General features: G+C 46.2%; 2 protein-coding genes across 6 annotated transcripts; both read left to right on the forward strand.

Annotated features, from left to right (window-relative positions):
- The first annotated feature begins 330 nt into the window (after nt 1-330).
- SMARCAL1 (SWI/SNF related, matrix associated, actin dependent regulator of chromatin, subfamily a like 1) lies at nt 331-51,670 on the forward strand. 5 transcript variants are annotated; one of them, XM_036319834.1, is made up of 18 exons: nt 331-579; nt 1,622-1,658; nt 2,048-2,919; nt 3,669-3,719; nt 6,839-7,045; nt 7,957-8,007; nt 12,606-12,792; nt 16,181-16,331; nt 17,862-18,020; nt 21,198-21,263; nt 29,551-29,691; nt 32,875-33,093; nt 40,402-40,472; nt 44,495-44,597; nt 45,378-45,560; nt 46,647-46,747; nt 47,807-47,903; nt 49,246-51,670. In XM_036319834.1, exons 3-18 carry the CDS (start codon nt 2,106-2,108, stop codon nt 49,504-49,506), a joined length of 2,862 nt encoding a protein of 953 aa, XP_036175727.1. In that variant the 5' UTR covers nt 331-579; nt 1,622-1,658; nt 2,048-2,105; the 3' UTR covers nt 49,507-51,670. The 5 variants fall into 5 exon arrangements, with proteins under 5 accessions (XP_036175727.1, XP_036175725.1, XP_036175729.1 ...); XM_036319832.1 differs by having other exon boundaries at nt 331-516; XM_036319833.1 differs by lacking the exon at nt 331-579 and adding an exon at nt 688-820.
- A 6,559-nt stretch (nt 51,671-58,229) lies between these two features.
- Nucleotides 58,230-60,879, forward strand: RPL37A (ribosomal protein L37a). Its single transcript, XM_036320366.1, has 4 exons — nt 58,230-58,390; nt 58,757-58,885; nt 59,415-59,497; nt 60,756-60,879. The coding sequence occupies exons 1-4, from the start codon at nt 58,388-58,390 to the stop codon at nt 60,817-60,819; spliced, it is 279 nt and encodes a 92-aa protein (XP_036176259.1). The 5' UTR covers nt 58,230-58,387; the 3' UTR covers nt 60,820-60,879.
- The last annotated feature ends 9,930 nt before the right edge of the window (nt 60,880-70,809 follow it).

Below are 70,809 nucleotides of genomic sequence, written 5' to 3' on the forward strand. Positions count from 1 at the left end.
TTCCGACTGGGATGCCCTCTGGAGACCACTCTGACAACCCTCAGGAGACCGTTCTCACAGCGAGACTCCAGATTTGTAAACCTCGACGTCCCAGGTTTTCATGATCTGGTGCTTGACTTAACCTTTGGGGGGGGGGGGGCGGGGGGGGGGGAACCGAGGACTACAGTTCCCAGGGTGCACCACTTCAGCCCCGCCTCGTCCACGAGCTGGCGTCTCGCCAGATCCCCTGCCCAAACTACAAATCCCAGAAGACCCTGCAGCACAGCTCCGGTCTCCGGGTTCACCACGCCCACTTTTGAAGCGTAAGTGTGCCCGTGTTGCCCGCTGGGAAATGTGCCAAACACCCTTCCCTTTTCAGGCCCAGGCGCTGCAATCTGGCGCGCGAACGGGCAGCGCTCGGATGCCGGCTCCTAACCGCCCGCTCGGAAGCGCAGTCTGGCTCGGGAGGACTCGAGACGCGCCCCGGCTCGGTCCGCCGGGAAGGTGGCCGTGCTCCAGGCCTTGCCGGACTAGGAGGTAGACGGGGAGGCGGACGAGACCAAGTGCCAGCCTGGAGCGGGGAGGGGGCTGCGGGGAAGGGTGAGTCCAAGCGGAGATAGTAGGGGTGGAAATAGGGCGTGGCTCTTCACTAACTGGCCGGCGTGAAGCGCGCCCCTAAAATTAGAATTTTAGCTGTCCCATCAGGGAGAGGAGGAGGGGCGTCCATATAGTGCGATGGCTTCTGATTTGGGGCTGATGAGTGGAGCTTCACCCCAGGGCCTGGCCGTCCCCGGGCCGCGGAGGCAGTGGGCACCCCGGGCCGTGTGCGCGGAGAGCGCAGGTGCAGGAGGCCCCGGTTGGAAAGTTAGGCAGGAGTGTGGTTGGGACGTTACCCAGGGCACCTGAGGCTTCGGCTCTGTCCCCGGAAGAAAGGCTTTCCCAGCCCCTTCCTGACTCTTGGCGATTGAGGTGGAAGGCCTCTGAGGATGTTTGGGGATCCGAGCAAAGGGAATCCCAGCGGGAAGGAACCCTTTGAGCCTCAGAGGCCTGAGCAGTGCTGCCGGGGTGCCGCCCGTGTCATTAAACGCATTGCATCCCATGACATGGGGTGGGGGCTGTTTAGTCTGAACCGATCCGGAGAGAGCGGTGTCCAGCTCCCCGGTTGTAGAATATTGTAAAAGTGGCTCTGCTCATAGAAAAATGACGTGGGTAAATTAGTTTTTAAAAAATGATCAAGGCACAAAACAATGTATATATTGTTCCTCTAAGTATATTTCCCAAATATGGGACGTGTGTCTATGGCTATGGATAGAAAAAGAAACAGAACTATGCTGTACTTTAAACTCTGAAGAGTGGTTATTGATGGGTGGTGAAATTACAGACTCATTTTACCCTCTGCATCTTTATGTAGCATCTGGATCTGTACAATGAGCACGCATTACTTTTTATCCCCCCTTATTTTTCCAAAAGAGTCACTGGGCTGCTCTGAGGGGGTGCATGTTGGAAGGCAGGCACTGCTCTGGGGCTTGCATCCCTCAGGCCCCCTGCAGGCTGATTGGCCAAGAATGCTAAGAAGATTGAATTGGAGGGGTGAATTTAGTGGGCGGTCTGTGTGAGGCTAACGCTTTTTTTCTTCTTCTAGGTTGGAAAGAGTCTATGTTAGCAAGTCTCACACCATGGTATGTGGTTGTTTTGATCTATGTCTGTCTAATCCGTATCCTTTCTAGCTTGAAATGTTCTTCTCATTATCTGGTGGATTTGGTTTGCATTCCATAACTTCCGTGGGATCTGATAACTCAGTTGGCTAGGGGATGAGAGGGAGAAAAATATTGTAGCTGGAATGACTCTTCAGCTTTGGATTTGATCCTTCTTTTTCCTCTTTTGTCAGGATGTCGTTCGCCTATGCTACCTAGTATTCCTGGGGGGGAGTGGGGGAGTGTTAATTATAAAAGAAACTTTAATATATCCACTGTTGTGCATTTCCTGGGACAAAAGTTTGTTAAAGTCAAGGTAGGCACATGATAAATACATACATCTCATGTTTATTTCAAACGTTTTTCTTTCCCAGCTTTTACCACGTTTCTGATTAAAGATTGACATTCCTGCATAAGCATTTTCCTGTTACAATGTCCTTGCCCCTTACAGAGGAGCAGAGGAAAAAGATTGAAGAGAATCGACAAAAGGCTCTGGCCCGTAGAGCCGAGAAACTAGCAGAACAGCATCAGAGCGCAGGATCGGGCTCCTCCATTGCGGCCCTTTCTTCCCAGTCCCAGCAGGGTCCTTCTCACAGTCTCCCCAAGGATTCTTCGAAGCCAGTGAGCCATGGTGTCGTTTTCAAGCAACAGAAAACCAGTGGTTCATCTCATGGTGACCAAAGACCTCACAACCCCCACAGTTTTCATCCCAGCATTCTGGAGCAGGCAAAGGGGACCTGGAAGAGGCCAGAAGAGATGCCCACAGCCTGCCCACACCACAGCCCACCAAGTCAAGTGACTCTCGCTGGGATCTCCCCTCCCTTGGCACAAAGTCCGCCAGAGGTTTCCAACCAGCAGCTCGTGGGTCAAGGTCATCCTCAGGTTTCCCACGGGGCCAAATCGACACCCTTTGCTAACTCAACTCATGAGCCTTTGGCCAAAGCAAAGAGTTCCCAGGATACACCAGCTTCCTCCTCTGGACAGCTCCCCAGGGAAGCTCAGTTAGAGGCCACGGCAGCCAGACCCTCCACCTCGGGGCAGGACATTTCTGACGTCCACTGTGGCTCTGGGAGTGTGATGCCCGGGACCGAAGGCAGACTCCCACAGAAATTGGGGGCCTCACCTCGCAAAGCAGTAAGCTCCCAGGAGGGAACATGTGTAAGGGATGGAGACCGTTTCCAGGTGAAGATTGGGTACAACGCAGAGCTCATTGCCGTGTTCAAGCGTCTGCCCAGCAGAAATTTTGGTAATGCGTCTAGTTCATTCAGTCTAGTTTTTCAGATTCTTTTTTCTATTTCTAGAATCCCTTTTAATCTCGCAGTTTCTCATAAATATGAAGAGGGTGCATTGGCACATTCTGTCTAACCAGTTGTTAAAATTTTTCTATTTTAGTCCATGTTTTCTTTTGTCAGAGACGTTCCTTCAAACAGCTGCCAAAATTAGGGGCTGCCACACGGCCATATGGAGAAGGGATGAGTGTTTACTGAGAGGCCAGCTCCTCTGCCAGGTGCTTCATATGCCCTGTAGCACTTAAGCCTCACAATTTTTTGAGGTAACTAGATGTTATTTTAAAGGCGATGGGACTGGCTCAGCCAGGTAAAGTTACATGCTCAGGTTGGTTTGTCTGAAGGGCAGAGCTGGAATGTGGCTAGCTCTGCCTTGCCTCAGTGCACGTTCCTTCTCATACCTGAGCTTTGCCGGACTACACAGGGTCCCACCTCTGCCCTCAGCCCTCTGAGATAGGGCCCATAACATGTCAGAGCCTGACTTAAATTTCTTGATGTGGAATAAAAAGCATTATTCTTATATATATTTCCTATTTGTCCTGTACAAGGATTTTATAAATCAGTGGGGGCTTGTTCAGCCAACTTTTTTGAATTTAGCATTCATTCATTCATTCATTTATTAAACAAGCTTTTATTGAGTGTCCAAGAACAGATTATAACAGTCATCAACCTCATTGTGGACAAACCAAGTATTTGTGTTTCATTTTAGATCCTGACACCAAGATGTGGAACTTCAGCATGTCCGACTACAGTGCCCTGAGTAAGTAGGTGTGTCGTCACCCCTCATGCAGGAAACACGGGTATTGAGAAGTTTCTCTGGAGTAGCAGATGTGGTCTGGCTGGTGGTTTGGATGGCTTTCAGGCCACCGTGGTCCCAGTGCTCTTCTTCCTTCTCACTATGGCCAATCTGGTGAGGCAGCTCATTGGGTGATAGTCACTGGTAATATTAACAGAAGCTGGCATTAAATGGAGCCTGGTATGTTCCAGGCTGTTCTAAGCCCCTTACATGTGCTATAACTCTTTTATTCCTTATGACAACCATTTTACAGATGGGAAAACTGAGGCCCAGAGAGGGTGTGTTACTAACATAAGGTCACACAGCCAATAAGTTGCGCAAATAGGATTCAAATCCAAACAGTCTGACTTCAGGGTGCATGTTCCCACTGGGTTGCTGGCTCCAGCCATGGCAGGCAGCTATGCCAGCCACTGATCTCAGGAAGATTTACAGTTCATCAAACCACCCAAATCCTCACAGCACTCTTTATACAGCTAGTTAACTAGGGCTTGCAGGGAAGGGCATTGCCCAGGGAGGGGCATTGCCCAGGCAGGCTCCAGCCAAGACCAGGTCCGGGGAGGCCAGGTCAGGTTGTTGTCAGGGCTCGTGGGTGCACGCACCACTTCTGAGATTTTGTTGACTGTCTCTACTCCAAGGTTTTTGTCACCTTCTCCTGGTGCCTGAAGTCTGCTCCTCTGCCCTGGCTGTTCTCACATCTCCCAGCAGCCATTTCTATCCCCTCTCTTCCCTCCCAGTTCAAAGAGGGAAAAGATGAGGTTACATGGTGAGGTCACTCCCCCGATTTGGGGCACCAGTACAGTTTCTGGAGGGTGATGGTCAGCTCCCAGCAGAAGTTCCTGTTTCTCTCCTTGACCTCCCCATCCTGAAATGTGTGACACTTGGTGATATCCTTTTCTTTAGTAGCTGTCAGTGAACTTTTCTTTTGGGGGGGTAGGCGGGGGATCATTTTTACTATTAATCCATTTGTTAGGTGTTGGGAAGGGGAGACCAGTGCCCTAAGTTAAGAATGCAGGTTTTGACATACTGTGTTCTCATGGTTCCTCAGATTAAACCATTGTTTTCCACTGTCATGATTTTGTTTGTTTTATTATCTTTTTACTCCTGTTCTCTGACCACACTGCATGGTGACCTAAATGACTTCTGTGTTTACAGATTCATTTATGTTTTCTGTGAGATACGCTTGCCTTCAGTAATGCTTCACATATTTTTTTTGAAAACTATTTAACAGGCACAAAAGTCTGTTCATAGCTTTTAGAAGAATTTTACTGATTATTTGTTTAGCTCCTCTGTGTCCTTACCAGTGTTTTGCACACTTAATCTGCTGTCTCCTAAGATATATTAACATTCTCACAATGATCATGGATTTGTGCATTTATTCTTCTTTTTAAATTTTCAGATAGGTTCATGATTGTTGTGTCTTCTTAGTAGATTATAGTTTTTCATCGATATAACATGTAAAGCCTGGGTCTACCAGTCTTTCTGTCATTTTGCTTCGGGTGTACGTCTGGATTTTGCCTTTTCAATCCTATCGCACACTCATCTTATGGAAAGTATATCAAAGTGCAAAGAAGAAACACTATCCCCCAAAACTCCCCACTCAGTTAGCCACTATTCACATTTTAGTTTTGTACCTTCCAGCCTTTTATCTGTGCATTAAAACATACAAATTTTTACATATGTAATGTAATTGTTATCTTGCATAATTCGCTTAGTGTTCCAGCATAACATTTTTATTTTCATGCTGAATGTTAACAGTTAATGCTGAGTGATAAAAATGCCCATTATCAGACCACTTTGACTTCCAAAAAAATGATTTCATACCATTGAACTCAATTTTTTTGTGTATTTGTCTTTTCCAAAATTTCTTACAAAAAATCATTATTGATTATATGATATTTCATTGTATAAATGTCATAGACTGCTTAAATCATTTTCTCTTTATCTGTTTTAATTTGCTCCCAGTTTATTTTTCAGTGTTACATCTGTAAGGAACATCTTTATCCATAAATTTTTGTATTTTCAATTGTTAGTTGGGGGAGATTCCTAGAAGTTGGATCATTTGATCACTTTTTAGGGCTCTTGCTGTATATCACCACATTATTTTTCAAAAGAATTTATTTCCAACTGGCAATGCAGATATCTATTTTTTATAAGTTAAAAAAGGGCTTTTTTTCCTCTGATGATTTGTGCAGTTGAACAGTTTTTTCAAATGCTTATTAGTCATTTCCCCCCTCTTTTCAATTGGTTACATCTCTGTGTTTTGTGGTCTTGGGTGTGTGTGTGTGTGTGTGTGTTTTAATATATATATATTGATTTCAGAGAGGAAGGGAGAGGGAGAGAGAGATAGAAACATCAATGATGAGGGAGAATTATTGATTGGCTGCCTCCTGCACGCCCCCACTGGGGCTCGAGTCCGCAACCCAGGTATGAGCCCTTGACTGGAATCAAACTTGGGACCCTTCAGTCCACAGGCTGACACTCTGTCCACTGAGCCAAACCAGCTAGGGCATGGTCTTGATTTTTTAAGAGTATGGGCTCTGCTTGCCTTTCTTACAAGTATCTTTACTCGGTAGTTTTGCCTTTTAATTTAGTTTGTGTCTTTTGACAGTTTAGTTTTATGTAGTCAAATCTATTAACCTATAAAGTCCATCAGTAATAGATGAAATAAGGTTCAAAACTGTGCTTCTGTGGCCTGGTGGGCCTTTGTCTCTCTCCCTTGTTCTCTAAGCAGAGTTAGGGGCCTGGAAGTAGGGTTAAGTGGGTGATTCTGGTGTGCTGACTTCAGCAACAGAAATGATCTAATAAACTTGCTCATTCTGGTGAAATCCCTCTTCCCCTTGTTATTTTCTGACTTCTAAATGTTTTAATTTGAAAACTTAAGGAGAAGAGTAATGTTCAATAAATCGTGAATTTTTCAAAGCCTCAATGAAAGCATGCTTGCAAAGCTCCCAGTCCAACAGTACCTGCCATGTGTAATTCCCTATGACCCTGTCCCTGCCCTCCTCCTTTGCCTGCCTGAGCATCCAAGGGCCATGTGAAAGTCATCCACCTTGTCACAGCTGTCCTCCTCTTCTCCTTCGCAGTGAAAGCAGCCCAGCGCCTCCGCACGGTCACCCTGCAGCCTTTGGAAGGGGCCAGCAGTGTGGCACAGACCGGCCTGCCTTCGGCTCCCTCTCTCACCTTTGTCAAAGGGCAGTGCATGCTCATCTCCCGGGCCCGCTTTGAGGCAGACATCGGCTATTCACAAGAGTTGATCGCACTGTTTAAACAGATGGATTCTAGAAATTACGGCAAGTATGGCCCCCGCCTGCTTCCCAGGGTGGGTAGTGGTCTGTGGTCTCAGAGTAGGTGTTTTTCTCTCGATTTGAACACTCAAAAATGGCTTTCTTGGTAGAGCCTTCCTGATCTGCTCCTCTTGGAGAGAGGTGACGCCTAAATTGTTTAGAGAGTGAACAATTGGCCTGTTTTGTCCTCAGAGGCCTCCCAAAGAGAAGGACCCCCCCACACACACAATTTTTCCCAGTCACCTGTTTTCTTGGTAGAAGCAGATAAATTCCTGCTTTGGCCATTTAAACCTACCTGTTTAGATTTTGTAGCAGAGCTAGAAAAACAGATGGTTGTCATAAAAATAAATGCCTTTCTGTAGACTAAGACCATAGTTCTCAAACTTGAGCATCATCAGAATCACCTGGAGGGCCTGGTAAACCCAGATTGCTAGGCCCGGTCAGTGTTGATGCCTACTTTCCACCCAGAGATACTGAACTCATTGGTTTGAGGTGGAGCACTGGTAGTTTTAAAAATCTTCAGGGGAGTCTAATAATCAGCCAGGATTGACAACCACTGGCCAAAACCAAACAATTTTGCTTTATTTTTTGTGAGGTTCTTCAAAAGCTGCCCCATCCAAATAAAGGGCAGAAATCAGCTTCAGAATTCTGAACTCCTGGAGTTCATTCTTAGCGTGGGCCATGTTGTTTTACAAAATGCTGTGGCTTTTATGGGTTAATATTCACATTCTTGAAATGGTTTTAGCCTTTCCCTGGCAAGTAGAAAGCAAGGTCTTAAAACCTCTTGCCTTTGAGACATCACAGTCACCACACCATGCGAGCTCCCTGGAGGTTTAGGAAACCAGGGACTGAGTAAGTGTGAGGACACAGCAGAAGCAGGCTGGCACATTTGCTTATTTTGTTTCTTCTCATTGCAGATGTCAAGACCAGGAAGTGGAACTTTCTCTTGGAAGAGCACAATAAACTAAGTGAGATGCCCACCTTGCTTGTTTTATATCATGCTGTTGTTAAGCTTTAATGATCTGCCTTAAATTAGTGTTTTAAAAGGTTCTCCTCCTCCTTCCCCTGCAATGACTGTGCATGCTGTGTACAGGACAAGGAAAGGCGGAGATGTTCTCAGGTAGCCCCGGCCCCATCCGCTGAGACGGTGGCTTTACAACAGCCCAACGAACCAGGGGCCTCTGCTTCCATCAGCGTGAGGCAGTACTGGTCAGATTCCAAGGCCAGGAAACCTCTCTCCTGCCCATCGTAGAAGTGTGGGGGTCAGAGGTAAGGAAGGATTGCCTCGCTTAGATGGAAGCTGCTTTGGACGCCCTCTGAGGACAGGCTCTCAGATTACTTCTGGAACCAGATGATTGGTGAAGGTGGGAGGGTCTCAGCAATACTGAGCTGCAGGTGGGCTGAGGTTTGCCAGAGGCTCGGCCTAGGCCAGGGTGCACAGCTTTAATGAGCACTTTGGAGATGGACCAAAGGAAGGGATATGTGTACAGATCAGCCGTGGGCAAACTACGGCCCGCGGGCCAGATCCGGCCCGTTTGAAATGAATAAAACTAAAAAAAAAAAAAAAGACCGTACCCTTTTATGTAATGATGTTTACTTTGAATTTATATTAGTTCACACAAACATTCCATCCATGCTTTTGTTCTGGCCCTCCAGTCCAGTTTAAGAACCCATTGTGGCCCTCGAGTCAAAAAGTTTGCCCACCCCTGGTACAGATGTAACTACAAGAAGGAGAAACTAGTTTGGACTTAACGTTTTTCTTCTCTGCCTGCGAAAGGGGACATGGTCTTATCTCAGCCTGTCCTGAATGTCAGTCTAACACCCGTCTTCCAAGCTGTGACAGCTCTACAGAGGGTTTGCTGCTGGCATTAGCATTCCTCCTGTTTGATCCCGATGACTTGTTGGCCTCCCAGCCAGTGTTCACACTGGTCAGGCCAGGGGTGGCCCTCTTAACCCACCCGGCTGGGGCTTTAACGAAGAGGAAAGCTGGGTTTCTTCCCTCTGTCTCCTCCTTATGTGACTTACTATAGGACCTCAGATGGATAATTCAACATTCTGGGTCCCAGTTGTCCTTTTAGTAAAAAAAAAAAAAAGAAAGAAAAGAAAAGAAGAAGAAAAACGTGTGTGTGTGTGTGGGGGGGGGGGGGGGGGACGGTCTTTAATCCGTGCCTGCTCTTCTGCCAGAAATTAAATATAAGGGAAGGGCTTTGATCCTTGAGGAAAGACTCAAGGCTAAGTTTGGCAAACTCAAGGCTAAGTTTGAATATGAGGAGATACTTAGTATCAGGGAACACTAGCTGAAGCAGAAAGGATCCCATAGCTGCTGCTGTTTGGAACTTGTGACTCAGCGAACTCTGGCCAAAGCCAAATTTTTGGTGAGCAATAGGAATGAGTTTTTCCCTCTCATCCCTTTGTCTTTCAACCACAGAAAGACATAAATATGTTAGCTATAAAGGCTTGACTTTCATGGAAGGATAAAAAGCAGGATACTTACAGCATTAGTTGGTGAATGTAACATTGAAAACCATGAGTCTCGACTCACATAGTATTATATAATGGTTCCACATACTCTTTGGAATATCTGATGAAACAACAATTCTTCATCCAGAAAAACACACAGTGGCCAGACATACAGTTTGTGTTTGTCATCAATAATCCTTTGGATCTGGAGTTTAGAATTCTAGATTCAGAGTTCGGATTACTTTTTTCCATGCTGTCTGGTCATTCCAATGTCTTGTGGAAGCTAAGACTGATTCTCCCCATTTCACAGATTGGAAAAAGCTTAGGCCCAGAGACAGGAAACGTCGTTTTCCTTATTGGGAGCATTGCGGGTCATGATACACTCAGACTCGGACTAAACATTGAGATCTTGAGTTTGTATCATGACCTCTATGGAAATTTAGAAGCCAGACCCGTGTGCTACGAGGCTGAGGAGACGGCCTGCAGAGTCGCAGGTCCCGGTGAGCTCTGGTTCCATCAGCATCGGACAGGGCCCTGGGGAATTTGCACCTCTCCTCGCCCCTGGGGCTGGTTCCTCCGTGGAAATTAGATGACTGACCCTGAGCTCGTGAACATGTGCATGGAAAACTAATTAAAAATGACAGTAAGACCTTCTGAGTAGATGAATGCTCGTTGATGACCTGGTGATAATTATTTTCTCCAGATTAGGTGACTAAGCTTTCTTCTCTCTTTTCTAAGTGACTTGAGGCCTTTGCCCACAGTGAGATTGGCTTAAGGCCCTTGGTTTTCCCAACTGTCACAGTCCAGAAGGACTCTGCATCCCCCTCAGCAATTCTGTCTTGTCAGCGGCTATTTGAAAACATTCCCATCCCTGCTGGTGGCTTCGTGGTGGCTTTCACAGAAGCGGCTTCTAGATGGCTCATGAGGCCAGAGCACGCTCCTGCCACCTCCTAGCACAGGGACAGGACACGGCCACCGTCGACAGTGCATGGGGCTTTCTCAGAAACACATTCCGTTGACCGAAGTAGCAGCACAGGGATTTGGAGGCAGTAATTGGTAGGAAGCAGAGTGGCCGTTTTTTCCTTTTGAGAGGCTGAAAGAACGTAACGCTTACAAAACACAGTGGCCAGATCATCAGCCGTGTCTCAGTTTTCGTCAGGTATTTGAGTTCTGAAAGTAGGATTATAATGAAAATGGTTTCTGAAAGCACATGGAGTGCTCAGTCTCCTGATGTGTGGAGAAATCAGCATGCTCAGATTTAATTTGGAGGCATAAAATGTACTTCTGCATCAGTATGGACAGTCTCTTTATGTTGAAGCCGCCAACCTTACCTAATTTCCTATCCTGGTGATTCTGTTCTTGCCAACTGTTCCCAGAAATAACTGGTACATATATTTAGTGAAGGATGAAATGGATTTAAATGTATTGAAAATACAAAGCTATTTAAGGTAGTGGGTGGCTCAGTCCTCCAGATTCACATCAATATTTGCAATTGTAGCCAATTGGTTGTGTGGCAAAACACTTTGTAATATCTTGTGAAGATACTAAGGAAAAACATGATCACATGGAATAGAGAACTACAACCTTAGAGTTTCAAATAACACTGGGTAGAAATGAAACATGCCCAGTTTCTCACTACTGGATTCCTGAGGACAGTAAGCCCCCTGGTTTTACTATGACTCTCCCAGGGTGCCCCTGAAAAGGTAAAGGATAAAGAGCAATTGAGGATCTGTGAACAGTGGTCACTCTTCTAACTTGATTTTTCAAAGGAAAATGCTAAAAGGGAAGAACCTTAGAAAGCTACAGCCCCTAGGACAGCGGGCTGTGGTTGGTAGGTTAATGATTCTGCTACCACCAGTGATCTCGAGGTCTATCGTCTGTTCTCTAACTTCGTGATTTTTTAACATCTTCCCCTGCCCATTCCCCCCAAATTGTATGTTTTATTTGTATCCTGGTTTATTCTTTTTCCTTTTCTCTGTTGAAGAAGTTTTTTTCCTCGTAAATTTAAAATCAGATGAGGCTTAAATTCTTTCAGAGAGTAAGATCAGTGAAATTAATTTGCTTTCATTTCCATGTAGATCTCAGGTAATTTATTTTTCCCACTTGGGTTAATGGCTTCTGACTAGAAAAAGAGATTTCCCCATCCATTGTATAGAGGTCTGGTACCGCACACTTGAAAGGAGAGTAGAGACCCCTAAAGATGAGCTGTAATGGAAAGTCAGACTGAACTTATCAGGGTTGGTAAACGTTTTTTGTAAAGGGCCAGAGAGTAAATATTTTAGGCTTGTGGGCCGTGCAGTATTTGTCCCAACTACACAACTCTGTCAGTGTAGCATGAGAGCAGCCATGACAATCCATAAACAAGCTGGCACAACTGTGTCCAGTAAACCTTTATTTACAAAAACAGGCCTATTTGGCCCCCAGGCCTTTGCTTGCCAGCACCTGCTTTGGAGGCTGGGTAGGGAGCTAGCAGGCCACCTCAGGACTAATGGGTTTTCTGGCTGCCTCACCACTGAGATTGTTACCAGCTGTGGCCTTTGTGTGGACTTTGCCCTTTGTTGTTGTTTGGGAGTAAGTACCATCTTACTGATCTTTCTCAGAAATGCCCAGCATCTTCTCTGTATGGCGCTCCGTGCTTCCTCGCCCGTTGACAGCAGGTGACGGAGCGTTCTCTGACTTCTCAACATCGAAACCAAAATAAAACATGAGGAGAATGGAAAGGAGACAAGATTTTTCCACTTTAATTCTTGCTTTTTCTGGGCTGATTTTTTTCTTATTTGAATGAGAATACTAAGATAATTTTTTTACATTGCTTCAGGTTAAAAAAAAAACGATCAGTCACAAAATCACTTTGTATTTCTTTCCAGTGTTTGTGTAGTATAGAAAATCAATTTTGCATGACCGATTGCCCTCATATTTGCAGAAATTAAGGAAAAGAGAGGGAAGACTTGTTCTCTAGCATGCGTCTATCAGCCCTGATTTTCTCTCCAGTTAGTTTCTTAAGATGGCATGCAGCAGCATTTCAGCCATTGAAATTTGTATTTCGTAACCCCTGGATCTCTTGGACATAACACCCCAATTCATATGCCTCTCTTCTTCCTTCTAGTTGAAAGGGTGCGCTGCCTCCCACAAGTGCAGCTGAGTCCTCTGCCCAAGACACTCACCCTGGCCTTTGCTTCTCAGCTGGAGAAGACATCTCTTTGTCTCACAGCAGACGCCCCTGAGGCCGACCTCTCCAGTGTGGACCCCAAGCTCGTGTCCAGTCTGCTGCCCTTCCAGAGAGCTGGAGTCAAGTAGGTGCCTGATCTTCCTCTTGCTCCCTTTCCCTCGCATTTCATCCCTCCCCACCAGCTGTGTTCAGATGCCCCTTCTTTTGTGAATGCTCATCTTTTACAGATGTCTGGAAGCAGTTAGGCATTGAACAGCCAGGTGTACTGTTACCAGAGCCTGAGTAACCATTGATTTCAAATTCTGTGCGTTAGCAGGGCTCTGTGTTGCAGGTGTGCAGAAACCTACTCAAACTAGTTGAAGAAAGATTTCTCAGTGCATGTAATAGAAAACCCAGGATCTAAAAGGATCTCATCAGACTCTGTCCCTCTCTCAGCTCTGCCTTCTTCTTAGTTTGCTTTATTCTCAGCCTGATGCTACTCAGGTGTGGCAGCTGGGGCTGCCAGGGACTTCCAGCTCACATCCATCAGCCCAGCAGAAGCACCTCTTTTCTCGGAATCCCACACTGAAATGCATGGATCTGGAACCAGTCAGTCATTGTGGCCCAGAGCTTGAAGTCTTGTTGGTGAGGCTGGATGATAGGCCTGCCCTACAACAATTACTTGGACTGAGAGTGGGAGGTGCTAGTTTTCCAAAAGAAAGCTAGGGTGCACTTATTGTAGAAAGAAAAAAGGTAAACTGGAGGCCTGGCCTGTCCTTTTTTCCAGACTTCTTGGGAGAAGCAAAACGACAGGTTTGAACTTGCCTTCTAGTGAATATACGGGAGGTCAAGGAGAGGGAGGAGGTCTTGATAGTCCACCCAAAAATATGAGAGCTAAATGTGTTGGTAGGCGGTGTGGCTGGAGAAGAGCCCTGTGCAAGGGAAGGAACTGAACTGTCAGTGGCACTGACGAGCAAAGTCAGCCTGCCTGTGTGCAACCCACTGTGGTGTTTGGTTAAAGCTCGGCTGCTGTCTCAGACAGGATTCTGTCCTGGGTGTGGTTTCGGCACAGCCATACCTTACTGATTCCCAGGTCCCCAGCTCCGCCCACCCTCTCTTCTTCCTATCCATCAGCCTCTGTCCCTCTGAGGGAACACACTTTGCCATTTCGGTCCTGCATCTACGTGCTCTGTGATGTCCTTTGGGCCGCGTTTTACCCAAGCTCAAGGCAGTTTTTTTCCTTTGCTCTTTTCCTCCTCTGGCTCCTTCATGACAATGTTGCCCACTCTGACCAGCATCAAGTTCATCATGGCTCCAGTATAGAGAGATCCATGGGCCCATGTGGTACCTGCTGGCCTTGCCAGGTAACCTCCTCACTACTGGGGGCGCTGTGCGAGGCACCAGGCCAGTGCTCGTGGAAACAAAGTGGGGCCAGCAGCTCCCATCTTTTTCTCTAGGGCTCTGAACGTGCTATGGTACTTACAGCCTTTCTTCAACACTTTCTGATTAAATCCAGATTTTAACTTTCATTCTCTGGTGTTGAGGGAAGAGGGCTATGAATTCCACATGTTTTTTTGTTTTGTTTTGTTTTTGTATGTAAAAACTCAGTTGAAAACTCCCTTAAACTTATGGAGTAAAATCTCTTAGATACATATCAGCTTCCTCTAATGACTAAATGGTCTCTCAAGAAACCAGTGAATCAAGGCTCTGGCAGACAGCCAGCTGCCTAAGGTCTCTCAGCTCCCACAAGTGAAACTGGAGCTTAAATCACATTTTCTGATGAGGACAGAGCTTCTGTTATGTGGCCTGCCCTGTAGAGGAGGCATCAGCTATGTGATTGTTTCTCTGTTTACTCAGGTGTTTGCTTTGTTCTCATTTTTGGCCACTTGGTTCCTGAGCTGGGATACCTCAAGGCAGGGATAAAGGAAAGACTGAAATTCAGCATCCATTCTGCTTTGAAAATGACCAGATAGACTAAAGTGCTTCGGTGCTCCCTGTCTGCCCTGGCTGCCAGTTTTGTAAACCAGAAAGTAAGAGAATAAATCTTTCCACACTTGCCCTCCCTCTGTCTGAGTTGTGGGCTCATCCCGAAAATGGTGCAGAGCTTTAACCCAGGTCTGAGGTAGGTGTGCCAAGAAGAGACCTGTTCAGGGAGGTGAGGTCGCAGTCCGCTGGGCTCCCTGCCTTCCCACTGAAGGAACGTGGTGGCCACGGCCTCTCATTGGGCGGGCTGTTGCGACTGCTGGGAGGACAAGGAAGTGCAACGATATGATGCCCATTGACTCCGTGTGCTGCTGAGCCCAGGAGTGCTGGCCGCATGCCACCCACAGGTCTGCATGTCCATTCTCCACCTTCGCCAGACACTGGCCTTTCCAGGCAATTCAGAAAGGCCACGTGCAGCCTAGAATTCTTGTCCGCCAAACCAGCTGCTAATTAAAAGAGATTACGGTCTCTGTCTTTACTGTGTGAGAGGGAAAGAAAAAGAGCTAGTCGTCTGACCTATTACCAGGTTTCTGAGCAGATGATGAGTTTTCAGGAATCATCTGAACGGGGACGGGTATGTGGAGCAGGAGACCAGGCAGCTGGCACTCGGGATCCCTCAGCGTTTCACTGAGTCATCAGATGACTCGAGCAAGTCATTCTTACTGTTGTGCCTTTTGTCGAATAGTAGCTATAAGAGAACATTCTTCTGACCCTGTTTTAAGTGCGTTACTTATTAACTTCATTAATCCTCGAAACAGTCTCTGGGGTAGATCCTGTTGTTATTCCCATCTATGGCTGAGGCACCAGGAGGTTAGATAACTTACCCCTGAGTGGTGGGATGGGGATTCCATCCCGGCCAATTGGGCTCCAGAAGAGTCGGCTATAACCTTATTCACAAACGATTAGCAAGGGTTGTTGCCCTGGAGGCTCAGGGCCCTGGAGAGAGTCAGGGCTCTGACTAGTGAGCACCTTAGCTGAGGTTGCTGCTCCCTCTTAGATAAACACCCTGTTCCACCCTGTCCTCTGGCTGCCCCCTCCTCTGCAGCATGTTCTGTCTTTGCTGGTTCCTTCCCTCTGGCCTTTACACACAGCATCCTCTCTATTCTTCATCTCTAATCTCTCTCCTCTCCTCTAGGCAGATCTTTTGTGTGAACAAGGGTGCGCCTCTCCCCGCCCCCCCCCCCCAGCCCCTTATTAGAGACCGTTTCCCACCTGTCCTTGCACACCCCTGGGCCTCGCCTACATTGGGCTGAGGGTGACTCGTGTTGCAGACTTTTATGACCTGATTATCTTACAGAGCTTCTCCCTACCTTTGACCACCATTTCACATCTTCCCGATTCTGACTCCTTTTTAAATTATAATTCTGCTCCCTGATTAGCTTCTGCTTTTCCCTCTTTGGGGAGCAGATCTCTTCTCATGAGCAGGGCCCATGCTGGCTGCCACACAGCCTACACCGAGCCATGCGCATGTATCACTTTACGTGGTGGCAGGTAAACTCGTGCCCCTGGGGAATATGTTGTGTTACTGTCCTTACCTTGTCTGCTTCCAGTTTTGCCATCGCAAAAGGAGGCCGCCTGCTGCTTGCTGATGACATGGGCCTGGGGAAGACCATCCAGGCCATCTGCATCGCCGCCTTCTACCGGAAGGAGTGGCCGCTCCTGGTGGTGGTGCCCTCGTCTGTGCGCTTCACCTGGGAGCAGGTCCGTGCTCTTTGTGTTCGGATTTTAACAAAGACACTTTTCCTCAGGGCTAGAGGAATCAAGTAACAGCTTGGGGACAGGGCCTAGGATATTTAAAGTCCTTCTTCAGCTGAAGGCAGAATGGAGAGGAGATGCCCCCTGAGCCTGGGCTCATGGGCTGTGCCGAAGTAGAGTCCCGTACTACCTTCAGGGAAGGAAGCCACGGAGCCACAGCTCAGACTCGCCTCGTTCTGTTGGCAGACACTTCCTGTTAGTAGCACCTTTCATCTGTACCGCACTTAATTTTTAAAATAAGATTCCTCCTTTAGTTCCCATAATCCCATAATGGCCATGTGCAGCAGGCACAAGAGATATTAGCCCATTTACAGATGAGAACACTGATCTCAGAGAGGATAAGCTCCACACTTCCTGCTAACGTGGCGCAGCGCAGGGCCTAGAGGTCGCGCCAGACTTCCTGGCTCAGGGCTTTTGCTCTCTGTGGAAAGGGGTGAGGGCAGGATGTTCCCTGTCTACCAGGTACCTTTATGGCTAAAAAATCTGACCTGAACTCAGCTTTATTATCAGTCAGCCTTGAGCTTTGTCTGCCATACGTCTAGGGATCAGAGTGGCTCTGTGACATGAACAAAAATCCAGATAAGCCATCTTGATGAAGAAGGAAGCCCCATGCCTTATGCTGCCTATGGCGGCTGTCGGCTTCGTCACAACTTGGCTGCTTCCTAAGCCCCCAGGAGCTGCCATGGGGAAGAGACAGCTCCGCCTGCAGCTGCTCAGCCTGGTGCCCAGAGGTGCCCAAAACTTTAAAATGGTGCATTGAAACAGTACCACATTCTTTTCCTGTCCTGTGATCTGAATTCTGCCAGTACCTCCAGAAACTTATGATTCAACACAGGTATGTTGTGTGTTAGATTCCCACAGCACCCTCAGAAATTCTAGGGAAGGGTCAGATGGTCAGATGAGGCTAGAGAAAGAACCGGCACTCCCTATATCAGAATCGTGTCACCCCGGCATGCCAGAGAGCACCCGACACCGCCACGGAGGCACTGGTGGCCCTCTGCTGACCCTAGGTACTGGCTTTGGTTAGAGATGGCAACATTTCTGGAGAGAGCAGCTGCTTTGTAGAAAATACCACCATTAGTGCCTTCAGTGTACCACACTTTGCTAAAAATTCCTCCTAAAAGAGTCACGTTCTTTCTCTGCAGAAACTTGCCGTCTAGTTAGGGGTCACAGAAGTGAAGTGCACAGGCACCACAGAGTAGCTGCTTGACTACACTTGCTACGCAGGAAGGAAGTGTTCTGCTAGGGAAAGTGAGGGGAGCGAGTGGGTGAGAGGAAGATGGAGATGGTAGCTGTTTTGGGGACAGGATTACGACCACTGTGGGAAGATATGGAGGGGCAGAGGCCATGTTGGCTTTTCAGGGAGCAGTGACATTGGCCCACAGTGAGAGTGCAGTGGTGGGTCGGCTGTGGTCACAGCCGGTAGCTCCCGGGCCGAGTCATCATTTTGGGTTTGTTCTCTGCTGTCATCCCCAGGCCTTCCTTCAGTGGCTGCCGTCTCTGAACCCAGAGCACATCAATGTCGTGGTGACCGGCAAGGACCGCCTGACAACTGGCTTGGTCAACATTGTCAGTTTTGACCTCCTGAGCAAGTTGGAAAAGCAGCTAAAAACTCCTTTTAAAGTTGTCATCATTGTAAGTGACTTGGCAAAGTATTTAAGGTCTTGATCTTGGTGGAAACTTTCTTCTGCACTCTCATGAGTCCAACTCAGTCTCTAGGAGAACAGAAATCATGGTCTCATTTTGTGGTGAACCAACATTTCATTTCTCCAATAAGCAGTTCTCAGCCCTGACTACGTATTAGAATTCCAGGGGATCTTTTTGAAAAATGTGATTTACTAGGTCTGCACTGGGGTTTCAAGCCTTTCTCTCCCTGATGTGAGGTCGGCTGTGGAGGCCTGTGTGTGGACTCTGGACCGCCGGGGCTCTAGGAACTCCAGCCGTGTGCCTTCATCTGGTGCCCTCTTATCAGAACAGCTCAGGCATACTGTTCCAACAGCTCATAAGTTTTCTTCCAGCCAATAGAAGGACACTCCCTCCCCTCCCAGAAAAGCACTCTTTACTCTAGTCCTTTTTTAAAAGGACTTGAGTCCAGATGTGACAGCACACCTCTCAGGGACTGGCTTTCCTTCTTTTGGTCTCTAGAGAAACTTGGTCTGTGCCCCCTGTCAGCACTCACTGGATGCCATGTTCTGGAGGGTGTGCAGCTTCTTGTGTCCCTGCCCCATCTGTCCAGTTCCCACTCCCAGTTCAGGAACTACTAACCGGCATTCAGAGGCAGAGCCTATAATGGATGATTTCCAATGGACATTTACCCTCGGTGTTCCTTTTGGTGAAACAGAGAAACCCAATGCCTCCAGATGATATGCAAGTTTCTTTTTTACTCAAATGTGTAAATTTTAAAAGCCAGTGGTGTTTTCCTTCTCTCTCTTTTTTTTAAATATATTTTATTGATTTTTTACAGAGAGGAAGGGAGAGGGATAGAGAGTTAGAAACATCAATGAGAGAGAAACATCGATCAGCTGCCTCCTGCACGCCCCCCACTGGGGATGTGCCCGCAACCAAGGTACATGCCCTTGACCAGAATCGAACCCTGGACCCCTTCAGTCCACAGGCCAACGCTCTATCCACTGAGCCAAACTGGTCAGGGCAGTTTTTCCTTCTCTTAAAAAAAGAATTCTCTCTTGATTGTGGCTTCTCAAATCTTGCACTCAAGATTAGAGTGCATGTGTCATGTAGAAGGAGAGAACGGAGAGAGCTTTAGGAGGCCCAGGGAAGTGGAGTCTGAGTCGCACAGGTCAACAAGGGACCTGTGCTTTGAGCAGTAGGAACTCCGTGCTTTGAGCACAGGGCTGGCTGTGGGGGTTGGGAAGTACATTCATCCATGTGTTCATCTAACTAGCAGTTGTGCACCAGCTTCGAGCTCCACACAGTGCTGTGCACTAGAACAATCCAGTAGGACAGACGGACACGTGCACTGGTCATTAGAATACATCTCAGTGCTTTCATAGACTTGTGAACCAAGCACTGTGGCAATCAGAGAAGGATCTGTGGTTATGATTTGGACATGAGAATCATACTGTGTTCAGAGCATAAGCAAACTTAAATGTGTAAATTTTTTCTAAGCTAAGAAGATAACAAATCTTTGGGGGAGTCATTTTTGGTTTGGCACAAATTCAAGTGTGGCTTTGAATTAAAAACATTGAAAGAAGTACCCCAGAATGATGGTGACTCTTCTACAATGTGTAGGAAGACTAAAGCCTTCATTTCTCACATGTGTTCCTCTATCAGGTACTTGATGTATAATCGCTGATCTTACAATGGCCCCTGGGCAGAGACTGTCCCATTTCTCAGCTGATGAAAACTGACAGTGAGAGAGGTTACATAATTTGCCCGTAGGCATGAAGCTGGCAAAGTGGAGTCACTGATCACAGCTGGATTGCGTCTGGCTGCAGAATTCCTGTGTTTCTGTTTCTGACTTAACACTTAATCAGCCATGTGATTTTTTAGCAAATGACTTACCACCATGGATGGTTCGTTCTTCAGTTAATTAAGGTCCCTGTCCTCCCCCTACTCCAGAGGAATGTTGAAGGAGGGAATAAAGTGACGGTCCTGCGATGTCACTTTTATATATGAAGGAGAAGCTACTCCTTGTGGTTAGTTATAATAGTGGTCCTTTGTTACCCATTGGTAAAATGGTCCATTCCCTTCCATATCTCTGGACTTTGTGCTACTTTCTCTATAAACGCCTTTTTCTTGGCTGTCAATATGGGCTTATCCTCAGATAGGAGTATAAATGTTATACCCCAGGTTTGTGGGAATACATGCAGTGACATTTGGAGATTCATCTCACATTCCTGTATATTGTGCTTTTTAGCTCACTTTTTTGGTTCATCTTAGCTGAAATGGAATTGAGGAATGGGTCTTATAGGTCATCTTTAGCATCTTTTGATCTTTAGAGCCAGGATCTTCCTGGTATCCGCTGAGGGCTTATTCAGTGGCAGGGCTGTTCTAAGGGCTCTATGTGCCTTAGTCTGTTTAAGACAACCCAACACTAGTACACTGGCTGCTGGTATTATACCCATTTTACAGATGGAGAAACTGGCACTGTAGAGAGGTCAAGTAGTTGCTCAGAGTCACATAGCAAGTAATTCGACTGTGACCAAAATAGAAAAATTTTCCCCAGATACTAAGAATGTATTAGTTCTTCATTGAGCTTTAGAAAACATGGCATTTTCTAGCTTTCTTATGCACAGAATGCAGAGCTATAAATAACCAGGCTCCATGTTCTAAGCATGGCAGGAATCATGTCTTCCTCCCTACTCAAAGTTCCCACAGTACTTTGTCACGCCTGACTCAGTGACAGCACTCAAAATATCGTCTGATCGGTTGTCGGTGTAGCTGACATCCTGCCAGCCCCTAGGGGGCGAGGCCTGGGCCCTAGTGTAGGGCACATAGTGGGTCTGCAGGGCACACAGTGGGTCTTCAGCACATTTTGCTTTAGTGCCGGGCAGATGTTAGGTCTGTCTTACAAAGAAGAAGACACCTTTCAGCAGTTTGTTCAATGCAGCCTGTGAAGTGGACAGGACAGAGGAGTCACTAACCCGCTGTATAGGTGGAAAACACTCAAAGAGAGAAAGCGACTTGCCAGCATGTGGTGGAGAAACTTTCCCAGGCCCACGGCTGTCTGAATGAGAAAGGGCTGAGGGAAGCGTCCTCAACATGATGCTTGCTAGGGTCAAGTTAATGTGGGCTCTGTCTCCTTCTACACAGGATGTGACCTTGTTCACCTATGTGACTGTTTCTTTTCAGGATGAGTCTCACTTCCTCAAAAACATTAAAACAGCCCGCTGTCGCGCAGCTATGCCCCTCCTCAAGGTGAGTCCTGCCGAGAGTGGACTAGGAGTCTGAGCCCTCTCGGCCTAGAGATCCCCCTGTGGTTTGCTCTGGCTGGCAAGGGCTCCAAGGAGAGCAGGGGCTGCAGGGTGGGGGCGGTGGGCCATGGATGTGACTTAGGGCATCTCTGCTCAAGGCTGTGGTGCTCGATTCCATTTCCTTCCTACCATCTTGCTAAGGAACTTGTGGTCGATGCAGTGGTCTCTGCCTCTTAGAGATGAAGACCTGTTGATGATCACATCAACAGGCCAGGACTGCACTCCAGAGCCTCCTGGGCAAGGCGGAGGGAGCACCCCCAGCAGCATGTCCTGTGCAGCTCAGCGGAAACTGCCTGTCTTCTAAGTGGCTGTGGGGCAGAGCTCTCAGTGCTTTGAACCGAGGGAGATGAGTTATGCAGACAGGCCAGTGGGTACCAGCAAGAAGCGCTGGCAAAGCTGAGACATGCCCTGTAAGCCAGTGCCTTTTCTCAGGCTGCCCTAAGCCGTTTTGTTAACAAAGGAGGGTCAGCCATCCACATCCCTTTCTGGGGTGGTCTGAGCTTGAGCCTGAGCACTTCAGCTGGGTGAGTCCTGGCTGCGAGCAGGCGTGTATGTATGTGTGTGCGTATGTGTGCTTCAGCGTAGCTTCAGATCTTCATGTGAAACCATTCTGACGAGCAGTGTAAGCTCCCTGTCTCATCTCACACACTTCCGTGCCCAGGTTTGGTGTCCTGACAGAGGAAAGGCCCCCCCAAATTTCCTTCCATCTTTTTGCAGTGAGCTTTTTCCTAATATTGGGGGCAAGTAGTGCAGGTGGAAAAGTAGCTTTCTTTCTCATAACAAGGCAGAGATCTCAGAGGTGATGTTGGGGAAATCTACTTCTGTTTGTATAGACTGAGAAAACAGGAGTGCGTGTTTAACAGTGTTTCACCAGCTTTCATTGCTTAAAAGAAGCTTTGAGTTATACTGAAACTAGGGAAAGCTAGTTTTTCACATGTTGGGGGAACTTAGTTAGTAGCATTTGAAAAATAACTTAATTTTTCCATCTCCCCACAAAACACACGCAAGTGTCTACTCATTTCAAGTTTTGTTTTGTTTTAGGAGTAGCAAGTTATATGATTGTGGAGAGTGGCTACAGTGTTTGGACAGGTTCAAGCCTCGGACTAATGAGAGGGCACAGTCCTCTCATGGCCACGTGCAAGTCCTAGCTTGGAGGGCAGAGCCCTCCCAGCACAATTATAGCCAAAAGCTATAGTTGTAAGCTTGAACCTATCTTCCGAACACATGGCCCCACGTGTCTGAGTGATGTGGCTTTGATAGAATTCAGATGCATGTACTTGAGTAAGATCGAAATCCACAAGAATGGTTTCAACATCTTGACCACGCCCTTACTTTGTCTTGTGGAATCTGGCTATAAAATGAAGACATGGCTTGTAGTCTATGGCGCTGTTGCTAGCTCTCCGTCAGAGAGGCTCTCTATCAGAGAGGACAGCGTCCCACCCAGACCCAGCTTTTATTCTCTTGTCTGTCTGTTCTCAATCCTTCACCACCCCTTCTCAGGCTCACCAAACCTGGCTGAGCTGGCACGGCATATAAGGTGCCCTGGGGCTGAGTATACCATGGCTGTGCCGGTTTGCCGCATATGATAATAACAAATAATATGCTACATTTTCCAATGGAGGATTATGTCATTTGCTCCAACTTTAAAAATAAAAGTTCTTTACTTAAAAACCTTGATCTTATGCTCATGTTACCCATAAAAATGAGAGCCATTTGTGGACACACTTAAATGAAATGTTTTTCCCATATTGCTGACCTTTGTTTCCTTTTGAAAAATGTTAATAGACCTCAGTACTGTGGCTCCAGTATTACAGCCATAACTAAAATTAAATCTGTACCCCGGATTGTTTAGACAAAGAAACTGCACATGGATAGATTATATCATTAAAGATATAATGGAAAAGCTTCTTAGCGACTGTCTTGTTAATATTTCATTGCCTGGTCAGGCACTCTTGGCCACACACTGGGCCCCATATTGGGTCTGAAATATGTGTTTCTGAGCCAGACCTCTTAAAGCAGCATTTACATATTTAAAGTGACATATTTAAAACAAATCTTTTTAACTGTTATCTAGTATATATTACTCTGCATTTGCCGTAGAACTTGGATGAATTAACGATAAAATATGAGCCATGGGTCCAGCCTGCTGCTTATGAAGGTGTGTGAAAGCCACTCCCTTCCGTAACGTTGACTTCACACGATGCTGGCCTGCTGTCAGGATTGGGTGGAGTGGGGAGAGGCAGTTTGTGTTATTCTATTACCAAACCTTTCACTCTCTGCTGTATTTTCATCTAGGTTGGAATTTCTCAATCTTGGCACTACTTACTCTTTGGGCTGGAAAATTCTTTGTTGTGCGGAGCTGTCCTGTGCATTGTGGGATGTGTAGCAGCATCCCTGGCCTTTACCACTGAAGGCCACATGTGCCCCCGTGTTGTGACAACCAGAATTGTCTCCAGATGTTGCCAAACATCCCCTGGGTGGCAAATCACTTCTTCCCACTCTGTTGAGAACCTCTGATCTAGACACTCTAAGGAAGTGACTGAATATTTTTGGAACAAGAAGAAAGTTAGGAAGAAGTAAAATGTGCCTTGGAAAAGCCATATAGAAAGGGGTAAAGACAGTCAGTTGTGTGGTGGAGGAGCAACTAGACTTTTGGGGATAATCTCTTTGTAGTGTATACAGATGTCAGATTATCAAGTTGTACACCTGAAACTTTATAAGGACCTAATTTATGAGGACCTAACTTAGTACCACTTGACTGTCCCTCTAACTCATGCATATCTTAGCACTATATTCTGGTAACGTATTTCAAGACTTTTAATATTTCAAGATTTTTCAGCAAATGTGCATGAAGGGGTGATGAGTTTATATCATACAGTCTGTGAGGTAGCCGGGCCAGATGGTATCCAGAAAATAAATGTGGGGTTTGTAAATGACGACAGCAGGCTCAGGTTGTAAAAAACTGTGTCATTGTCGCCTAGGAAGTGTAACAGCTCTCTTTCTCCACGGCACTATTTGCCTGGGCTACTAAGAAAGGTTCTATTTTTATATATAAACTAGAGGCCCGGATCCCTTGACCTGGCCTGTGGGGATCGGGCCAAAACCAGCTCTCTGACATCCCCTGAGGAGTCCCGGATTACGAGAGGGTGGTTCTTGGATGATGCACTCTGGAATCGGGCTCCCTCCTCTCTGGTTCCGGGTGTGTCACCCAAGAACTGCAGCTGCCAAGTCACCGCAGCTCCTGCGTTGAGCATCTGCCCCCTGGTGGTCAGTGCGCATCATAGCTACCAGTCAAACGGCCAGTTGCTTAGGCATTATATATATAGATGTGGTAGGCAAGACAAAGCTATACAAACATTTTAATAATCATCTTTAGACCCTCCAACAGTAAAAACCACTGTGAACATTTTTTTTATTTTTCTAACTTGTAGGTCATAGGGCAAAATCATCATTTTTAGTGGCTCGTGAGCATTCAGTTCCATGGACACTCTTCATAATTTAACCGTTAGTGTTGGACATTGTGATGCTATTATAAATAGTTCTGCAAATTAACATCATCCGTATATTCGTAGCTTTATTACTTTAAGATGAATTCCCCTACACAGAATTGCTGGGTCATAATTTTACCTTTTGGTAGATGCCCCTGAGGTCCAGGCTGACCAGGCATAACCGTATCCACTCCCACTCAGCCCGAATCACGGGGTCTTTTTCTCCACTGACTCCGGCACTGAAGGTGTCTTAGCAGTATCTTCTATTTTGAGCAGTGAGGTATGTTTGTGTTTTCTTTAGCTGAGTGTTATGTACAGTGCTTTTTATTGTTACAACAGTATTATAACATGATTAACAGTACCCGATTGTTTTTTAGAGGGAAAAAGGCCCTCAGAATCCCACCATCTTTCCTAATAAATAATTGTTTCTCTTTTTGTGTGAGTACAGTCTACTTCTTGCATGAACTTAAAACAACTTCAGCTCTTTTCTCTACAATAGAACATTCTCTTTGCTCATTTAAAAAAAATCTGTGTGTAGGTTATCTACTTTGAATTACTTAATTGGATTCTCCTTGGTAAATTATATATTCCAATTTGTCCTGCTGTTCACCTGCAGGGCTGCACAAGGAAACTAAACCTGATCTTTAGGTCATCTGACCCAACAGTGTCTACTCATGTGAATCACATAATTTCTATTAGGCTAAATATAAATTATTTTTTATATTGTTCCTGTGTAGGTTTCTTAGGTGTTGCTTTCTTTCGTTAGAGGAGTTAATTATAAAGTGTTCAATTTAGTGTTGATTTATGTAGTTTTGTGCATTTATATTTTCCTAGAATGGAAGTTCTCAGAGGTGGAGGGTGACATATGAATCATGGCAACTGGGCACAATTGAAGGCACTATGGGTGACAGTGGTGACAATGAGGACATGTTGGGGCTGAGCAGGGAGCAGGCTAAGCCATTTCATAACAGATGCGACTCCGTTGTGGTTTCTATTCAAAGCTGGTTTCTATTTCCAAAATCCTGCCTCTGCTTCCTAACACCCATAAACGTCCATTAGCAACGGTTCCATTGCCCCCTGGTCTGGGCAGTGTATGGGGGAACCAAGTCAGTGTTGGTCTATTCTGTAAATATCAGGTGAGGACCCTGGAGGCGATTTCCACCCCCTGAGCTGAGAGCTGCTGCCCAGGCTCCATCCCCGGCAGCAGTAGCAACGACCTGGGGAATAGGTTCGGGCTGATGGCTGATTTTCTGTTATTGATAAGACTTTTCATTTTCCCGGTTTCATTAAAATGGTCTTGAGCTGAGGCAAGCAGTGGTACAGACGCCATTCAAGAAGCTCATTGTTATTTTAATGAGTCTGCATTAAATGCGCAGGAAATTAGAGGTCCTGGGTAATTGAACTGTGGAAAATTATAGCTGGAGAGGCTCACAGCTCTCCTGTCATAATGGAATTCAGTAGAGGTGGCTGCTAAGAGGGCAAAAGTGCATCTTGAGAATTGTATATACTGTATATTTATAAGGAGCCATTTCTCTTCTCTCTGTTGCACCTTTATTTATTTATTTTTATAAGGCAAGTGTATTCATTTGAAAACCTAATTTCCGCCCTAGGTGATTTACTGCACGCAGTTGCCTTATACTCTTTACACTACTGTCATTAACTCAAGGTTACAGCGGTTAACAAGCTGTTTCTAGACAACTGAGCTCCACAGTAGGGTCCCTTCCCAGAGCTGAAATGAATTTTACCTCCCGTAATCTTTGGTGATTACTTGTTCTAATACAATGAGACGTGTCTTTTTTTTTTTTTTTTCTCACCCTCTTTTCCATCTTAATAATAAGAGGTGGGATATTTGGGTCTAATCCCCTTGGACCAAGTTGGTGTCAGGGTAATGAGAAACATGAAGTTCATCAACCAACTGTGTATTTCCACTCTGCCCACTGATGAGCTGTTGCAGACCCGGACTAAGGAAGGTAAATGGATCCGGGTCCCATCTTTAAAGTCCTTAGTACCTGCAGCTTCAGTCAGGGATCTCCAGCTCAGAGTATTGTGCTGCTGAGTTAGTGAGGGCCCTTTTTCCCTCTAAAGAAAATCAAATCGAGAAACTAAGATGGCGGCATAGGTAAACACCGGGAAATTGCCGCCTTACACAACAATTGAAAATTACCGCAAAGGACAGAGCAAACATCATCCAGAACAACAGAAAGGCTGGCTGAGTGTAAATTCTACAACTAGAAGGAAAGAAAAGCACGCTGAGAGCCAGAGGCGCTGCGGAGGTGAAGTGCAGAGGTACGGCCGGCGCGCGCGCGCAGCGGCTTGCATTGCTTCACAGCTGAGCCTCTTCGTGGCTCCTGCTGTGTGGCCTCAGGCAGAGGCTGAATTAGCACCTCCTTAGATCCAGGAGCCACTGTACCCAGTGGTCAGAGGGGGACCATCCAGACTGCAACTCCTCAGATCCATAAGGGACACACTCAGGGAGCAGACTCAGTGAGCACCAAAGCCCCACTGAAGCAAGTCTTGCCCCAGAAGGGTGTCTTCAGCACAGAAGTTCTCCCACTTTAGACACAGCTGATTCCCACAGCCAGTTGGCCTGGAGGTCAATTCCTCCCAGTGATTCTACAACAACCAAGGCACCAAGAGTGCACCAAGAGTGTCCACCCCAGGTAACTGGGGAGGCTGAGCTACTGGGCCCTACAGGACACCTGGCGCGCAGGGCCACTCTATCAACACAGGGAAGCTGCCAAAATGCGGAGACAAAGAAACAGGTCACAAATGGCAGAAATGGAGGAAAGCAAACGATTGGATATAGAGTTCAAGGCCACGTTTATAAGGTTTTTCAAGAATTTTATGGAAACCGCCGATAAATTTAATGAATCCCTCAATAAGTATAGTGAGACCATGGAGGACATGAAAAAGGACCAACTAGAAATTAAGCATACACTGACTGAAATAAAGAATAATTTACAGAGATCCAGCAGCAGAAAAGAGGATCCCAAGAATCAAGTCAAAGATTTGAAATACAAAGAAACAAAAAATACCCAACCGAAAAAGAAAAAAGAAAAGAGATTCCAAAAATATGAAGATAGTGTAAGGAACCTCTGGGACAGCTTCAAGTGTACCAACATCAGAATTATAGGGGTACCAGAAGGAGAGAGAGGGCAAGATATTGAAAACCTTTTTGAAGAAATAATGACAGAAAACTTCCCCTACCTGGTGAAAGAAATGGACTTACAAGTCCAGGAAGCGCAGAGAACCCCAAACAAAAGGAATCCAAAGAGGACCACACCAAGACACATCATAATTAAAATGCCAAGAGCAAAAGATAAAGAGAGAATCTTAAAAGCAGCAAGAGAAAGACAGTCAGTTACCTACAAGGGAGTACCCATACTACTGTCAGCTGATTTCTCAACAGAAACCATGCAGGCCAGAAGAGAGTGGCAAGAAATATTCAAAGTGATGAATAGCAAGAACCTGCAACCAAGATTACTTTATCCAGCAAAGCTATCATTCAGAATAGAAGGTCAGATAAAGAGCTTCACGGATAAGAAAAAGCTAAAGGAGTTCATCACCACCAAACCAGCATTATATGAAATGCTGAAAGGTATTCTTTAAGAAGAGGAAGAAGAAAAAGGAACTCTTACCATTTGCCACAGCATGGATGGAACTGGAGAGCGGATAAATACCACAGGATCTCACTCATTTGTGGAATATAATGAACAACATAAGCTGATGAACAAGGACTGATCCAGAGACAGAGAGGCATTGATTGGACTGTCGGGACTTGGAGGGAAGGTAGGGGAGGGTGGAGGTAAGGGGGAAAGATCAACCAAAGGACTTATATGCAAGCATATAGGCCTAATCAATGGACATGGACAACGGGGGGGGGGGGGGGGGGTGAGGGCATGAGCGGGGGGTTTTGGGGGGGTAGAGGGTAACGTGGGGACAAGGACACATATGTAATATCTTAATCAATAAAAAATATATTAAAAAAAATAAAATAAATAAAAAAAAGAAAATCAAATCATGGCTTACACACTTTGCCCTGGGAGTGAGGTCAGGCTGGTCCTAGGTGTCATTATCTGCTCCTAGGTTCAACGTGGATGTCAGAACCCATGCTGCAGTGCAGGCCTGCGGCTGTGCCCCTGCTTCTGCTTCCTCTCCCAGTGCAGGGTTCTTTGGGTTTACTCCAAGGTCCCCAGGGCACTAAATAGCTTCCTTCTGAATAGTTTTCAACATATGGTGAACATTTGTTAGTTACTTACTCTGTGCCAGGCACTGTGCTACAGAAATGGAGGAGCACCACCTAGCCCTTGCTATCAGAAAGCCTGAAGCCTAGTGAGGGAGACAGAAGATTCAGAATTCGCTGTCACGTGCTAAGTGGCAACGTAGAGATGGCAGAGGGTGCTACAAAGGCTGCTTAGGAGATGACATCCAACTGCTTACACGGGCCATGCCATGAGGCTCTCGGCACTCATGTGCTGTTTCTCTCATCACAGTACCTTCACTTAGAGGTCCCAGTTGTGGGCCACACTGAGCTCCAGAGCAAGGCTGGCCTTTACAGTCTTTGGAATCTGGACCCACCTTGGTTCTGCGATGATCAAACTTGAGAACTCCAGCAGTCAGGGTGCCCAGGAAGTGGAAGGCGTTTGTGTTGCTTTCTGGGCATGGTGCTGTCCCTGGGGCTCTTATCTCATCGGGGCATTTGGGAAATTATGTTCTCAGCTCCTTTGTCTGTTTGTTTCCTAGATGGCCAAGCGCGTGATCTTACTGTCGGGCACGCCAGCCATGTCGCGACCTGCAGAGCTGTACACGCAGATCATTGCCGTCAAGCCAACGTTCTTCCCTCAGTTTCATGCCTTCGGACTTCGCTACTGTGATGCCAAGCGGGTACTTATTCTCCCCTTCCTCATCAGCCCCCCATCTGTCACCTGATTTTGACCCCTACCTTTCTGTTTCTTCTCTTTGGCTGTGGTATGATCAGAAGAGCCCTGACAGGGAGCTGAATTAAGATTTTATCTCTGCCCTCCCCCCCAATTCTGACCCGGGAGTGTCCTTGGAGTCGGATGAGAACACTGCCTCCTAGTTTTAATGCTTATGGTGGTTCTAGCTTAGTGTTTTCCAACAGGGACCATGGCTAACGCGTAGGGCATGGAGCTCAGAATCAGCAGCTCTTGCCAGAGAGAATGGCTCAGAAGCGAGCTGGGGGTGGACTGAGGCGGAGACAGAGGGAAGAGAGTAGATGAGGCTGGTGAAGGTCACTTGGCATGGGGAGGAGTATGAAAAATCCTCTGAAAAGGTGAAAATATATGCAGGCCTTTGAGCAGGTGGCATGGGAGCAAGATCCTGAGCCTCAGGGGGGCTCTCAGTGGACCCTGAGTCTCCATGGGGAGTGCTGCCTCTGGCCTGCACCCTCAGGAGCTAGTCTGTGCAGCTCCGTCCTCCAGAAGTAGCAGAGGGAGCCTGTGACCACAGAGATCTTTGCAATGAAAATCTTGGTTTCTAGAACCTCAGTTTTTTGGTGTGGGTTTTTTTGGGGGTTTTGTTGTTATTGTTGTTGTTCTTTTAGTGATAAAAGAAATTATATTTAATAACATGGGTAAATACAAGAGTGAAAAAAAATAGGATGCAAAATGTCTCCTCCCTTCCACTCTACCTTCCTCCCTACCTTCCTCTCTCTCCTTTTTTCTCTCATATCTGACTGGAAGGTAATGTGCACCAACACGATTACTTTTATAAGCAGAGAAAATCAGCATTTTAAAAATGTTTAAATTACATTATTCCCAAATCCCAGATGCCTCCCGATGGGCCACTGCACCCTTTCGTGATCATTAATCTGATCAAGCAGCCGAGCGCGGGCACTGCCCTCCTCACAGGCTCCTCTGCGTCTCTCCCGAAGCCCCCAGTTCGAAACTTGACTCCTGGTTCCTAGCTGATCTGCTGTGACTACATCTGTAAACTGTGAGCCGCACCCTGAGCTTCCCCTGCCTCTTTCTTGTGGGCAGTGGCCCTGCTGGAGAGGACTGGCTGGGCTCCAAAACCTCATTAACTCAGACCTTAACGATCCCCACTTTGTGATCAAATCACAGATATACCCAGCTACTATTTGCATCAAAGACACTGACTTTGGAGAACTGGCTGGGACTCGCTCGTTGCCGGCCCCCCTGCCATTCATGCGGGAAGAGCCTTGCTCTGCAAGTTCATGATGTAAATCAGACTGTCGGCCTTATTGTTAAATACTTTTTTAAAGAAAATAAAACTTTTTAACTACTTTAAAAATATCCACTTACATTCAAACTAAGTATTTATAATGTAAAATGTAGTGCTTTGTAAAGTTAGTTGCAAACTATTTTTAGCCTGCTACTGAGACAGGAAATTTCTCGGTTATTAAACATACTTCTTTAGCATTTTAATACATTTGTGATGCACTCTCCCCTGGGATCAATCCAGATTGTATATCCTTCTCATGTTTCCTCAAAGCCCTTCATGTGTGATTGGTACCTTTGTCCTCTTTGCAAGTAATCCACTTTCAGAAAAGGATCTTCTTCTCTTCCTTGATGTCTGGGCCCATGGGATACTGTTCAGCCAGTGATTGCAGGGGTTGCAGGTGGAATTCATTGCTGTTACTCCCCAAACTGTGCCCCCTTGTGTTCCTGGTGTCCTCCACCCTCTCCATCCTCAAATTCACCCTTTCCCTCCTTGCTGCTGCTTCCTGACACCACCCAATCAAACAGTCAGGGGCAGTGCCTTCCTCATCTTTGTGTTCTTCCTCCAACTTAGCCTGGTGCCTGGTGCCTGGTAAGTTTTCAGTGACAGCTTGTTGAATTGTGATTATTCTGAAGTCCAATTTAAAATCTTTAGTATGGGTTTTTAAGCTGCAAGATGAACAGCTGATAATGTTAGAACTTAGGAGCATGATATCCAGATTAAGTATATCCTCTTGTTCCCAGCATGATTTTTATTCTGTGCAGCCGGTAGCCCAGGGCTCCCGTTTTGTGTGTGTGTGTCCAGCTTCTCGCATTAATAGAAGCCACTGAAGAGAGTACCCCTTGCCAAGCTCATTTTCAGTCCCATAGCGTGAAGGCATTGGCTGAACTTCCAGTTGATTTCAGATTTTTTTTTTTTAAAGAAACAATTTTTGATTATTTTATTTCTCTATCTTTGACTTTCTCTTTGTATCCTCAATTCAACAAAGGTTTCTTGGACACCTACCATGTCTCCACAATTATACTAGGTCCTCTGGCCCTGGAAAATGAACTAGGTGCACCCTTACCCAGGTGGTGCATAGTCCAGGGGAGGGGGGCCCAGAGGGGAGATGAGTGGCTAAAAATTAAGGAAGCAGACACCCTGGCTGCCTGACTGTAGAAGTCAGTCCTGTTTCCAGGAAGATTGTTAGTGAAAGATGGGGTTATTTTAACTGGTAACATCTCTAGCAGTGTGGCAAGGAGTAGACATTCTTGCTCACTGCCCCTCCTCCCTCCCCTCCCCGATCAAATGAGGGAGCCAGGTTTATGCAGGACTTCCTCTGGTTTCAGCCAGACGGGCAAAAACCTGTGTTCCGGCTCCTCCCCTCAACCCACCACCACTAACACTGCCGTTGTGTTTATGATGTTGCTCTTGGATGTGTTGGTGTGACCATACTGAAAACAACAGGTGTTTACATCCCTGTAAACTTCATCAAATAAAGATCACTGACAGTAGGTGTTACATTGTACAACGGACCCTGTAGGATGAGCCCTAGGAATGTTATTTCTGTACTTAGTATACATGAAAGCCTGACAAGGTCTTGTTTGTTTTTTAATGTAATGGACACCAAACCGCTGACATCTTGCATTTGCTGCTAGAAAGCAAATTAGTGCCAAATTGTAGCACGCCAAGATAGGTGATTTTTGTCCGCCTCATTCCCGACTCCCTTTTCTCTTTCCCTTCCTGTTTCTCATATGGTGTTGTGTTCATCCTTTAAAGCCGCTTGATGTTCTCTGCACAAAGCGGGGAAGGGGAAGTTGTGAGAGGCGGTGACAGCCCTGCTCCTGGGCCCTGGGGTCTCACGTTTGTCTCGATTCTCCTCCACAGCACACCTGGGGATGGGATTATTCCGGCTCCTCCAACCTGGGGGAGCTGAAGCTGCTGCTGGAGGAGGCGGTCATGCTGCGGCGCCTCAAGTCCGACGTCCTCTCCCAGCTCCCGGCCAAGCAGCGCAAGATGGTGGTGGTGGCCCCGGGCCGGATCAGTGCCAAGGCCAGAGCGTCCCTGGATGCCGCGGCCAAGGAGATGACCACCACGGACAACTCTGTGAGTCAGGGGCTGGATACCGGGATTTGGAACTTGTGTTCACAGGTGTTTCTTCCCAGGAGGGGTTCTGTGGAAATTACCCACAGTTCTCTGAACCTGCCTCTCCGTCACCTCTTCTCACCTCCCTGGGCAAGGACAGTGAGCCTGCTTCATGTCTCAGGCTGTCTACTTCAAAAATCTTTTAATTTGCAGTTTTATGCTTGTGGAGATCACTGTTGATGGGTGGTCATCAGGGCTATCTGCAGGATGATGCTATATATTCTGAATATCTCAGAGAAAGATGGAATTTATGCTAAGTGTATTTCAAGAATGCCTCAGTATAGGAACAACTGCTAGAAATTAGTTTTATGTGTATTTGATATATATATTAACCCTCTAACCATCCCATGTCATTTGCTTTAGTCATGTAATTTCTTTAACAAGTTAACGGTTATTTAACAAAATCGAGTTTTCAACCCTTCTTAATCCTTTGTCTCCTTATTACAGTCATTTATGGTTGGCAGGAAGTTGGCAGGATCCCCATTTTACAAACAGGGAAACTGAGGTTCATAAAGGCTATGATTTGCCTAAGATCTCATGACTACCGTGAGGCAGAGCTGAGGCTATATCCAAGCCTGTTACCCCTATATTTTAGGGCCATTTCCAATGTGGTGGTTTTATCATTTCAAAACTTGCATTTCATATCTGTTGTTAGTGTCTTACTATGCTAAGTACCACAAGATAATCTACACCAGCTCCATTTCTGTCCTTGTGGGACGAAACCTAGCAATTTTCATTGCCAAGAAAATTACATTGACATTTTTTACATTATCTGGGCCTGGTATTACCCTGCTTGAAGAGACTTAGATCTAAATGAGCTCTCGGCCTTCTGGAAGATTACAAAACAGATAAGAATGACAAGAGACAGAATGTGTGGTGTGTGTTTTTTTAATGTTATTTTACCTTGTGATTGAGCAGACTAACTGGTAACTTTTAAGAAACAGGAGGGACCTGGTAGGTGTGGCTCAGTTGGCTGAGCTTCGTCCCGTACACAGAGAGGTCACTGGTTTGATTCCTGGTCAGTGCACATGCCCCGGTTTGGGGCTCAATCTCCAGTAGGAGGCGTGCAGGAGGCAGCCAATCGATGTTTCGCTCTCTTTCCCTTTCTCCCTCCCTAAAATAAATAAAAACATATATTTTTTAAAAACAGGTAATATTAAAAAAGAAACATAAGGTAGGCTAGAGGATACATGAATCAATTATCAAGCTCTACTAATTTTTGCCATCTTACGTATAATTATCTGGATGGCCTGTAGTTTTCAGAGTTCACAAGTTGATGTGGATGTACAGACCGATGGTTCTGAAATTGTATTTCAGTGGAACCACGAGAGGAACCAGAGCATTCTGTTGCTAAACTCAGCCTTGGTGATCTTTTCTGGTTTCTACAGATGAGAATTCAATGAATAGAAATTTTTTCTCAATTTTAAGTTTTTTCTTATAACTCTCTTAAACCATTAAGGTCTAACTTCTGTCTACTGTGAACTCTGCCAGATAAGAAAGTCAATGAGTAAGTACAGCAACTAGCACATGAATGGAAAAAAATTCAGAAGTGTGATATTTTTAGATGTGAATTTGTCAAATGCTATGTTTTAGTTCCTTGTGTGTGTGATGGGAACATGTCTATCGGCATTTCGTGGGCTTCCCTGATGAACACCCTTGCCTGCACTTGGTCCACCTTCTGAAACAGATTGAGAGCCAATGTAAACAACTGAAAAGGCAGTCAGTGGGCATTAGAATTGAGGATGAACGTCCCATTAATTGGCCAAGAGGCAACTGTAAATTGTGCCGTGTGGCCAACAAGAAAGAGGTGTATGGGAATTCTGTACTTAGTGCAGCAAGGTTTGAAAGCATTTTTTTAAACTTTCCACCGCATCATCCCTCAGGTTAGGTGAGTGCTCTTCCAGTGGTTTCAGATGTAACCTGGGAGTTTGATTTCCTGGGTTTACAGCTGTGCTGTGAAGTTGATTAGGCTGAGCCATGGGATTCAAGAATGTTAGGTGATTTAAAACTCTGGTAGCTATGCAAGTCCTTTAAATTATTTGGCATACTTTGATGTTTTCTTACCTAAAAGAGGAAGCCATGGCCTGCCTCATGGGCTTGGTGCTGGAAAAATACATCAGGGGAATGCCGACTGCTCAGAATCCCACCTGTAGGGTGATTATCATCCCGCTTCTTCAGCATCCCAGAGTCTTAATGATATTTTGCAGATTATGAAAATGAAGGCTAATTTGCAGTGTAATTCTTAAAGAATCCAGCAGAGAAAGAGCCTGGAGCTCTCCCCAGGCCCATGCTTGAGAGTTTCTGTGCTTCCACGGGGTCCTAGGAAAATGAAGAGTTTGTCCCTGAAAGAGAAATTGAGTTGATACAGATTACCTTCATTGTGATGCTGAAGCCAGATACTACATTCTTTCTGATAATAAGTCCTTGAAAATGTGGTTCTCCTTTGTGTTCTTGAATGTAAATTCATTTTTATAGTGGAAAATCCAAGTAGAAAACAGGTTTATGAGCGTTGCGATTTGGACCATCAGAACCTTTCCTACTCTAAGGCCACCCATTTGGCACCACCCTAACTTCACTCAGAAGGGGAGCCAGTGTCAGCTGGGAGTTAGACTAGATGGCCGTTGACACCTTTCCATCCTTGACCAGCCATGAAATCCTGAGCCAAAAGAGTAAATAGGGAATCATGGTTTCTTGGTTTTGATCAAATAAGAGGCCCTGTGGGTCTATAGGAAGTCGCCCTCCCCCACCCCCCCATTTTTATAGTTACTCTTTAGGCCCAGGTTTCCCTGCAGTTTTGTACAATTTCATGGCTCCAGCAAAGCACTGCTGACTGTCAAGAAGTGGGTTTTCCTTTGTTCCCTCACACCTTCCCATCTGGAGGAAGACATTTTTTAAAAAGCTTTAAGTCACGGAAGCCAAGGTGAAACAGCCAATTTATAAAATGTAATGTGCGGCTAAAGCCTTTTTTCATTTTCAGCTGAAATAATAGATACTATTCACTGGCTAAGAAAAGCTAGCTCTAATCATCTTTTGTCTAAAGCCATTTTTGATCAGCAAGACCAAGAACAGAAAAGTGGAGCAAGTCCGTGCAGACTTCCTGGTGACAGTATCAGTTCACCCTTCCGCCGCTTGACAGTCCGTTCAGATTTCCAACATAGAAAAAGAAATTGGAAACCCCAGTGGGTCTAATTTAATAAAAGTCCAGGGGACAGGGACAAAAAATGCAGGTATTTTAAAATTTCCTGGCCCATGGCTAGCAAAAGAAATGAGATCATTAATGGACTAGTATTCTGTCTACCCAGTTTGGGGGAGTTCTTTTTTAAAGATGAAACTATTGATTTCTCCCACAATAAAAATTTAATAGATGCCTATTGTATAAATTCTGAAAAATAAAGTATTTACAATAAGTAATATTTATTAAACATGCTTTAGAATCCTATCTAATAAAGGGAATATGCTAATTGACCCTCACACCATCGCAAAGATAGCGCCTACAGCCAATAAGGAGGGAATATGCTAATTGACTGCCCTGTCCTCAAAGATGGCAGCACCCACAGCCAATAAGGAGGGAATATGCTAATTGACTGCCACACCCTCAAAGATAGCGGCGCCCAGTCCCCTCAGCCCCCCAGCCACCCAGGGCCAGCCCAAGGTGCAGGCAAACCTCGGATGGCGGCTGCCCAGCCGCCCAGGACTGCCCGAGGCTCAGGTAACCAGGGCCGGCCGAGGCTTGTGCTGTCAGCCGTGGCAGCAGCAGAGGTGTGATGGGGCATCACCTTCTCCTGATTGCTGGGTCATCTCCCACCCCTCAGGGCTCCTGGACTGTGAGCTGAGGGACCCACCCTCCAGTGCATGAGTTTTCATGCACTGGGCCTCTAGTTACACTATAAAATTGATTCACTCATCTCTTTTATCACCTAATTTCAGCATTAATTATTATTTAGATTTTTAAATGTATGTAGATTTTGCTTCAAAATACATATTATTTATATATACATCTATACTAATAAAAGGGTAATATGCTAATTCGACCGGATCAACCGGATGTCTTCTGGATGTCCGACGTCCTTCCAGACAAAGCCATGGTGGCGGGGGCTGAGGTAGAGGTGGTTAGGGGCGATCAGGCCAGCAGGGGAGAGCAGTTAGGGGCAAGATTGGGCCAGTGTGGGGGAGCAAGCAGTTAGGGGCTAGATCAGGCCAGCAGGGGAGCAGTTAGGGGTGATCAAGTTGGCAGGGGAGCAGTTAGGGGCATCAGGCAGTCAGGCAGAGTGGTTATGGGCGATCAGGCAGGCAGGCAAGTGGTTAGGGGCCAGTGGTCCCAGATTGCGAGAGGGTGCAGGCCAGGCTGAGGGACCCACCTGAATTTCGTGCACTGAGCCTCTAGTTTATATATAAATATATATAACTTATGTATGTCATAAGCAATGTATATATATTTAAAGCGGAATTGGAATCATGTAAACATACATTATGGTTACAAAACTGTATTCATGATTACAAAACTGTATTCATTCTTTTCCATATTGTTAAATGTCCTTTTAAAACGGGTGGGAAACATCTATCCCGAAGGCCGAATAAGGCCCAAGAAATCATTTGGTCTGGCCCTGCCAAAGCATTAGGAGTGAGTTAATTAAATGTTTGACCAAATATAGCAGGCTAATTTTTAAGTTGATAATTTTGTGTGGTCCACGGATGATGTTATAAATATCCAAATAGCCCTTGGCAGAAAAAAAGGTTCCCCACCACTGTTTTAAAACATAATATTTAAACATAGCTTAGTATTTTGTCACATGGTTATATTAAAACTAGGGGCCCAGTGCACGAAATTCATGCACTGGGTGTGTGTGTGGGGGGGGGGGAGTGTCCCTCAGCCCAGCCTGCCCCCTCTCACATACTGGGAGCCCTCAGGCGTTGACCCCCATCACCCTCCGATCACAGGATCGGCCCCTTGCCCAGGCCTGACATGTCCGGCCCGGGCAGCGGGGACCTGCAGTGGCAGCGGGGGGGGGGGGGGGGGGGGTAGGGGGGGGCCGCGATCGCGTGGGCTCCGCCCCTGCCCCTGCAGGATGCCTCTGGCTAAGGCGTCCGGCCCGGGCAGCGGGGACCCACAGCTGCAGCGGCCCCGTGATCGTGGGCTTCGCTTTAGGCCCAGGCAAGGGGCCCCTAGCTCCTGGGACTGCCAGCTTCGACCGTGCCCAGCTCCCATCGCTGGCTCCACCCCTACTTCCTGCTATCACTGGCCAGGGCGGAAAAGGCACCTGATTCTCCGATCATGGGCCGCCTTTGCCCTGCCCCCCAGCTCTTAGCTCCCCCCTGGGTTTCCGATCACTGTCAGTGGCAGGGGGCTTCTTCCTGCTTTCCCTTTCGCCTCCCTGCATTGTGCCTACATATGCAAATTAACCGCCATCTTGTTGGCAGTTAACTGCCAATCTTAGTTGGCAGTTAATTTGCATATAGCCCTGATTAGCCAATGAAAAGTGTATCGTCGTACGCCAATTACCATTTTTCTCTTTTATTAGTGTAGATTTTGCCAACCATTTTTAGTTGTATATTTAAGTTAATTTAACTGTTCACTGTACTAAGTATACTACACTGGAAAAGTAGCTTACATGTAAACTTATGCACATCTGATAATATCATGAGGATAAATTTTAAGGCGTAAGTTGCTGGGTCATCAGATTGGCATGTTTTTTTTTAAATTGATTTTAGAGAGAGGAAGGGAGAGAAACATTGGTGTGAGAGAGAAAGATTGATTGGTTGCCTCCTGCATGCGTACAGACCAGGGATCGAACCCGCCACCTCTTGCTGTAAGGGACAACGCTCCAACTGAGCCTCACTGGCCAGGGCAGGTTGGACATTTTTGGAGGCTTTGGTCCACATCAACACATCATTCCCAAAAGGTCAGCCAGTGTGCCATCCCACCAGGCATGTGCATGAAGGTGCTGGTTTCCCCACACCCACCTCGTGATAAATCTTAGGGCACAGTTTCTGAAAGTGCCCTTCGCCATTTGTTTTGCCCTCTCCCTTTCTTATTCGCAGGTGCAGAGTGGGTGTGGGTAGGAGGAGTTTTGACAGTCTCCAAAGGACACAGGAGAACTGCAGACTGAGGATGCCTGGGGTACAGTCTGCAGACAGTGGGAGCCTGGCTCTGTCCCCCTACCAGGAACCACAGGAGGTTAGAGGGCCTGACTTGCTGCAAGGGACCTTTTGAGGGTATATGAATGGACTTCATGAGCTCATTGGCCACAAGCAAAGGTTGCACATGTGTCCAGAGCCTCATCAGAGGTAAACTGGGCCTGTAGCTGAGAAACAAGTTCAGATACACTGCCGTGGAGTCGCATCTTCAACACGAGTTTCAGCTGTTTGATTGGACTGTGGCCACCAATAGGAGGGACAGTGCCTCCACTGCCAGGACACATATAAGTTAGATGGGTGCACTCTGCCAGTGTCCCCCCAAATTCCTGTGTTTCCTGGGTATCTTCTTGTCAAGACCTGGAGGAAAGTTATTGTTTAAAGCAAGAAGCCCTTTTGACCTGGCAGCATTTTTGCTAGTGGAAGGAGACAGCTATCCTGCATCTCTGGGAGCCCAGAGTGGTAGTAGATGTTACCTTATATTCTGATGAAACTATTTGAGCATCTCCTGTGTTCACATTCTTTACTAGGATTTATTTAGGTGCAAACTGTAGAGAAAACATGTTTGTTTTTCTCCTGGGAAGTCATTTACCTTTTGTGGGAGACATACCAGAAACACTTGACTAATGGTTTGAGATGATACAAGAATAAACTAGTCGCAGTCCATTGGAATTGATTTAGCAAGTCTTGGATGGAGGTGAGCTTATCAGTTGGGTATGGACACAGCTTGGCAGAAGAAAGGGAGCAAAGAACGTGGGCAGTGCCATGTCGTGTGTAAGTTGTCCCCAGGCCGTAGTGAATAGGTGTGCTAGCAAGGCTGCACGTCTGCCTTTCACGTGAGCATGCGTGCACGGTGCAGCTCCCCCTGAAATGCCTTTCCAAAGAGCTTCCTCCTGCCTTGCCCCTTGGATTCTCACACCAGTTCCCGGAGGGTGACAGAGTGGCTACCATGTTTCCGATGACAGAATGGAGCTCAGGTAGTTCTGTGGCTGAATTGAGTGGTAAGTCAGGGTCTCGGCTCTGGTAACTGGTGCTAGAGCTTTAGGATTTGTAGAGCTCATAGTAGCGATAAGCATGTCAGCTTAGCTCAGAGTCCTCAGAGTGGGAGACTTAAACCCTCGACTTCTCTTCCCACAGAAAGGACAGCAGAGAGAAGCCCTCATTCTCTTCTTCCACAGAACAGCTGAAGCCAAAATCCCGTGTGTCATGTAAGTGGTCACCGAGTGCGGACTTCTCTCTCATCTTTAAAAAGAAACACCTGTTGCCTTAGCTGGTTTGGCTCAGTGGCTAGAGCGTTGGCCAGCAAACTAAAGGGTCCCAGGTTTGATTCTGGCCAAGGGCACATGCCCGGGTTGTGGGCTCGATCCCCCCAAGTGGGGGGCGTGCAGGAGGCAGCCAATCAATGATTCTCTCTCATCATTGATGTTTCTATCTCTCTCCTTTCGTCTCTGAAATATATATATATATATATATATATATATATATATATATATTTTTTTTTTTTTTTTTTTTTTTTAAAGAAAAGAAACACCTGTTATCTCAGGCTGCCAGAATGGTGGTGCTGCTCTGCGAGAAGGGGTCAGAGACTCCAGTCACTGCCACCTTGAGTGTGAGGGTTCAGGCCCCACAGCCTCCTCACCCACAGGCATGGGCAGGTTTGCCTCGAGCGCTCCCCGCTGTTCGTGGGTCCCTGTGAGATCTTGTCTTAACCCAAGTGAGCTGGAGCTGCTGTCACTTATGAGGAGCGTGGGGTGACCCAGACGCTAAGGGAAGTTTCTCTCTTGCTAGGAGTACTGCTCACTAGCCCATACGAAAATATGCAGGGTTTTGGGAAAGACAGAGAAGCTGCCTTATGTGATTCTCTGTTCTTCCCCAAAGACATGACATTTCAGTCATTCTTACCTACGTGAAAGGAGAATCTCAGAGTTTGTTCAAAAGATACAGGCAAGTGGCCTTTGCCACACTGAGTTCTCCTTCCGCCTTATAACTAAGTCTGAAGTAATTCCTATTCTTAAAATTATCCACTGACTTAAAAAATCTCAATTGTCTCCCCTTCTTAAGAAACACCCACTCATATTCGATATCACCAGGGTGGAAACTTGAGGCAGTTCTAATGATGTGCAGTTTGCCTCATTTTTCATTGTTTAACATTCATGTGAGACTCTGGCAGGATAATGGTCCAAGTGATTAAATTTCAATGAAAATGAATTTGGTGTGGGTTGAGCAGAGCCAGGTTGGCTGCAGGGACCGAGATCTGTGGGTGAATTGAGACCCACAGCCTCCCCTCCTCACTCAGCCACCAGCCCCCTGGCCTCACCAGCCTCTCCCTCCGCACCGTAAGTGCAGTAAGGGTGAGTTCACGGTGGTGTTCAGGTCTAAGATTCTCCACAAAGCTGCGGGATGCTGGCCAGCTCTCTATCACCCTCTGGGCATGGCCTTTTCATTTACAACACTGTGGCAAACTCCAGATGTGTTTTTACAGCCTGCAAACATCTCGCAGAAACAATCCGAATTGTCCCCACCCACCAGTCCATTTCTCACTGCTGCCAAATAGCAGATGGCACGAGTGTCAGTCCCCTCCCTCAGCTCGTGAACTGCAAAATCCAGGGTTGGTGGAGTGCTAAGCCTAGAAGCAACCATATTCCTTAGAAATTATAAATCTAATCATTTGCCACCTTATAAACTTGGTAATACCTTGTCTTAGTCCATTCAGGCTGCCATAAAAAAAATACTATAGACTAATAAATTATAGTGGCTTAAACAACAAATATTTCTCGTAGCTTTGCAGGGGTCCTCAAACTACGGCCTGCGGGCCACATGCAAATACAAATATTGTATTTGTTCCTGTTTTGTTTTTTTACTTCAAAATAAGATATATGCAGTGTGCATAGGAATTTGTTCATAGTTTTTTTTAAACTATAGTCCGGTCCTCCAACGGTCTGAGGGACAGTGAACTGGCCCCCTGTTTAAAAAGTTTGAGGACCCCTGCTCTAGAGGCTAGGAAATCCAGATTAAAGGAGCCGGCAGATTCAGAGTCTGGCTTGCAGATAGCCGTATCCTCATGTGTCCTCACATGGTGGAAGGGACCAGAGTGCCCTCTGGGATCTCTTTTATAAGAGCCCTAACTCCACCACCTCCCAGAGGCCCTACCTTTCAACACCATCACACTTACGAGTTTTGGGAGGGAACACAAACATTCAGTCCATAACATACCTTGTACATACTTTTTCAAAATTCCATTATAAATTATGTAGTGCTTTATCGTTTCCAACAATTTTGATATCTGTTAACTCATTTCACATTTACAGCCTCTTTGTGATACCAGTAGGATAAGTCATATCGACCCCATTTCTTAAATGCAGAAACTGAGTACATCTCATGGAAATCTCTGCACCTGAGAGTCACATAGCTAGTAAGTAGAAATTAGATTATAAATCTTAAAACTCAGCCCTGGCCAGGTAGCTCAGTTGGTTAGAGCATTGTCCTGATAAGTCCAGGCTGTGGTTTGATCCCTGGTCAGGGCACATACAAGAAGCAACCAATGAATGGTTGGAGCAGCAGGTTGATATTTCTCTCTCTCAGATCAATAGAGAGTTAAACAAGGAGAAATGGTTAAGATGGTAAATTTTTTTTAAAATCTCAAAGCTTTAATTTTTTCTGCTAGTTGTTTGGGTTTTTAAATTGTTTGTTTGTTTGTTTTTGCTGTTGTCTGTGTTCATTTTAATGGGCATCTTTCAATATAGAAGCCAAGGTTATTGTGATAGGTGAGCATTCCAGCCTGGTGACTTAGGGGTGTGGGGAGGGCAGAGCAGAAGCCGTGTCTGCAGTGTAGAGGGGAGAGAGGCACTAGGCATATTGGAGCCTGTGGTGATTATGAGCCAAGTTAATTTTATGGCCTTGTGACTTTTTAGCACTGTAGCAATAAATATTTTTGCTTATATCATGGCAAATTTTATGTCTCTCAAACTAATTAGATTCTATTTAGTACCAACGATCCAAAAATTGAACTCAAATCCATACCCTGACTGGCCATAGTGATGTTAGAAAATAAATCTTAGATGTTTAAATAACAGTCCACTTACCTTTCTACCACCTGCTTATAACAGGAAACCTTAGATCTGTCCTGCTCTAGGGTGGACAGTGTCTGTTCTCTGTGCTAACACACCTGCATGTGAGCATGGCCTCAGGCAGAGGAGAGCCCCTTCTGTCCCGAAGCTCACCTCTCTGCTGCCCTGCAGGAGCCACTGTGAGCTGGACTGGAGTGTGAGTCCTCTCTGGGGTGTGCTGCCCGGCGACTCTCCCCTTCCCTTAAGGCCCCTGCTAAAGATAAGGGTGGGAAGTCAAGAAAAAACACCGTGCGCCCTGGCCCTTGTGGCTCAGGTGGTTGGAGTGTTGTCCCGTTCACCAAACGGTGATGGGTTCTATTCCTGGTCAGGACACATACCCAGGTTTCTCTCTCTCTTCCTCCCTCCCTTCCTTCCTTCCTTTCTTCTTCCCTCCCTCCCTCTACAACAAAAATTTAAGAAAATTACATGAAATGAGAGAGAAAAAAATACAGTGCACAGAGGAGAGAAGTAAATTAAAGGGAGAATAAAGACCAAGCAAATCAGGTCCTTCACCCTCTATTGCTTTGCCTCAGGAAAGAATTCCCTTACTACTGACTGACCTGCTGGCCCTGCAGTGGGTGGTCTAATGCAGGAGGGAGCTGAGAGCTCTCCCTGACCGTCTCTTCAGGATTATTACTTAGACCTCAATAGTACATTTCCAGAAATGTGATTACTGACAATAATCCCCTAATCCCTTTTCAGATCTATAGACAACACTTTAATTTGTATTGAAAACACATTATAATGATGTTAGCAGCCAAGTGCAAACTGTTAATTATCTTCATGATCCCAGGTAATAAGACTGTTTCAGTAACATATCAAAAGATACATAAAGCAAAAGGCTTCAATTTCTTTGTATATGGGAGATGACCGAAAAGTATGGAAGAACTCACGTTGCACATGGCAGAAGATGGCTTGCTTCCCACAGCTCCTAATCTCTCTTCTATTCAAGTGACCTGGCATGAGGGAAAGGGGGAGAAGTGAGCTCTCGGGGAAGGGAGAGAATGGGCCAGGCAGGGCAGGTACCCCAAAGGTGTCTGATACAGGAACGAACAGTCATTTGTCAGTAATTAACCTCAGCGGGATGAGCAGATGTTTAATTTGTGCTGTCATTTCAAATGCAGTGAATATATCCTGGACCTGCTGGAAAGTGGAAGAGAGAAGTTTCTAGTGTTTGCACACCACAAGGTGGTTCTGGATGCAATTACTGAAGAGCTGGAGAGAAAGGTAAGCTTCCTTTGAAAGTCCACACCAGATGCCTTTATTGTTTGTGGCGGCTGCTAAGTTGTTCTGAGCAGGTGGAGGTCAGGTCAGCAAAGAAGTGAGAGGATGGTTTCTGGAAGCATTGCTAAATGTTTCTGAAGAATCATTCTTGCTTGTAAAACCACAGGGCGGGTCAGAATATTCCAGCAGTGCATTTAACTTCCTCTATACTCTGTACGGATAGCCCAAGAATCTTGCTTTGGGAACATCTCCCAGTGGGTCTTCCATCATTCTGTGTAAATAATTAGAAAATTGACAAGAGATGAGGTAGCAGAAATCGTCTGTCTATGTGGAGACAAGTATCTCTATCAGTGTCCACTTTCTTCCTTTTTTCCTCCTGTTGAGGTGGCTTTGTTAACTGCACACGGCCATGCATAGACTTCAGTACAGTTTTGTGGCCCTCAGTAAATCGGGTGAAAATCTTCCTAGAAGATTTCCTAGGAAAACTTAACACATGTTTTCACCCCTTTTTCATTTTTTGTTAAATTTGAGATCATAGATTACCTTTTGTCTTCCTTCATCTTTTACATTTACGTACTATTTTAAATATGTGAAAGAGTATAGAGAAATATACAACAAACTCCTGTTTCCCCATCCAGCTTGAATAAATGGAAAGTTTTGCTGTATGTATTTCAAAGTTTATAGTTCAAGTAATAAAATACCTTAGTAGCGCTCTGTTCCATTCCCCTTCTCCCTCCCCACCTATAACCTCTGTCCTGACGCCTCCCCACGCTGCTCCCGCAGAAGGTGCAGCACATCCGCATCGATGGCACCACCTCCTCCGCAGACCGGGAGCAGCTGTGCCAGCAGTTCCAGCTGTCCGAGAGGCACGCCGTGGCCGTGCTGTCCATCACCGCCGCCAACATGGGCCTCACCTTCTCCTCGGCCGACCTGGTGGTGTTCGCCGAGTTGTTTTGGAACCCAGGGGTAAGGGGTGCAGAAGACGTGAAGCCCCCGGGCATGTTCATGGCTGCAGGAGGGAGGAGCTAGTGTTGGTGGGTAAGGCAAGGTGTCTGCAAGCTGTCCCTGGGGCCAATGCATCTTCCATCCGGCTCCGTTAGCCCTCAAGAGCGTTTACTTTCCACATGTCAGTCTTCACTTAAAGACTTATTTGGCTAGCTCTTAGATCTTCACAACCCCCTATGTAATAGTATTGACACTATCTTATCAATGGGGAAACAAGTTTTAGAAGGCTAGAAGGATGCATAGATGTCACCAAAGAAGGTAGCTCATAACAGCACCAGGCCGCAGCCCGGGCCTCTGGCTGTAAGCTGCTCTCGCCAGTGTGGCCACAACAGGGCAACGACTGTGGGTGTTCCCTGAACATGGTCACTGGCCCTGTCTGCTCAGCCAACGGCTGTGTCAGTAGATAGAAGGCATTTTTTTTGGACTCATAAAATTTTCTCCTGAGCTCCAGAAAGAGTTTGTTTCTCCTCGCATGTTCTCACGTACTGTGGCTCTCACTGGCCACACATGGCGACCGCTCTAGTGATGGGTGGGCTTCAGGTGGAATGCACTTTGTAATGGAAACAGGCTCCTGGTTTTCATTATTCCTTCAGGGCCACCCCCATGTCAGTGCCACCCTGCCCCCCTCACAGCCGGCCTCTCCCTTTGGTGCAGTATTGATTTAGCTAGGAGATGACTGTTCTTATTTCATGGAGAGAAGAATGGAATGTGCCAATTTCCTTCGTTTGCCCTTCATCCCAGCCTGATGGCAGAACCGAGGCCCGCTCCCCCTTCACAGCACCGAGCACCGGGCCCAACACGAGAGGCCATCACAGCTCTCCAGCTGCAGTTTAGTTTGCCAACCGGTGTTCTGTTTGGTTCTGTCTTTTGTCAGATGACAGGTCATTTGTAGGTAGAGGCCGGCAGGTCCTCCGCCGCGAGGCATGGCAGTGAAATCCTTAGAGGAAGAAGGGTTGTGCTGGGACTTGGGGGCCAGGGGCTGCCTGCTGTGGTGGGCTGAGCTGCTTCCGGCCTTGCCCTACATACCCTGACCCCCGGGCCTTGCAGGTGCTGATGCAGGCCGAGGACCGGGTGCACCGCATTGGACAGTCGAACTCCGTGGGCATCCACTACCTGGTGGCGAGAGGCACGGCTGACGACTACCTCTGGTACGGCTGGCCACCAGCCCAGCGGTTGGGCTTGAGCAAGGGTGGACACCGAGGATGTATTTCCTTTTCTCCCTAAGGGCTTCTGCTTTTGCTAAGGGCTTCCTCCCACTTTCATCATGAGCACATCCAGCTTCCCACCAGCATTCACTGGGGACCTGCAGGGTGCATGAGGAAATCATGCAGGAATAAGGGGGTGTGGCTCCTTCCCTGCTGACCTGAGACAGGGGAGGAGACTGACAGTGATGCGGCACTTGCTGAGACAGGGTGCAGACTCCTTCCCCCTTTATGATGAGGCTGGGACAGGTGCTGGGCCATCGGGAGAAGTGGCTCACCCTGGGCCAGCTGGTGCTTCATCAGCACAGCTGGGGTCTCATGTCTGGTACCTAAGCAAAAATCCCAACATGCCCTTCCCATTTCCCCCTTCCTGATAGTAACTTTCCTGATCTCTCAGTTTCCACCACTCATCTGTTTCCAGCTCGTGACTGAGAGGTCTTAACTCTACAGCACGTGTAGCTCATCCCTACTTCCTTCTCTTGGTTTAGTGCAGCGGTTCTCAACCTGTGGGTCACGACCCCTTTGGCGGTCGAACGACCCTTTCACAGGGGTCGCCTAAGACCATCCTGCATATCAGATATTTACATTACGATTCATAACAGTAGCAACATTACAGTTATGAAGTAGCAACAAAAATAATTTTATGGTTGCATCACAACATGAGGAACTGTATTTAAAGGGCCAGAAGGTTGAGAACCACTGGTTTAGTGGGTTTGTTAATTGGGCAGCTCATAACAGCATCAGGTTCAAAATGTTCCAGGGAGACAGCATCTATTTCCTACACATCTTCTAGCAGAAAGAATTTTGAGCCTGATGATACGAGTACGAAATTGGTTGGTTCACAGTTGAGAGGAGGCAGGTACTTCAGGTGGACGTTTGTGCCTTGAGAGATGCGACGATGTGAAGCAGCAAGCATGTCACTGCCCCTAAGAACAAGGAGGGTGGTCTGCTTTCATCTGCGTTCTGTGCCGGTTGGATTCACTGCGGCTCGTTTCTTCCCAACAGGCCCTTGATCCAAGAGAAGATTAAAGTTCTGGGTGAAGCCGGGGTTTCCGAGGCCAATTTTTCAGAAATGACAGAAGCCACTGATTACATCTACAAGGTAACAGCAGCACATGGCTCCTCACCACTGGGGCCGAAGGAGGCCTTAAGCGGCCTGCCAGCCCTTGGGGCCTGAGCAGGAAGGCATGAATCACTCCTGGGACCGCCCCCGCCAGGAGCTGGAAATGATGGTCTGCAGTCACTCTCAGGCCAGTCCACGTGTGCTTCCTTATGGACAAGTGATGGCACTGACTCCTGCATTGGACCGTCCCTCGGAGGTTCTCATAACACCAGGGCTTCCACACGCTGCTCCTTCCATGAGACCATCTCAAACTGGCAGAAAACTCCCTGTGCAGCTGTTGAGTTATTGCAAAAAGTACATAGCAACACCTAGCAGGGCTGCCCCCAGAACATGTCCTCAGCGCAGAATGAGGCATGTTCAAAACCAGGTGCTGCTTTTATACCACTTATTTCTGCTCGGACATTGCATTTTGTTCTCAGTGTCTCCCATTTTATAGAGGGGTAAACTGAGGCATACAGGACAATGAGATTTGCCCACAGTCACAGGCCTTGTCTTGCCAGCCCTTCTTATGACCTAAGAGAGAAAGAGGCTAGTGCCTCCTTCCATGGCCAGGGGGCCTTGTCAGAGGTGCTGAGAGGAGGCTTGTTGGCCTCTGGAGAGGACAGCTGGGGCCCAGCAAGCCTGCCCTGGCTTAGTGCTCCAGCCCAAAGGCTGCCACGGTCTCTCCCTCCTCCGTTTAGGAGCAAGAAGCCCTTCCAGAGGCGTGCGTTTCCACTCGGGTGGTTGACATGGAAGTGAGGACCCAGGCAGTACTGCCTGCTGGAGGGCGACTCCCGAGAGAATTGTTTGTAACTAGAGCATAGTGGTCGAACCTAACGCAGGGAGGTAGCCTTGCAGTTTCTGGTCAGGAACGGAGGTGCCGTCTTTTTCTTGTGGAAATACCAATCCTGACCTTGGAATTTGCCTGCTCCAAGTTAGCAAATAGTGTTACCATCACCATAGTCGAATGCATGTTAACAGTTATTTCACCCTGGAACAGGTTGCCTGCGTGGCATTTCCTTGGCCTTGCTGTTCAGATGGAGGGTGATGAGAGCCCAGCACAGCGAGGGGCTGGCCTTAGTGGCCTTTGATTTCACTTCCCATCTGAAAGGACAACCATTTCTCTTTTTTTTCTTTATCTAATGAGCAGGAGAGAAGATGTCTGTCAGACACTAGGCAGCAAGGCTGTGTTAGTGATGCGCGGCCTGTGCTCACCCTCACACAGGGCCGGCCCGACACCAGGAGATGTACGGCCCCTCCCTGTGTTCTCCCACCAGCCACGTGGCAGGGAGTCAGGGTGGAGCTGGGTCCTTTCATCTTTCCTTTTCTTTCTCTGATGAAGGACCCAAAGCAGCTGAAGATCTACGACCTATTCCAGAAGTCCTTTGAGGAGGAAGGAAGCGATAAGGAGCTCCTGGAGGCGGTGGAGGCCTTTGACCCGGGAAGTGCTTCAGGAACGTCGGGAAGTGCTTCAGGAACATCGGGAAGTGGCTCCCAGGACCTGGGAGACTGGCTGGATGGAGGCACAGCGACGGGCAGTCCAGAGAAGAAAAGGAGATTTGAATTTTTTGATAACTGGGACAGCTTTACCTTTCCCCTATAAGAAGGGCAAAAAAAGCATTTAAAAAATCATGGAATTCATTAACAAAATATAACTTTTGTTTTTAACACCTGTGCTCCTTTTATCATCATCTGGGTGCTGGTGCTGGTCTCTAGTCACAGCGAGTTTCCAGGTCAAGGGTCAGCGTTTCCTTTCCAACCTCACAATGTGTGGGTTTATTTGGGTCTTAATTAACCTCAGCTTTCCTGGTCCACATCCCCTAAAATGTGAAATTTTAAAATTGATTGACCCAAAAAATATTTATAAAGCACCTACTATGTGCCAGGCACTGTTCTGGGTGCTGGCAGTAATTCACCGAACACGTGAGAAAGTGTACACCTTTGCAGAGGCTATCATATCAAGGGAGAGGCAATAGTTATATATCCCAGGAAGAGAAAGAAGGAACTAGGCGTAGAGCAGGAGTTGATAAGTTTTTTCTGTACATAACCAGATAGTATTTTTGGCTTAATGGGCCAGGACATTTCTGCTGTAAGAGTGCGAAAATAACCATACATAATCTGAAACAAATGATTACGGCTCTTTTCCAATAAAACTCTGGTATGGACACTGAAATTTGAATTTCATATAATTTTCATGGGTCACAAATGATTACTCTTTTGATTTATTTTCAATCACTTAAAAATGTAAAAACCACACACAGGGCTTGCAAAAGCAGGCAGTGGACAGGGTTTGCCTTGCAGACCATACTTTGCTAACCCCTGGTTTAGAGCAGCACTGTCCAGTATAATGTAAGCCACATGTATGATTTTAATATTCTAAGCGTGTTTCAGAAAATAAAGAAGGACCAAATCATTATTTGATTTAACCCAATATTGACATTTCAATATATAATCACTGAAATTACCTCTCTCTCCCTCCCCTGCCCCCTGTCTCATCCCCAAGGTCCTCCAAAGCAAATTTTATTTATACCATGTAGCCTATATATTTTCAGGTAAACCATCTGAAATGTACTTCTGAAATTTATTGAGAGCCATCGGCCATTTTGGTGTGATTTAGTAAAGGACACTTGGATTTAGTTATATGGAGACTGAATACCTTTGGGTTTAAGGAAGGATTTCCACACTAACTCCTTTCCTTTCTGTACTTCACAGCTCAGCCCAGACACATACACCTCAACAGCCACTGTGTTTTCTGGAAATGTCAATTGAATGAAGAAAATTTGGGCTCATCTCATCCCACTCCTGCCCTGCCATCCACTGTCCCCTGAAAGGCTTTTACTAGAGCCCCCAAACTCCCCCTCTCCTCCGCCCCAATCCACTGGCACCATCTCTGCCTCCCTCACCAGGGTCATCAAGTGGAGTCTTGTTTCCTGAGTGACCGTGGTTAATTTCTGCCTCTAGGGCCTGGTGTCAAGAAGATCCTGTTAGCCTTGATCCACTTGTGCTTGAATTAATCATGTCTTGTCCTTCTTGGCTCTGCACAAGCCTTTTTCTAGGTCAGAGGGAGAGCTGGGAATCAGAGCTGGAGGTGCTGTTCCCTTGCTGCTGGCCCTTGGGTTTTGCCTTATCTGTGCATTCTTGACTGTTGGAGCCTTGATGCTTTATGAAGCTCTTTTTAGGTGAAGTTAAACTGAAAAGAAGATAAAAAGAAGTCTAACCATATTTTTTACTCCATCCTCTTGCTTTTTATCAAGTTCAGGATGACAAGGTAAAAAATGGCTTGGAAGCTTAAAGGGTTTCATGGGAGCAGTCTCTCATCCTTATGTTTTACTTTGGTTTTGCATTTTCCTCTGGGGTCTCAGTGAAGGAAATGGATTCCTAATCATAGCAGAAAGCATTGAGAAGCCTGGGAGTCAGTCTTTTGGGTCTTAGGAGAGCCAACAGTTACTTGATTTTGCAAGACCTTGCTCACATTCATCCCCCTAACCCATTAAACAGATTTTATTGAGTACCAGGTACTTTTCCTCTGTTTCTATTCCCCCTTTTAAGGGATAAAATATAATTACAAAACACCTTTGCAATCATGACCTCAAGCTTTTGAATATAACAGTACTATAATTTGTATTGTTTGGCTTTTAATATTTAGATTTACAATCCACTTCAAGTTTATTTTTGTACATGGGGTGAGGTAAGGTCAAGGTTAAGTGCTTTCCATATGAATATTTAGTTATCTTAGCACTACTTATTAAAAAGACTTTCCCTTCTTATACTGTTCCATGGTGGTTTCTTTTTCACTGTTACAGATTTGATGTGAAAATTAATCTAGAAATGTATAAGTTAAGAAATGTCAATGTCCTACATTCTCATTCCTTCTACTCTTATGCCTAGTTCCTAGGGGTAATAACTAATATAAACAGGGATGGAGCCATTGGTAGCATATTCCTAATGTGTTGGAGTCCAACCCCAGCAGGTCCAGGGGTTCCCAAAGGTGTGGACAGAGTCGGCAAAGAAGGAATGACATGGAGACAGCGTTCAGTTGATCAGCAGCCTAGCCAGGTTCTCCAGCCAGGTTCTATCTTCATTGTCCTGTTAAATCTGTATTTATACCAGTTGATTTTAATCCTATCCATTCTATTCCAAAGGTTAGGGCGTTTGTTAATCTAGTTCTGTTGAGTTTAATCCTGTCTAGGTTAATCTCTGTGTTTCCATTATAAGGGCTATTCCAAGGTCACTGCTCTACTGATAAGCTACAAGGAAGTGACTGAAGGAGATTATCCTACCCAGTAAAGGTTATGTCCTCCCAGCCTCACTGCTTCCCTTCCCTGGAACTGCCCTGTGTCGGTGAGTCTCCAGGGGTATAGGCTTTGGTGCTTTCCCTGGTGGGCAGACCCCTGGGGATGTGGGCCCAACAAGTCCCAAATTTATTGCCAACAGTCTTACTCCAAGTTCTTCATAAGTAGTACATGGTATTTCTGTAACACTAGGGGGTTTCACTGATTTATTCTCTTCCTTAGTCCTGTTAATCCCTAACTCCAGGGGAAAAATCCTCACCTAGGGAAACAACCTTTCTCGGGGAGGTGGTCTTGTTTAAAACACATAGCGCTAAGAGGGGGAGCAAACATATTAAGAACAGTATGTCATATACGCCAGGTCCCTTGAAACATATGCTGTGCAGATGTTTCTTCCCTGCAGCGACTGTGTCAAGCAGCAAGGATGGATCAGCTTCTGGCACCAATGCATATGGTTATATAGAAATATACAACAGCTCCTCAAATTACATCGTTTTGTTCAACGTTCTTTCATTATAATTCTTGTTTATGTCCATTAGCCTATGGTAAAATTGGTTTTCTTATATATTGTTTCACTTAAGGTCACATAACCTATTGCCATTAAGTGAGGATGTACTGTATGTAGAATTTGTTCTTAGAAAAACTGTATCAAACTCTTTTTATTGAAAATGGCTCATTTCACATAATGTATTTGGCCATCTGTCCTATCCTATCTAATAAAAGAGAAACATGGTAAATAGCTGTACCTCCGCTACCCTTCCCATTGGCTAATCAGGGTGATATGCAAATTAACTGCCAGCCAAAATGGCAGCCAGCAGCCAGGCAGCTTGAAGTGAACATGAGGCTTGCTTGCTTCAGTGACGGAGGACTCCAACATTCCCCGCCTGCCGCTGCTGGCCTCTGAGCTTGCAGTTTGAAACATTGTTACAAATATAGAAGCTAAACAAAACCCCAGAAACCTGCTTTCAGCCAGCCGGGATCTCAGAGCTGGAGTTGAAACAGTGGCCTAAGAGCTGGAGCCAAGCCTCAGAGCTAAAGCTGGCCCATAATAAAAAGAAAAAAAGGAGCGGTTGAGAGCTTCAGTTACCCAGCCTGAAAACAGCCCTCAGCCCCTCACCCACACTGGCCAGGCACCCCAGTGGGGACCCCCACCCTGAGCCAGGACACCCTTCAGGGCAAACCAGCCGGCCCCCACCCGTGCACCAGGCCTCTATCGTATATAGTAAAAGGGTAATATGCCTCCCGGCACCGGGATCAGCATGACAGGGGGCAGCACCCAAACCCCTTGATCGCCCTGTGGCTCTGTGTGTGACAAGGGCGGGGCCACAACCTCCCTATCCGCCCTGCTCTGTTTGTGACAGGGGAAGGTGCCCCAACCCCCTGATCAGCCCTGCTCTGTGCCTGATAGGGGGGAGCTCCCCAACCTCCTGATCACCCTGCGGCTCTATGGGTGACAGTGGTGATGCCCCAACCCCCTGATCGGCCCTGCTCTGTGGGTGATAGAGGGCGACGCCCAACCACCCCCCACGGGCCCTGCTCTGTGTGTGACAGGGTAGAGCCATAACCTACCCATCGGCCCTGCCTTGAGTATGACGGGGCGGTGCCCCAACCCCCCAATTGGCCCTACCCTGAGCGTGACTGAGGGTGGCATCGCAACCTCCCAATCCGCCCTGCTCTGTGCATGACAGGGGGCGGTGCCCCAACTCCCCAATCAGCCCTGCTCTGAGCCCGACCAGGGGCTGCACCTAGGGATTGGGCCTGCCCTCTGCCACCCGGGAGCAGGCCTAAGCCAGCAGGTCGTTATCTCCCGAGGGGTCCCAGACTGCGAGAGGGCACAGGCCAAGCTGAGGGACCCTCTCTCCCCCCCAAGTGCACAAATTTTTGTGCACCGGGCCTCTAGTCTAATAATAGAGAAACATGGTAATTAACTGTAACTTCACTACCCTTCACATTGGCTAATCAGGGTGATATGCAAATTAACTGCCAACCAAGATGGTGGCTGGCAGCCAGGCAGCTGAAGTGAACAGGAGGCTTGCTTGCTCCAGTGATGGAGGAAGCCAAGGTTCCCCGCCTGCTGCTGCCGGCCTCTGAGCTGCAGTCTAAGAAACAATGTTGCAAATATAGAAGCTAAACAAACCCCAGAAACCTGCTTTCAGCCAGCTGGGCCTCAGAGCTGGAATTGCAACAGTGTTTCAATTATAGAAGCCAAACAAAACCAGATACCTGCTTTCAGCAGCCGAGGTCTCAGAGCTGGAGCTGAGCCTCAGAGCTAAAGCCGGCTCTCAGTTCCAGTGACAGCCATAGAAGGTAAATAAATCCCAGAATAAAAAAAAAGAAAAAAGAAAAAAAGGAGAGACTGTGAGCTTCAGTCACCCGCCAGCCTGAAAACAGCCATCAGCTCCTCACCCAGACTGGCCAGGCACCCCAGTGGTGACCCCCACCCTGAAGAGGGTGTGACCAACTGGAAACAGCCATCATCCCCTCATCCAGGCTGGCCAGGCACCCAAGTGGGACCCCCACCCTGATCCAGGACACCCTTCAGGGCAAACCAGCGGGCCTCCACCGGTGCACCAGGCCTCTGTCCTATATAGTAAAAGGGTAATATGCAAACTGACCCTAACAGCAGAAGGACTGGGAATGGCTGGTCACTATGACACACACTGACCACCAGGGGGCAGATGCTCAATGCAGGAGCTGCCCTCTGGTGGTCAGGGCGCTCTCACATGGGAGGAGCTCTGCTCAGCCACAAGCCAGGCTGATGGCTGCCAGTACAGCGGTGGTGGTAGGAGCCTCTCCTGCCTCCTCTGCAGCGCTAAGGATGTCCGACTGCAGTTTAGGCCTGCTCTCCGCTGGCAAGTGGACATCCCCTGAGGACTGCCGGGCTGCCAGAGGGATGTCTGATTGCCATCTTAGGCTCAATCCCCTGGGGAGCGGGCCTAAGCCAGCAAGTGGTCATCCCCTGAGGGGTCCCAGACAGCTAGAGGGCACGGGCCGGGCTGAGGGACACCCCCTACCCCCACCCCCCCGAGTGCACAAATTTTTGTGCACCAAGCCTCTAGTATATATATATATAAAAGCCTAAGTGACCCGATGACCGGCTGGTAGCTATGACGCACACTGACCACCAGGGGGTAGACGTTCAACACAGTAGCTACCCCCTGGTGGTCAGTGCACTCCTACAGCAGGAGCGCACTTCCCCTGCACCCCCAGCAGTGGTGGTGGCAGGCGCAGTGGGCCGAATTAGCGGGAGTGGCACAGTGCCCAGCCAGGGCTCGAGCGTCTTCCTGGCCGCCTGCCACTTTGTGCACTACTTTGTGCTGTGCAGGATTGACACGGACAGCAGGCTGGAGCCTGACGAGCTGGCGGGTAAGGCCGGGCTGTGGCGGCATGGAGATCCACTGATCCCCACAGGCCAGGCCGAGGGACCCCACCAGCGCACGCATCTGTGCACCGGGCCTCTTGTTGTTTCATATTGATCTATCTGACCTCTTTTAAGGGTTGCAGAGTAACTCCATTCCTGATGGATGTGTTGCCTGTGTCAGTGCTCTGTGAAACCTCCATTAAAACAACAACAACTAGAATACATTTATAGTGAATCTGTGGAGAGATGAAAGGAAAGAACCGCTGCACTGAATGCATTTCAGACACTGGATCCTTCTCAGTGTCTCGGCCTTGGCAAGCTTTGGCCCCTTCTGACTGAGTCGGCCTTTCCCTGCAGAGCTTGGACCACAGGTTCTTAACGATTATGTACAGACTCTGCTCATGTTGGTGGCCACCAGACACTTCAGTGAAGGGCAAGCAAGAGTTCTTCAGGCAGGAAGGGAAGGAACAACACGGAGCCTGGGTCTCCAGATAAACCATTTCTGAATCCAGCATGAGATGAGTTTGGGATGATACTTGATCCTCAGATTTCTCTGATGGATAAAACGTTCCATATGTCCCCAAGAGAACTGATTGACTCGACAGCTTAAAGAATTGTTCTCTGGAAGTGTCTTTTATTTATTTTCCTGAAGGTGAAAGTGAATTTTGAGTGCTTCTAAGGAACAGGGTGATTCACCAGAGATTTTTACTGAGACTTTTATGGATATGCGTTACAGTTAACAATCTGTACACCTGATGGTCCCCTGATGGGGACAGAGATTTATTAGCCAACAGATAAGACAAATTGAGGTTTTATGAGAGGCACAATTCTCTGAAGCCACTGAGAACTGATTGCATGAGAGTGCTATTTGTACATCCTCAGGCTTGCTATTTAAAAAGAATTGTTCAGTTTTGACAAAATTGCTCTGAACATGAACAATTTCCTCCTATTATGGAGTGTCTCGTTTTCAGCCATTCTATTGCATTCTTACTCATGCAAGGGGCGGCGGTGAGGCGATGGTAAACGTTCTACATGATGATCTTAACTAGACTCTAGAGCAGCCATGGGCAAACTACGGCCCGTGGGCCGGATCCGGCCCGTTTGAAATGAATAAAACTAAAAAAAAAAAAAAAAACAATAACCTTTTATGTAATGATGTTTACTTTGAATTTATATTAGTGAACACAAACACTCCATCCATGCTTTTGTTCCGGCCCTCTGGTCCAGTTTAAGAACCCATTGTGGCCCTCGAGTCAAAAAGTTTGCCCACCCCTGCTCTAGAGCCAGCCCAGGAGAGCATGTGAGGCTGGCCTTGCTCACCCACTCACCCAGGGCAGGTGAGCTCACTGCTTGACCTGGAGGCACAGGCTAAACTTTAGAGTGCTCATGTTTTAACACTCCTGCTATGAGTCTGGTTTTGCACTGATGTGAATACATTTTTTTAAATTTATAGTTTTCTGAGAGCAGGGCATCGTTTTGGTGGAGAGGTTTCCAGAAATCATCCCCCAATTGCAGTGTGTTCTCTACTGGAGAAGGAGGGACTTGCTCCTGGGCCCTTTGCTATGCTTCACCCTAAAGAGGAAAAGGGTGAAGCCTGTGAGGGCACTGAGAGAACTTAGGCACATCCTGCTCCCTTGGAAGACATCAGGTAGCTGTGACTAATAGGTTTATTTTGTTAAAGGTAAAGAAATTAAGGAGAGAAGTAATGGGCATATTTTTAAGGGAAAGTAGAAGCAAATCTGTTGTAATCTCCTGAGTATGGCAGAAGAGGAAATAGCATTGAATAAGCAGGAGATATTGAAATCAAGTTTTATCATCACCTTAACAATAATAACCATCATTTAGAAATGCCCACTAGGCACTTCATAAAAGTTATTTCATCCTCCAAAGAACCTTACGAGGGGTATGGAATACTCACTTTGCAGCTGAGGAAAAGCTTGAATCATGTGATCTAGCAGAAGAGGACTGGTCTGTAAGTCATTTATTAGCTGTGTGACCTTGGGCAAGTCATTTTGACCCCCATGGGCCTCAATTTCCAGTATGGGTTAATTATCTCTAAAGCCTTTTTTAGTTCTGATGTAAGTGGGTTGACCCGGACAAATTAAACCCTTATAAACCTCACTATCATACCATGCAAGACCCCATTTCCCCATTCAGCAGGTACCCGTTACCACAGACATGCCAGGCTCCCTGCTCAGTCCTGGGGTGCAGAGGTGGACACATAGGCCCTGCCGCCGTGGAACTGACTTGCAGCGACCCGGGGTGGTTGTGTGTGTTTTTTGTTCGTTTGTTTTGTTTTTATAAATAGATTTTATGTTTCAGAAGAGTTTTTGATTTATAGAAAATCTGAGGAGATACTCCAGCCCCGTTCTCGTGTTATTAACATCTTACATTAGTATGGTACACTGGAGTGGAGTCTTGGTTTTTAGTCACCACTGTGCCAGCCTCCTGCAGGGCCTGCTGCTTTTAGGCGATAGGATGTAGAAAAAAATGCGATTTGGAGTCATAAGATTTAAGCACTTCTCTAATCCACGAGCCAGTGAGCAAATCGCTTAAAACTTTCCTTGTCCATAAAATGGAGGAAATGGCTCTGCATTGCGGGATTGTCGAGGTGTAAGATAATGTGGATATGCGCCACAGTTTGCGAATCACCGAAAACGGGATGAAAGACTTCTTGCCACACTTCCCGGGAGGCCGCGCGTTCGAGGAGTCCTCCGGACCATAGAGCTCAGGTCCTAGCTGGGCCTCACCCGCACCACTTCCGTTCCTCTGCCTAAAACCGCGCCTGCGCACTGCGCTCCTTCCTCTCGGCGTCCGACCTGGTTCGCGGCGACATGGTGAGTGTTGGTCCCGGTGAGGCCTCGGTGTCTATCCACCCGCATCTGTTCTTCTGTCGGTATCTTCTCCCTAACTCACCTCTGCTCGCCTGCCCTGCCCTGTGTCCTCGGCCGCTGTAGCCACGCCGTTCCTCTCGGACGCCAGCTGCGGCGGAGGGGCGGGGCGGCTGGTCCGGGCCGGGTACGGGGGGAGCCCTCGCAGTGCCCGGCTCACCCTGGGCCCCGGCTGCCCCGGGGTGGAGCAGGGGGAGCCAGGTCACAGGCAGGGCTGGCTGGGTGGAGGAACGGTTTCGGAGGGGCAGGGACCTGGGGGAGGAAGGGCAGGCTTTCCATTCCTGGGTCTTAATATCGCAGGTTTCTTAATAGGCCAAACGCACCAAGAAGGTCGGAATCGTCGGTAAATACGGGACCCGTTATGGCGCCTCCCTCAGGAAAATGGTGAAGAAAATTGAAATCAGCCAGCACGCCAAGTACACCTGCTCCTTCTGTGGCAAAGTACGATGTTCCCGGCGGGGGGAGGGAGCGAAGGCGGCCTTCCCAGTGCGGCCCGAGGTCGATACACCCTGGTTCCCGGTTGCTGAACAGGGAGAGCTGTGCACACTGTGGGTGACCAGTCGTAAGATGGTCGAGCATTGTTGCTAATACACAGTTTGTAACGCGTTTTCCACTTAGAGTAAACCACTTGGGGACTACAGGGTAAAAAATTGTGACAGTCCCAGCCTGAGCCAAACCTGCTTTGTGGAAGTGGTTCCGTTGGTCTCGTCAACTGCAGTTGTAGAGGTTTTCATTTAATGTTTTCATGTCTGCACAAGTCCTTGGTGACAGCAGCCCTTGTTGGGGGTGGTTCGCATCTGGCAGTGTCACCATGATGGATGCACGTTTTGCATGAGGGAACGTACAGGTATTGGAAACACGTATCCCCCTAAACACACAACTTCCGTTTTCCAGTGTAAGTTAGGCCCCTGGGTGTTGGTAAGAGAAACGTTTTATTTGGCTCACAGGGAAAATTGGTTGTCTGTTACAGACCAAGATGAAGAGGCGAGCCGTGGGGATCTGGCACTGTGGTTCCTGCATGAAAACCGTCGCTGGTGGTGCCTGGACCTACAAGTGAGTCCCTTTGCTTGTGGTCTATGCAAGTGTGGGCCAGTCATAGTCCCAGCTGAACGCTGTGGGCTGGTTTTAACTCTTGGCAAGACTGAGAGAAAGTAAGGATGTTTTTGTGTGTTTTCCCAGGACTCTTGAGTTGTGGTTTGCTTTGAGTTATTTAAAGAATAGAAGGAAAACTCGAGAAAAGAGTCCAATCTGGCACATTTGATTTTAAAGCCCTCAGGGTGATTGTTAGGAGCACTATCATATTGTACCAGGTCCGTTAGTGGGACTCCTAAGGGGTCACTTACCTCATTACTGTGTATGGGAACTTGAGGGCGTCTGGACCACCCCCCCTTTGTGTCCGTTGGCCTTGTGATCCTGACAAGGGCCAGGTGATACTGCTAAGATGAACTCTGTTTGATTGCGTGGGCTCTTAAGTTGATTCATTTCTTGGCTGACTCTGAAGGGGTCTAAACTTGGAATTTTTTGCTGACCCTGAAGGCTGAGGTGTTCTTTAGCCACTGTCTCACTTGCGCTGTCCAATATACTAGCCGCCTCTATATAAAATGATTTGGCTAGTGTGGTTGAAAATTGAATTTTTAAGTTTAAAATCGAAGTGCTGTAAAATTGGAAAATGTAGAGATAATTATAACGGATATATACCTATAAGCGCCTTGTGGGGTTTTATGAGGGCAGAAGGGAGAGGGGTGTGTTTTTGGTTGTGTTAGTAAAATGAATCAGCATTCATGTACCTGTGATATGGGGTGGGGTGTGTGTTTTTAACAGCTGTCTTTCCAAAATGTAAATTTAGCTTGCTCTAAATTTAGTTTGTTTTCTTTCTTGTTTTGTTTTTAATCTTCACCTGAAGATATTTCTCCATTAATTTTCAGAGAGAGAAACATATCGTGAGAGAGACATATCAATTGGTTGCCTCCTGCACGGGCCTTGACCAAAATTGAACCTGCCACCCTTCAGTCCACTGGCTGAAGCTCTAACCACTGAGAAAACCAGTTAGGGCAAACATTTTCTTGATACCTCTTATTTATTGTGCCATTTTAATAAGTTTAGGTCGGTCTCTTGCAATCATTCTTCTGTGTTAATCTTTTTATGCTCCGTTGCCTGTCTCATTCTACAAGAGCCTGGAGACATGACTCTTAAAGGATGCCATCAAGATTGTACTGTAAAAATGAGGCAGTTTTCAGTAACATGTCTCATTCGCCATTTCACATGTTAACATAGTTCATTATGGTGGTACCAAATTTGTTTTTCTTTCCAGCACCACTTCTGCCGTCACAGTAAAGTCAGCCATCAGAAGACTGAAGGAATTGAAAGACCAGTAGAAGCTCCACAGTTTGAAACATTGCGAGCCTATAATAAATGGGTTAATTTATATAACAAAATTTCTTTGGTTGTTCATTTTATTAATTCGACATTCTGGTTTACATTGTATTAATTTTGCTTTCTCAAAAAAAAAAGACTTGGAAATTAAAACCCATCTAATTTTTCAGCAGTCAGTGATATATAACATAAGAATATAAGCCTTTTAAGTCACTGTTAAGTTTTTATTTTAAATCTTTTTAAAGGTATGATGGACAGACACATACTTCCTCTTTTGGTGTTTTGTCTGACCATTGTATCAGCATCTTCAGAAAACAGGGAAACAATTCGAGTTTCACAACATATTTTGCAAATCACACATATTCTTCACTTTTCAGTTTGCACACAAGGATTCCCAGGAATGAGTTACTCAATTTGCTGTAGATGGTCACACTAATAAAGAAAAATTTGCTTGTAGGTTTTTCAAAGTTGTGAATGGTTAAGATTATGATTAACCTTTCTTCACCTTTGTTTATTCCACCTCCTAAATGCTCTGTAAGGCCTATGCATAGATTTATCCCTTCATTCAGCACTGACTGTGGGCATAGACTATCAAAGTAACACTCTGTGCTGTGCCAAGCTTATTAGACCATGAAGAGAGGGAAGGCTTGATGGATTGATTGGTTTGATCATTTGTGGGCAATGGTTAATGGGTTAGCCAACTAGTGGAAAGAACAATAAACATTCTGACAAGGATGTTGCAGAAATAGGTGGGTTGAATTCTTAGAATGAGTACAGAATTGATGTCCCCCAGAAAGCATATGTTGGATGCTGCTGTCCCTAACCAGATAAGATAACCCATTCAGTGGGTGTCAGCTATCTTACCCAGCCACTATAATAGGCCCATGAGTAAAACTATTCACAACTGCAGAGATTGAGCCTGTGCATGAGATTAAAAGTGGACCTCCTCGTATTCAGGATGACCTGGCTCTTGCCTCTGCAGAGTGGCAAACTGCAGAGAGACCAGTGGTAAGCTCTGATATGACACCATTTCTTATAGGTACCATTTAGCCAAGAGATTACATCAGATTCCTTCCATCATGCAAAGGAAAGCAGTTTGTCTTAAGGATAGCCATGACTTGTGGGTGTGGACTGGCTTGCCTAGAGGATATCTGCCAATATTGTCACTCGGGGCCTTAAAACATATCTTGCCCAATCCTGTGATATCACAGTATAGACTGACAAGTGAAGGAATTGCAGCAATTAGCTCACACTCAAAATTTTTTTACCATGTGTGCTCCATCATCTAGCCATAGCTTGCTTACTAGACTTAATATTTGCTAACGGTTGGATCAGCTGGGAGCTGTTAACTCACTATGAGGTTATGCATATCCTACAAGATACATTATATGCCTTAATCCTATCAGTACTTGGTGCTTTCTTCATCATAGCCAGGATTCATGGGTTAACCAATTGAGATGGAAGTGGACTCACCACTGAGAATTATCATTATCCCAATTGACTCATTGAAGGCATTCTTGCTTCCCTTGCATGTGACCTTGAGGCAGGTGAGTTTGGAGAAGGATGCAGTGTTTCTTCAGGGAACACAACCTTGGTTATATTTAAATTGAAACCATGAGATCATTTTAGGCTCTTTTATAAAATTTAATTTTATTGATTTGAGAGAAGAGAAACATTGACCTGCTGCTCCACCCACCCATGCATTTATTGATTAACCCCTGCATGTGTCCTGACTAGGGACCAAACTCAAAATCTTGGGGCACTGGGATGACCCTCCAAACAACTGAGCTACCTGGACAGGGTCATTTGGGTTCTTTATGCCACTGAACCAATACCCAGAAAAGGGAGTCTCCAGACATCACCTTTAGCATCCAGCTCTGTGCTCCAGGAGATTCCCTGCCCTGTATGGGCTGTAGCAATGGTTCTCTTGTTCTCTGGCTTCCGGTTAGTTTCTGTAATTGGAAGGCACCAGTAGAAGACTTGGCAGATGGGAAGGAAGTGGAGTTGTGATGTTTATTTCTCCTGCTTATCCTTGCAGCCTTGCTGCAGATAGACTATTCTACGAAAGAATAGAACTGTGAGGCGGCTCTTTCCTGTATCTATAGCTACTCAGATTTAGTAACTACTCCCTCCCTTTACTCCTGTAGGCCTAGGATGGTAATGGCTTCCCGCTGTTACTAATCCTGTCAGACTTCATCTGATATTGATTACCCTTAACTTGACACTTGACCTTAGTCCCTTAATTCAGCGTCCTTAATTACCCCATTTGAGTGTCCTATCTGTTTTCTGCCAGGACCCTGAACAAACCAGATGTTTCATAGTAACCTGTTTTGACATTGCTAAAGCAGAAATCATATTCTGCATGTTTTTTCCTATTCTATCTCATCTATTATTCCTCCCTTGTGTCCTGTAGTAAGACATTTTTGTCTCTCCAGTTCTCTTCCTTTGCACAACTTCTCTCCATTCTATTTGGTTATGGTGGGGTTACCAATAACAGGATCCCTTCCTTTTGCTTGGCCATGAAAGGATGGTCACGTGATTCAACTACTGTAACTGGTCAAGCAAATTATTCTAGGAATTTATAAATTGGGCTGAGTCAAACACAGAGGTGGCTAGTTGAGTGTTAGTGGAAGTACCCTGAGAGTCCATGAATGTTTGCCTCTATATGCAGTTACCCTGGTTCCTGCTTAGATGCAGATTAAGAGAGTATCAGTGACTAGAAAAATAAAAAAAAAAATTCAGAAGCCCAATAAATAATGGGAAGGAATGAATTCAGTATAAGAGACAGGGTAGATGCAATGAAGAGTTCTAATAATGTGTAAGTGGAGTTCCAGAGGAGAGAGGAGGGATGATAATGGCTCAAAATTTTCCAAAGCCAATAAAAAATACCAAGCCACAGAATCAAGAATCCCTGTAAGCCTAAGAATATCATAGTATGAAGACCAAACACAAAAGGAGTATCTGAAAAGCAACTGGTAGGAAAAAAAATGAGCAGCACTAAGACAGTCGACTTGTTAAGAATAGATTCTACAAAACAATAGGTTTATATCTTCGAAGTCAAAGTTCTTAAAATTCTGTACACGGACATTCCACCAATATGAAGGTGAAATAAGAATTAAAACAAGATTTATCACCATAGACCCACCCATTGGACAGAAAGTAAATAATCTGAGGAGGAGATGCAGAGATGCAGGGAAGGGAGGAAAGTCAACAACAAGGGGAAATACGGAAATACAAGTGAATGTAGACTATAAATAATGGCAATAAGTGTTGGGGTAATATTAAAATGTATTACGCCCTAGCTGGTTCGGCTCAGTGGATAGAGTGTCAGCCTGTGGACTGAATGGTCCCGGGTTTAATTCCAGTCAAGGGCACATGCCAGGGTTGTGGACTCAATGCCCAGTAGGGGGTGTGCAGGAGGCAGCAGATCAATGATTCTAATCATTGATGTTTCTATCTCTCCCCTTCCTCTCTGAACTTAATTTAAAAAATATTAAAAATAAAATGTATCACAACAGCATATACAGAGATGGGCAAAAGTAGGTTTACAGTTGTAATATAAATATGCGATAGTAATATAAGAATAAACACTTCCGTGTACTCACAACTGTAAACCTACTTTTGCCCACCACTGTTTGTCAGTAAAGATGGTAAATAGTGTTAAAATGTTATAAGATTCTTGAATTGTTCAGGAAGAGGTAAAACTAATCAAATATATATTGTAATCTCTGATAGTCACTAAAAGAATAGAAAATAATGTATTAATAGAGTGGAAATAGAATTGAAAAGCACTCAATCAGAAGGGATGGAAAAAGAACTAGTAGAACAAATAGTACATAGTAACAGTAGATTAAGCATACACATGTGTATGTATGTATCATTATTAACATACTAGAGGCCCGGTACACGAATTCATGCACGGTTGGGGTCCCTCAACCTGGCCGGCGATTGGAGCCAAGGGGTCAATTGGGGCAGGCCAGCTGGAGGGAGGGACCGTGAGAGGTTGACTGTGGGAGCACACTGACCACCAGGGGGCAGCTCCTGCATTGAGCGTCTTCCCCCTGGTGGTCAGTGTGTGTCATAGCTACCAGCTGGTCATCCGGTCATCTGGTCGTAACATTCGCTTAGGCATATATATATATATATATATATACACACACACACACACATACCAGAGGCCCAGTGCATGAAAATTCATGCACTGGGGGTCCCTGAGCCCAGCCTGTGCCCTCTTGCAGTCTGGGAGCCCTCAGGGGATGTCTGACTGCCATGGAGGCGGGAGAGGCTCCCGCCACCTCCACTGTGTTCACCAGCTGTGAGCCAGCTTCTGACTGAGCGGCGCTCCCCCTGTGGGAGCACACTGTACCACCAGGGGGCAGTTCTTGCATTGAACGTCTACCCCTTGGTGGTGGTCAGTGTGCATCATAGCAACCGGTCATTCCTCTGTTTGGTCAATTTGCATATTAGCCTTTTATTATATAGGATATAGATATATAGATATATAGATATATAGATATAGATATAGTTAAATATATGCTTTAATTAAAATGTAAAGATAGTCAAATTGGATTACAGACAACAAATTTAAAGAGTAAAGAAAAGCCTGAAGAGTAAGGAATCAGATATTTATCTATATATATAAAAGCCTAACTGACCGTTCCACTGGTCAACTGTTTCACCAGTTGCTATGACACACACTGACCACTGGGGGCAGACGCTCAATGCAGGAGCTGTCCCTTGGTGGTCACTGCACTCCCACAGCGGGAGTGCCACTCAGCTGACCAACAGGCACCAGACGAGAGGCAGCAGTGGCAGGCACAGCGGGCTGGGATGAGCAGGAGCAGCAGGCGGTGTTGGACTGCTGGTTTCAGACCAATCGCCGCAGGCCATGGGGAGGGACCCTACCGGTGCACGAATCCATGCACCGGGCCTCTAGTCCTATATAATAAAAGACTAATATGCAAATCGAATGGCGGAGCAACTCATCTCTGTGACGCACACTGACCATCAGGGGGCAGACGCTCAACGCAGGAGCTTCCCCCTGGTGGTCAGTGCGCTCCCACAGGGGAGTGCCGCTCAGCCAGAAGCTGGGCTCATGGCTGGCGGGCACAGCAGCGGTGGCGGGAACCTCTCCTGCCTTCACAGCAGCGCTTAGTATGTCCGACTGATGGCTTAGGCCCGCTCCCCTTGGAGAGCGAATCTAAGCTTGAGTTGGACATCTCCCGAGGGCTCAAAGACTGTGAGAGGGCTCAGGCGGGGCTGAGGGCCCCCCCTCCCCCCAGTGCATGAATTTCAAGCACCGGGCCTCTAGTCCTATCTAATAATAGACAAACATGGTAGTTAACCATACCTCTGCTATGCTTCCCATTGGCTAGTCAGCAGGATATGCAAATTAACTGCCAACAAAGATGGTGGCTGGCAGCCAGGCAGCTGAAGTGAACATGAGGCTTGCTTGCTCCAGTGATGGAGGAAGCCAAGGTTCCCCGCCTGCTGTGGCCCAGCTCTGAGCTCCAGATGCAACAATGTTGCAATTATAGAAGCTAAACAAACCCCAGAAACCTGCTTTCAGTTGCCAGCGGGCTCAGAGCTGGAGCTGACTCTCAGCTCCAGTGATGGCTATAGAAGGTAAATAAATCCCAGAAAAAAAAAAAAAAAAAAAAAAAAAGAGGCTGGGAGCTTCAGTCGCCTGCCAGCCTGAAAACGGCCCTCAGCCCCTCACCCAGACTGGCCAGGCACCCCAGTGGGGACCCCTACCCTGAAGGGGGTGTGACCAGCTGCAAACAGCCATCATCCCGTCATCCAGGCTGGCCAGGCACTCAAGCAGGACCCCCACCCTGATCCGGATCACCCTTTAGGGCAAACCAGCTGGCCCCCACCCATGCACCAGGCCTCTATCCTATATAGTAAAAGGGTAATATGCAAACTGACCCTAACAGCAGAAAGACTGGGAATGACTGGTCACTATGACACACACTGACCACCAGGGTGCAGATGCTCAATGCAGGAGCTGCCCTCTGGTGGTCAGTGCGCTCTCACAGGGGGGAGCTCTGCTCAGCCACAAGCCAGGCTGATGGCTGCCAGTACAGCAGCGCTAAGGATGTCTGCAGCTTAGGTCTGCTGCCTGCTGGCAAGTGGGCATCCCCTGAGGGCTGCCGGGCTGCCAGAGGGATGTCTGATTGCCATCTTAGGCCCAATCCCCCGGGGAGCAGGCCTAAACCAGCAAGTGGTCACCCCTGAGGGGTCCCAGACTGCGAGAGGGCACAGGCCAGGCTGAGGGGCCCCCTACCCCTGAGTGCACAAATTTTTGTGCACTGGGCCTCTAGTATATATATAAAAGGCTAAGTGACTGACCGTATGTCCTATTGACTGACCAGCCAGTATATATGATGCGCACTGGCAATTTAAAAATACACATTGACTCGTGCATGCATGATACATAAAAGCTCTTGCTGGCGCCAATCACACAGGACACCAGAATGTATCTGAAGACCAACTATTGGCACAATGTATCTCTGAAGCTGAAAGAAAGCGGTGGCGTCAACAGAATATGCCTGAAGACCAACTATTGGCACGATGTACCTCTGAAACTGAAAGAAAGCGATGTTGTTGACAAAATATTTTTTATTTATTAATCAATTTATATACATTTTACTAATTTTTTTCATCTCTGACACTTCTATTATAAAGGGCAAATAGCGATATTAAAATATTTGTATTTTAATTTTATAATACTATATTACTTATATGCTGTTTTGACATGTACTTTTTTGCAGTAATGTAATTACTGCATGAATCGTCTAATTAATTTCCTTTCAATGTGCACGAATCTGTGCACTGGGCCACTAGCGAGTAATAAAACATAGGATGCAGACACATTAAAAACAAAGACACAGGAAGATTTAAAGTAAAAGGCTGAAAACCTGCAAACTAATCCATGAAACAAGAGCTGTACTAATATTTGACAAGTGGACTTTAAGACAGAAAGCACTGTTAGAGACAAAGGGAGAGGACATATATATTGTTAAACATATAGGGAAAATGTGTACATGGATTTTCAGCATTTATGAGCCATTGAAGATATGAAGCACTAAATAAGTAGGTGGTGATGGCTCTGAAGATGTTCTTGAGGAGCAAATTGAAAAATTATTTGAAAAACTTATAGAAACACTGATTAGAGAAAATCAAGGAGAACCAATAAATTCTACAAAGTCAGTGTGATGTCCAAGAAGACCCAGCCAGCTAGAATGATAAGCTGGAAAACGTGAATTCATTAATTTTTAAAATAATAGATACTTCTATGAAGCAAAAATTTTAAAGAAATGTTTTAGCAGCTCAAGATATAATAGTAATGCTAATCATTTTTTAAAAAACTAACCTTTCAAGCTCAACTGGAGCCACCTTCTTGTTTGTGGTTTGCTCTCTATACTGAAGCCTGCCATACTGTTTTGGATTGACATTAAACATGGATGTATCCTGCCCTAGGCAGTTTAGCTCAGTGGATAGAACGACGGCCTGCAGACAAAAGGGTCCTGGTTCAATTCCAATCAAGGGCACGTATCTTGGTTGCAGGCTTCTCCTTGGCTGGGGCCTGGTCAGGGCTCATCTAGGAGGCAACTAATTGATGTGTTTCTCATATTTATGTTTCTGTCTTTCCCCTCTCTCTTCCACTCTCCCTAAAAATCAATGGAAAAATATCCTTGGGTGAGGATTAACAGCAACAACAAGAACCAACAGGGGAAAATAATAATCCTTGTGTATGTCACTATAGAGTATTCATTACTGATTTTGTGTACTGACTTTGGAGACAACCTTCATAGGATGCCACAATATAGTCACGAGCTTTGAAGGTTTATATAGTGCACTTTGGCCTTGGAACCCAGTGGATTTACATATATATTTTTTGGAAACTAGTCTGTAAATCAGGAAAGTACTTACCATTCCTTCAACAAAGCAGAGAAATTGGTCAACATGTACTGGCTGCGAGCATCATTTATAACGCTAGGGGGTGATACAATATAACTAGAAAAAAAAAGCATAGTCTAACAATTAAGTGTAAGGTAAAGTTTCTATGTCATAATATGACCAAGCAGATTAAGATAAAGAAAAAAGAAGGCCAAAATGAGTTCAGTTTAGGACAAACAACCTACTAATATGTAATTAAGATGAACTTGGGTGTATTTTCTAGGGTCTGCTAGTTTGAAGAGAAAACTTGAATTTATTATTTTCATTTTTAATAATATTAAGAACTATTTTACCAGTTGTAAAAAGAAAACTCTTCAGCAGTGGTAATACATTATTAAAATATAGGGTATCCCCCCAAAATGTATCAATATTTTGATAGTTATTAATTCCAATGGGTTAAACCTGAAAAGAAAGAAACCACTTGAGCTATCAACTGTTAAGTGTGTATACATTTTTGGGAGGGGGTACCCTATACATTTAATTGAATAAAATTTTATTGATCAAGCACTTTTCAAATTAGGGTTTACAGGTCTCTGGTCACATATTCAGAGACTAAAGGAATTTTTTTTTCTCTTTAAAAACATCAGTACAGGAAGAAAGTATTAAATACACTGTCAAAACACTTGGCTTTGTAATTAAGTAACTAGAACAATGAAGACATGAACCAATGAGGGATGTTAAGTGAGAGTGTGACCCCCCCCCCCAAAAAAAAATGAGTCAAAACTTTACTTTCATGCAGGGAGATACCCTAATGGTGCTACCCCTGGGCAGAGCCAATGGGATGCTCAGTGGAAGTATAACTTGGAAGGCAGCCAGTAGGAGAGGGCTCCTTTCTGTCGCAGTGGTTCTCAGCCTTCCTAATGCCGCGATCCTTTAATACAGTTCCTCATGTTGTGGTGACCCCCAATTTCATTGTTACAAATTGAACATAATTAAAACATAGTGATTAATCACAAAAACAATATGTAATTATATATGTGTTTTCCGATGGTCTTAGGCGACCCCTGTGAAAGGGTCGCGACCCACAGGTTGAGAACCACTGGTTTAGAGGGAGCTGTCTGTGTGTGTGCACGTATGCACATGAAATGGTGCAATTTGTTAAGACTCAAAGGCCAATATTACAGGGGTGAAATGTGGATCTTCTCTTTCCTAATGTTCTTTTTTCTAATCTTTTTTTTTTCCTCCTAAGCAACTATGTAACTGATAAAGGTAAGGCTGTTCTGCTCATAAATTTCCCTACATTAGTTTCTAAGTCATGATTAGCATTTGGAGGTTTCATTGGGAAACCTAACACATGTACCTTTCTATGAGCCTGGCTTGACCTGAATAAACTCATTTAATCCCAATGACAGCCCTGCACTGGGTACCTGTGGAACCATGTTTTGTTATTTTTTTACAAGGCTTTTCATGACTTTGCTCCTGCTTCCCTTTCCAACCTTCTCTAGTGCCGTGTCCTGTTTCCATGCTGAACTTTCTGTTACTTGAATGCACCATGCTTTAAGATCAAAGCTAGTATTGGTGGTAAAGAAGTTACATGTTATGTATTGGTTTTAAAGAAGTTAAATGGCATGTGTACAGTCACACACTTCAGAGAGGGTTAATAACGTGGGCAAAGGATGAGTTTTGGAGGCATAATTATATTACCAGCTTCCACTCTGTCATTTACTGACTTCAGAGAATGTTCATTCACTTTTTACAGATAGAGACGGAGGTTCTCTGAGAGGCATATTGTGAAGGGTTTTGATGGTGGGAGTGCCATCCTAGTCAAATACAAAGACAAAAAAATAGAGTAAAAAAACAGAATGGGAAGGAAAGAATGTTTTTAAGGGATCATGGTAACAAGTACAAACAGGACCCCACTGATTAAATTAGGGCAAGTGTACAATCTGACTAAGGAATCTGGATATATTTTCTATATGAAAGATGAGAGCAGAAAATGGACAGCAGAGGGAGCCCTTGATAAGTTTTGCTTCTCAAGTCTGGACTCAAAAGAATGAGAAAGTGTCCCTTTCCTCATGCTCCCCACAACC

This window comes from Myotis myotis, unplaced genomic scaffold, assembly GCF_014108235.1.
Source record: "Myotis myotis isolate mMyoMyo1 unplaced genomic scaffold, mMyoMyo1.p scaffold_m19_p_8, whole genome shotgun sequence".
Taxonomy (NCBI): Eukaryota; Metazoa; Chordata; class Mammalia; order Chiroptera; family Vespertilionidae; genus Myotis; species Myotis myotis.

Coding starts and splice junctions, on each gene's coding strand:
- RPL37A (XM_036320366.1), top strand. Junction 58,886..59,414: donor CCTGCTCCTTCTGTGGCAAA/GTACGATGTTCC, acceptor TGTCTGTTACAG/ACCAAGATGAAGAGGCGAGC. Junction 59,498..60,755: donor GGTGGTGCCTGGACCTACAA/GTGAGTCCCTTT, acceptor TTTTCTTTCCAG/CACCACTTCTGCCGTCACAG.
- SMARCAL1 (XM_036319834.1), top strand. CDS start 2,106: ATGTCCTTGCCCCTTACAGAGGAGCAGAGGAAAAAGATTGAAGAGAAT. Junction 44,598..45,377: donor CTGAAGAGCTGGAGAGAAAG/GTAAGCTTCCTT, acceptor CTGCTCCCGCAG/AAGGTGCAGCACATCCGCAT. Junction 45,561..46,646: donor AGTTGTTTTGGAACCCAGGG/GTAAGGGGTGCA, acceptor CGGGCCTTGCAG/GTGCTGATGCAGGCCGAGGA.